Source organism: Triticum urartu, chromosome 5A (assembly GCF_056163025.1).
Source record: "Triticum urartu cultivar PI428250 chromosome 5A, HENAU_Tu73, whole genome shotgun sequence".
Lineage (NCBI taxonomy): Eukaryota > Viridiplantae > Streptophyta > Magnoliopsida > Poales > Poaceae > Triticum > Triticum urartu.
This window is the reverse complement of record NC_141877.1, coordinates 381,742,450-381,814,538: the sequence shown is the minus strand read 5'-3', so window position 1 is coordinate 381,814,538 and position 72,089 is coordinate 381,742,450. Positions and strand designations below refer to the sequence as shown.

General features: G+C 42.9%; 2 protein-coding genes across 2 annotated transcripts; one reads left to right on the top strand and one right to left on the bottom strand.

Annotated features, from left to right (window-relative positions):
• The first annotated feature begins 36,445 nt into the window (after positions 1-36,445).
• LOC125509104 (ABC transporter G family member 53) lies at positions 36,446-45,191 on the top strand. Its single transcript, XM_048673984.2, has 24 exons — positions 36,446-36,936; positions 37,011-37,131; positions 37,924-38,012; positions 38,092-38,176; positions 38,263-38,422; positions 38,508-38,584; positions 38,697-38,750; positions 38,919-39,009; positions 39,125-39,426; positions 39,767-40,048; positions 40,164-40,480; positions 40,558-40,718; positions 40,870-40,973; positions 41,059-41,215; positions 41,321-41,446; positions 41,582-41,724; positions 41,830-42,162; positions 42,483-42,773; positions 42,891-42,974; positions 43,069-43,202; positions 43,546-43,773; positions 43,884-44,055; positions 44,311-44,565; positions 44,714-45,191. The coding sequence occupies exons 1-24, from the start codon at positions 36,614-36,616 to the stop codon at positions 44,969-44,971; spliced, it is 4,347 nt and encodes a 1,448-aa protein (XP_048529941.2). The 5' UTR covers positions 36,446-36,613; the 3' UTR covers positions 44,972-45,191.
• Positions 45,192-47,740: 2,549 nt separating this feature from the next.
• LOC125556030 (uncharacterized) lies at positions 47,741-48,647 on the bottom strand. Its single transcript, XM_048718831.1, has one exon. The coding sequence runs from the start codon at positions 48,464-48,466 to the stop codon at positions 47,987-47,989; it is 480 nt and encodes a 159-aa protein (XP_048574788.1). The 5' UTR covers positions 48,467-48,647; the 3' UTR covers positions 47,741-47,986.
• Positions 48,648-72,089: the final 23,442 nt, after the last annotated feature.

Below are 72,089 nucleotides of genomic sequence, written 5' to 3'. Positions count from 1 at the left end.
TCCTCTATACGCGTTGTTACCAAAATTGTTCCTACCAACGAAATTCACATCCATAGATTCATTATTATTCTCAATCAAAGTGGACAAAGGCATATCATTAGGATCAGAGGAAGCACTCTTATTAGCAAACAATTTCATAAGTTCATCCATCTTTCCACTCAAAACATTAATCTCTTCTATCGCATGAACTATTTTATTAGTAGATCTTTCGGTGTGTCATTGAGAATAATTAACCATAATATTATCTAGGAGTTTAGTAGCTTCTCCTAAATTGATTTCCATAAAAGTGCCTCCCGTGGCCGAATCTAAAAGATTTCTAGAAGCAAAATTCAATCCAGCATAAAAATTATGTATAATCATCCATAAATTCAAACCATGTGTAGGGCAATTACGTATCATTAATTTCATCATCTCCCAAGCTTGTGCAACATGCTCATGATCAAGTTGTTTAAAGTTCATAATATCGTTTCTAAGAGAGATGATCTTAGCGGGAGGAAAATACTTAGAGATAAAACCATCTTTGCACTTGTTCCATGAATCAATACTATTCTTAGGCAAAGACGAAAACCAAGCTTTAGCACGATCTCTAAGCGAAAAAGGAAATAGCTTCAATTTAACGACATCATTATTGACATCTTTTTTCTTTTGCATATCACATAAATCAATGAAGCTATTCAGATGAGTAGTGGCATCTTCACTAGGAAGGACGGTGAATTGATCTTTCATAACAAGATTCAACAAAGCAGTATTAATTTCACAAGATTCAGCATCGGTAAGAGGAGCAATCGGAGTGCTAAGGAAATCATTATTATTGGTATTGGTGAAGTCACACAATTTAGTAGTATCTTGAGCCATCGCGACAAACAAGTAATCTAACGCACGAGCAAACTAAAAGCAAAGAGGCAAAAAGAGGCAAATAGAGAGGGAGGATAGGGAGAGAGAGAGAGGGCAAATAAAATGGCAAGGGTGAATTGGGGGAGAGGAAAACGAGAGGCAAATGGCAAATAATGTAATGCGAAAGATAGGGATTGTGATGGGTACTTGGTATATTGACTTTTTGCGTAGACTCCCCGGCAACGGCGCCAGAAATCCTTCTTGCTACGTCTTGAGCTTGCGTTGGTTTTCCCCGAAGAGGAAGGGATGATGCAGTAGAGTAGCGTAAGTATTTCCCTCAGTTTTTGAGAACCAAGGTATCAATCCAGTAGGAGCCCACGCTCAAGTCCCTCGTACCTGCACAAAGCGATATTGCCTGCCGTCGTCACTAGTACCCATCACATATTGCCTGCCGTCACTAGTTGATTCTTGATTCAGCAGGTACGAGGGACTTGAGCGTGGGCTCCTACTGGATTGATACCTTGGTTCTCAAAAACTGAGGGAAATACTTACGCTACTCTACTGCATCATCCCTTCCTCTTCGGGGAAAACCAACGCAAGCTCAAGACGTAGCAAGAAGGATTTCTGGCGCCGTTGCCGGGGAGTCTACGCAAAAAGTCAATATACCAAGTACCCATCACAATCCCTATCTTTCGCATTACATTATTTGCCATTTGCCTCTCGTTTTCCTCTCCCCCCAATTCACCCTTGCCATTTTATTTGCCCTCTCTCTCTCCCTATCCTCCCTCTCTATTTGCCTCTTTTTGCCTCTTTGCTTTTAGTTTGCTCGTGCGTTAGATTACTTGTTTGTCGCGATGGCTCAAGATACTACTAAATTGTGTGACTTCACCAATACCAATAATAATGATTTCCTTAGCACTCCGATTGCTCCTCTTACCGATGCTGAATCTTGTGAAATTAATACTGCTTTGTTGAATCTTGTTATGAAAGATCAATTCACCGTCCTTCCTAGTGAAGATGCCACTACTCATCTGAATAGCTTCATTGATTTATGTGATATGCAAAAGAAAAAAGATGTCAATAATGATGTCGTTAAATTGAAGCTATTTCCTTTTTCGCTTAGAGATCGTGCTAAAGCTTGGTTTTCATCTTTGCCTAAGAATAGTATTGATTCATGGAACAAGTGCAAAGATGGTTTTATCTCTAAGTATTTTCCTCCCGCTAAGATCATCTCTCTTAGAAACGATATTATGAACTTTAAACAACTTGATCATGAACATGTTGCACAAGCTTGGGAGAGAATGAAATTAATGATACGTAATTTCCCTATTCATGGTTTGAATTTCTGGATGATTATACAAATTTTTTATGCAGGGTCGAATTTTGCTTCTAGAAATCTTTTAGATTCGGCCGCGGGAGGCACTTTTATGGAAATCACTTTAGGAGATGCTACTAAACTCCTAGATAATATTATGGTTAATTATTCTCAATGGCATACTGAAAGAACTTCTAATAAAAAAGTGCATGCGATAGAAGAAATTAATGTGTTGAGTGGAAAGATGGATGAACTTATGAAATTATTTGCTACTAAGAGTGTTTCTTCTGATCCTAATGATATGCCTTTGTCTACTTTGATTGAGAATAACAATGAATCTATGGATGTGAATTTTGTTGGTAGGAATAATTTTGGTAACAATGCTTATAGAGGGAATTTTAATCCTAGGCCATATCCTAGTAATCCTTCTAATAATTATGGGAATTCCTACAACAACTCTTATGGAAATTATAATAAGATGCCCTCTGATTTTGAATCTAATATTAAACAATTTATTTCTTCACAAAATAATTTTAATGCTATGATTGAAGAAAAATTGCTTAAGATTGATGATTTGGCTAGGAACGTTGATAGAATTGCTCTTGATGTTGATGCTTTGAAACTTAGATCTATTCCACCTAAGCATGATATTAATGAGTCTCTAAAAGCCATGAGAATTTCAATTGATGAGTGTAAAGAAAGAACCGCTAGGATGCGTGCTTCCAAAGATGCCTTTATTAAAGCATGTTATTCCAATTCCTATGAAAATCAAGATGAAGATCTAAAAGTTATTGATGTGTCTCCAATTAAATCTTTATTTTGCAATATGAATCTTGATGAAACTGGATATGATCTTCCTTTACCTAGAAGGCGTTCTAAAAATCCGGAGTGTTTAGATCTTAATGATGAAATTGATGAAAGTGGGATTGAAAGAAATAAAAATCTAGATGTTGCTAAATCCACTATATTGGATTTCAAGGAATTTAATTATGAAAGTTGCTCTTTGATTGATTGTATTTCCTTGTTGCAATCCGTGCTAAATTCTCCACATGCTTATAGTAAAAATAAAGCCTTCACCGAACATATTGTTGATGCCTTGATGCAATCTTATGAAGAAAAACTTGAGTTGAAAGTTTCTATCCCTAGAAAACTTTATGATGAGTGGGAACCAACTATTAAAATTAAAATTAAAGATCATGAGTTTTATGCTTTGTGTGATTTGGGTGCTAGTGTCTCTACTATTCCCAAGACTCTGTGTGATTTACTAGATTTCCGTAACTTTGATGATTGCTCTCTAAACTTGCATCTTGCAGATTCCACTATTAAGAAACCTATGGGAAGAATTAATGATGTTATTATTGTTGCAAATAGTAATTATGTGCCCGTAGATTTCATTGTTCTTGATATAGATTGCAATCCTTCTTGCCCTATTATTCTTGGTAGACCTTTCCTTAGAACGGTTGGTGCGATTATTGATATGAAGGAAGGGAATATTAGATTTCAATTTCCATTAAAAAGGGCATGGAACACTTTCCAACAAATAAAATAAAATTACCATATGAAACTATCATGAGAGCCACTTATGGATTGCCTACCAAAGATGTCAATACCTAGATCTATCCTTGCTTGTTATGCCTAGCTAGGGGCGTTAAACGATAGCGCTTGTTGGGAGGCAACCCAATTTTATTTTTATTCCTTGCCTTTTGCTCCTGTTTATTAATAAATAAATTATTTAGCCTCTGTTTTGGTTGTGTTTTTTGTGTTTAATTAGTGTTTGTGCCAAGTAGAACCGTTGGGAAGACTTGGGGAAAGTCTTGTTGAACTTGCTGTAAAAAACAGGAACTTTAGCGCTCACGAGAACTGCTGTCATTTTTATTTAAGGAGTGCTATTTAGTTAATTCTTTTTGCAGATGATTAATAGATAAATTCCTCACGTCCATAAATTTATTTTAGAATTTTTGGTGTTCCAGATCTTGCGCTAGCTACAGATTACTACAGACTGTTCTGTTTTTGACAGATTCTGTTTTTCGTGTGTTGTTTGCTTATTTTGATGAATCTATGGCTAGTAAAATAGTTTATAATCCATAGAGAAGTTGGAATACAGTAGGTTTAAAACCAATATAAATAAATAATGAGTTCATTACAGTACCTTGAAGTGGTCTTTTGTTTTCTTTTGCTAACGGAGCTCACGAGTTTTCTATTTTGAGTTTTGTGTTGTGAAGTTTTCAAGTTTTGGGTGAATTCTTTTGATGGATCATGGAACAAGGAGTGGCAAGAGCCTAAGATTGGGGATGCCCATGGAACCCCCAAGATAATCCAAGGACACAAAAAAGTCAAAGCTTGGGAATGCCCCGGAAGGCATCCCCTCTTTCGTCCACTTCCATCGGTAATTTACTTGGAGCTATATTTTTATTCACCAACATGATATGTGTTTTGCTTGGAGCGTCTTGTATTATTTGTGTATTTGTGTCTTAGTATGACACAATAATCCTTGATGTACACATGTTTTGAGAGAGCCATACATGAATTAAAATTTGATAGAATACTCTATGTGCTCCACTTATATCTTTTGAGCTAGATAATTTTGCTCTATGTGCTTCACTTATATCTTTTGAGCTAGATAATTTTGCTCTGTGTGCCTCACTTAGATCTTTTAGAGCACGGAGGTGGATTTGTTTTAAAGAAACTATTGATCTCTCATGTTTCACTTAAATTAATTTGAGAGTCTCTTAATAGCATGGTAATTTGCCTAATAATAATATGCTTGGTATTCAAGATTTGTGAAACTTTCTTTTGAGTGTGTTGAATACTAAGAAAAGATTGAAGCATGATAATTGTTTTGAGATATGGAGGTGATAATATTAAAGTCATGCTAGTTGAGTAGTTGTGAATTTAAAGAATACTTGTGTTGAAGTTTGTGATTCCCGTAGCATGCACGTATGGTGAACCGTTATGTGATGAAGTCGGAGCATGATTTATTTATTGATTGTCTTCCTTATGAGTGGCGGTCGGGGACAAGCGATGGTCTTTTCCTACCAAGCTATCCCCCTAGGAGCATGCATGTAATACTTTGCTTTGATAACTTCTAGATTTTTGCAATAAGTATATGAGTTCTTTATGATTAATGTTGAGTCCATGGATTATACGCACTCTCACCCTTCCACCCTTGCTAGCTTCTCTAATACCGTGCAACTTTCGCCGATATCATACACCTACCATATACCTTCCTCAAAACAGCCACCATACCTACCTATTATGGCATTTCCATAGCCATTCCGAGATATATTGCCATGCAACTTTCCACCATCTAGTTCATCATGACACATCCATCATCGTCATATTGCTTAGCATGATCATGTAGTTGACATAGTATTTGTGGCAAAGCCACCGTTCATAATTCTTTCATACTTGTCACTCTTGATTCATTGCATATCCCGGTACACCGCCGGAGGCATTCATATAGAGTCATACTTTGTTTTAGTATCGAGTTGTAATCATTGAGTTGTAAATAAATAGAAGTGTGATGATCATCGTTCAATAGAGCATTGTCCCCCCAAAAAAGAGAAAGGCCAAAGAAAAAAAGAAGGCCCAAAAAAATAAAAAAATAAAAAAGGGGCAATGCTACTATCCATTTTTCCACACTTGTGCTTCAAAGTAGCACCATGATATAGTTAGTCTCATATATTGTGCTTCAAAGTAGCACCATGTTCTTCATATAGAGAGTCTCATATGTTGTCACTTTCATATACTAGTGGGAATTTTATGTTATAGAATTTGGCTTGTATATTCCAATGATGGGCTTCCTCAAATTTCCCTAGGTCTTCGTGAGCAAGCAAGTTGGATGCACACCCACTAGTTTCTTTTGTTGAGCTTTCATACATTTATAGCTCTAGTGCATCCGTTGCATGGCAATCCCTACTCACTCACATTGATATCTATTGATGGGCATCTCCATAGCCCGTTGATACGCCTAGTTGATGTGAGACTATCTTCTCCTTTTTGTCTTCTCCACAACCACCATTCTATTCCACCTATAGTGCTATATCCATGGCTCACGCTCATGTATTGCGTGAAGATTGAAAAGGTTTTGAAAAAGTTAGAGTATGAAGCAATTGCTTGGCTTGTCATCGGGGTTGTGCATGATTTAAATACTTTGTGTGGGGAAGATGGAGCATAGCCAGACTATATGATTCTGTAGGGATAACTTTCTTTGGCCATGTTATTTTGAGAAGACATAATTGCTTTGTTAGTATGCTTGAAGTATTATTATTTTCTATGTCAATATAAACTTTTGTCTTGAATCTTTCTAATCTGAATATTCATACCACAATTAAGAAGATTTGCATTGAAATTATGCAAAGTAGCACTCCGCATCAAAAATTCTCTTTTTATCATTTACCTACTCGAGGACGAGCAGGAATTAAGCTTGGGGATGCCTGATACGTCTCCAACGTATCTATAATTTTTGATTGCTCCATGCTATATTATCTACTGTTTTGGACTATATTGGACTTTATTTTCCACTTTTATATTATTTTTGGAACTAACCTATTAACCGGAGGCCCAGCCCAGAATTGCTGTTTTTTTGTGCCTATTTTAGTGTTTCAAATAAACGGAATATCAGACGGAGTCCAAATGGAATAAAATCTTCGGGAACGTGATTTTCTCATCGAACGTGATCCAGGAGACTTGGACCCTACTGCAAGGGATCAAAGAGGAGGTCACGAGGGTGGGGGCGCCCCCCCTAGGGCGCGCCCCCCTGCCTCGTGGGCCCCTCGGTGCTCCACCGACGTACTCCTTCCTCCTATATATACACATGTACCCCCAAACGATCAGAACAGGAGCCAAAAACCTAATTCCACCGCCGCAACTTTCTGTATCCACGAGATCCCATCTTGGGGCTTGTTCCGGAGCTCCACCGGAAGAGGGCCGTCATCACGGAGGGCTTCTACATCATCATAGCCTCTCCGATGAAGTGTGAGTAGTTTACCTCAGACCTTCGGGTCTATAGTTAGTAGCTAGATGGCTTCTTCTCTCTCTTTGAATCTCAATACAAAGCTCTCCCCCTCTCTTGTGGAGATCTATTCGATGTAATCTTCTTTTTGCGGTGTGTTTGTTGAGACCGATGAATTATGGGTTTATGATCAAGTATATCTATGAATAATATTTGAATCTTCTCTGAATTCTTTTATGTATGATTGGTTATCTTTGCAAGTCTCTTCGAATTATCCGTTTGGTTTGGCCAACTAGATTGGTAGTTCTTGCCATGGGAGAGGTGCTTAGCTTTGGGTTCGATCTTGCGGTGTCCTTACCCAGTGACAGAAGGGGCAGCAAGGCACGTATTGTATCGTTGCCATCGAGGATAACAAGATGGGGTTTATTTCATATTGCATGAATTTATCTCTCTACATCATGTCATCTTGCTTAAGGCGTTACTCTGTTTTTAACTTAATACTCTAGATGCATGCTGGATAGCGGTCGATGAGTGGAGTAATAGTAGTAGATGCAGAATCGTTTCGATCTACTTGTCACGGACGTGATGCCTATATACATGATCATGCCTAGATATTCTCATAACTATGCTCAATTATGTCAATTTCTCAACAGTAATTTGTTCACCCACCGTAGAATACTTATGCTCTTGAGAGAAGCCACTAGTGAAACCTATGGCCCCCGGGTCTATTCTCATCATATCAATCCCCATTACTTTAATCTTGCTTTGCTTTTTTACTTTGCCTTTACTTTTTACTTTGCATCTTTATATCAAAAATACCAAAAATATTATATCTATAAGATCTCACTCTCGTAAGTGACCGTGAAGGGTGTGACAACCCCTAATCGTGTTGGTTGCGAGTAGCTATCGCTTTGTGCAGGTACGAGGGACTTGAGTGTGGGCTCCTACTGGATTGATACCTTGGTTCTCAAAAACTGAGGGAAATACTTATGCTACTCTGCTGCATCATCCCTTCCTCTTCGGGGAAAACCAACGCAAGCTCAAGATGTAGCAGTCATCCACATACCCTTGTAGACCGTTAAGCGGAAGCGTTATAACAACACGGTTGATGTAGTCGTACGTCTTCACGATCGACCGATCTTCAGTACCGAATGTACGACACCTCCCGTTCAGCACACGTTCAGCTTGGTGACGTCCCGCGAACTCACGATCCAGTGGAGCTCGAGGGAGAGTTTCGTCAACACGACGGCGTGGTGACGATGTTGATGAAGCTATCGATGCAGGGTTCGCCTAAGCACCGCTACGATATAACCGAGGTGGATTATGGTGGAGGGGGGCACCGCACACGGCTAAGAGATCAACAAATCAATTGTTGTGTCTTTGGGGTGCCCCTGCCCCTGTATATAAAGGGGGGAGGAGGAGAGGGCCGTCCAAGGGAGAGGCACGCCCAAGGGGAGCAATCCTACTCCAAGTAGGTTTGCCCCCTCCCTTTCCTATTCCAAGAAGGAGAAGGGGGAAGGAGGAGGTGGAGAGAAGGAAGGAGACGGGGGCCGCCGCCCCTTCCCCTTGTCCAATTCGGATTGGGGCAAGGGGGGCCGCACGCCACCTCCTGGTTGGCCTCTCTCTTCTCCTCTAAGGCCCATAAGGCCCAATAGCTTCCCAGGGGGAGGGTTCCGGTAACCCTCGGTACTCCGGTATATGTCTGAAACCTCCCTGAACACTTCTGGTGTCCGAACATAGTGATCCAATATATTGATCTTTACGTCTCGACCATTTCTAGACTCCTTGTCATGTCCATGATCATATCTGGGACTCCGAACTACCTTCGGTACATCAAAACACAAAAATTCATAATACCGATCGTCACAGAACTTTAAGCATGCGGACCCTACGGGTTCGAGAACTATGTAGACATGACCGAGACATGTCTCCGGTCAATAACCAATAGCGGAACCTAGATGCTCACATTGGTTCCTACATATTCTATGAAGATCTTTATCAGTCAAACCGCATAACAACATATTTTGTTCCCTTTGTCATCGGTATGTTACTTGCCCGAGATTCGATCGTCGGTATCTCAATACCTAGTTCAATCTCATTACCGGCAAGTCTCTTTACTCGTTCCGTAATGCAACATCCCGCAACTAACTCATTAGTCACATTGCTTTCAAGGCTTATAGTGATGTGCATTATCGAGAGGGCCCAGAGATACCTCTCCGACAATCGGAGTGACAAATCCTAATCTCGATCTATGCCAACTCAACAAGTACCATTGGAGACACCTGTAGAGCACCTTTATAATCACCCAGTTACGTTGTGATGTTTGGTAGCACACAAGGTGTTCCTCCGGTAGTCGGGAGTTGCATAATCTCTTAGTCATAGGAACATGTATAAGTCATGAAGAAAGCAATAGCAGTAAACTAAATTATCATGTGCTAAGCTAACAGAATGGGTCATGTCAATCACATCATTCTCTAATGATGTGATCCCGTTAATCAAATGACAACTCATGTCTATGGTTAGGAAACATAACCATCATTGATTCAACGAGCTAGTCAAGTAGAGGCATACTAGTGACAATCTGTTTGTCTATGTATTCACACATGTCTTAAGTTTTCGGTTAATACAATTCTAGCATGAATAATAAACATTTATCATGATATAAGGAAATATAAATAACAACTTTATTATTGCCTCTAGGGCATATTTCCTTCATGGTGTTGATGTAGAAGCCCTCCGTGATCGAATCCCCCTCTGGCAGATCGCCGGAAAAGGTCCCCACATGGGATCTCACGGGTACAGAAGGTTGCGGCGGTGGAAAAGTGGTTTCATGGCTCTCTTTGATGTTTTCAGGGTATAAGAGTATATATAGGCGAAATAAGTAGGTTGGTGGAGCTGCGAGGGGCCCACGAGGGTGGGGGCGCGCCTGGCCCCCCTGGGCGCGCGGCCCTACCTCGTGGCCGCCTTGCTGCTTCCTTGACGTCCACTCCAAGTCTATTGGATTGCGTTTGTTCCAAAAAATATCCTCGCGAAGGTTTCATTCCGTTTGATATTCCTTTTCTGTGAAACACTGAAATCGGCAAAAAAACAGCAATTTGCACTGGGCTTTCGGTTAATAGGTTAGTCCCAAAAATAATATAAAAGTGCATAATAAAGCCCATAAACATCCGAAACAGATAATATAATAGCATGGAACAATCAAAAATTATAGATACGTTGGAGACGTATCACTTGGTCATCGGCGGAGGCACAATACGGAGAGGCCTACAAAGCGGTTCATCCAGACTTTAGCCTTTTCTCTTTTTACTTACTATTTTCTTATCTTTTTGCCATAGGTGACTTTAGCCTTTTCTCTTTTTACTTACTATTTTCTTATCTTTTTGCCATAGGTGAATCAATTCATGTTCGTCCTATGGACCTAAAAGGACTCTTTATGAGCCTGGTTTTCCTACAAATAACTGGGGATTGCTCCCTTTAAGGAAGCCTTTTCGCGGAAGCACGGGCAGCGCAGACGTGCGACGGGATGTCCAAAAGATTTTTTTGTAGACCACAAACCCTATTTGAAACATGTACAGAGCCTTTTCCCTTAGCCCTCGACACCTCGGCACAAAATCGCCAGGGGCTTGATACGGCAACATATGGGTTGCCGAAAAAGTCCGAACAACTCTATAGCATACTTCGGCGCCACGAGTTTGGTATTATATGCATCAGCTCCAAATCATGTCTTTGGTCAATAGTTGGGTTGCCCTGCTCCTGTGCTTGCTACCCTACGTTTCGTCTTATCGGCTAGGGTAGTAAAGGGAGAACTAGTGCGATTGTGTTTCCAGTTCACCTGGTCAAACACCTCAGTAGAGAAAGCCGAAAACTGACTGTCATGATGCGGCGAGAGCTGGTCAACCACTTGGTGACTTATCAGAATCTTTTGCGATTTCTTCCGTATTACATGAAGGACCGTTTTTTGGTCACCTACATAACGCAAACCGTATTTGGATAACTGCATGCATACCAGGGGCTACATAGTAGACCCGCCGTAAAAATCCTATGGCTAAGTGAAGATGTTAAAGCCCTATAGTCCGATTGTCTAGTTCTCCACACTGACACCTCCGTTCCGGACCAAGACGTCGGGTCAAGAGTGATCAGGTGCTATTCCGAACACCCCCGCATTATACGCGAGGGGGCCGAAGCCGACGACTAGCAAACTTTCAGGTTATAAGAAACGGTCGCACAGGAGGAAATAATGGAAAAGGTATATAACGCAGCTTTAACGTATCATAATATTGTTTTCACAATTCTGGTACATTCATTCAAATATATATCCTTCGAGCACTGACCCTCTATAAAGCGGGCACCCTCTAGGACGTCCTTCAAAATGCTCCGACGTGCGATGGTCCTCGCCTCTAGGCGGACCCTTGGTTGCAACATCGGTGGCCTTCATCTTTACCCAGTACATCTTGACGCGGGTGAAGGCCATCCGGGAACCTTCTATGCACACCGATCGCTTGACAGCGTCAATACGCGGCACTGCATCGACAAGCCACTGCACCAAACCGAAATAGCTGCTCGGAATGGGTTCGGCCGACCATAGCCGAACCACGACGTCCTTCATGGCAGCTCCGGACATCTTGTGTAGCTCGGCCCACTGGGCCATCTGTTTGTTCAGCAACGTCGGGCGCCTTGCCACGTCAAATTGCAACCAGAAAAGCCTCTCTGTAGCACGTCCTTCCTGTGCTTGGAAGAACCGCGCCGCGTCGGAAGCACTCTTCGACAGATCCAATAACGCGTCTGGAGAACTCCACATTTGGTTAAGTAGAGCATACTTTGGGTCGCCGAACTTAGTCTATAAAAGAAAGGGCTTACCAGCCGCTATCTCCCCAGCCTGTCGGATCTCCTCCCGGGCCGCTCTATATTTGGATCGCGCTTCTTTCGCCTCTAGTAAGGCCTTGTCGAGTTTGGTTGCCTTGGCTTTATTATCCTCCTCGAGAGATTTGCACCTGCTAGTGGCATCCTTCAGCTCCCGCTCCATGGTAGATATTCTCTCCTGGCACTGGCGCCGAACGGCATGTTCGACCTTTAAATCCGCAGCCGCCTTCTTGGCAGCCGCGTCGCTCACTCTGGCCTGCTCCTTGGCCCGGGAAAGTTCAGCCCGAAGGGTCTCAACCGTGGCAGCACTATCTACAGTTATGCATGCCACAGTATATGATTTTCAGCCTCGTGCTCATACTATTATACATGCATAAGCAAGCTGCCCCAACACATACCTTGTGCCTTGTCGAGCCGCCTGTTAATAAGAGTGACGTCCTCATCCGCTAACTCAAGTTTCTGCTTTAGATCCGCAACTCCTGTAGCTCGGGCGGTCACCATCGACGTAACAGCCCGTGTTCGAGTTAATTAGGTTACTTCCTGAGCATATCTTTTTGATCCTCTGATCGCCTCCCTGTGAAAGCCGACCAGAGTCTCAGGGGCTACTATCTGTACAAGGCTGCATTATGCATATAAAAATAGTTAAGCTATTACATTGCATACCTCGAAGCCTTTCAACAGGCCCAGGAAAGCTTCATTCAATCCGCTTCTCGCGGACAGAACCCTTTCAACTACCGTACCCATTAAGGTACGATGTTCCTCTGAGATGGACACACTTTGTAATGTGCCCATCAGAGTATCCGGCACCTCCGAATTCCTGGAGGCTGCTGCAGGAGCATGCATTCCCTTAAAAGGGGTACATCGGCTCGACCCTAGAGTCATCTTTGGCTGTAAGCTGGATAGTTCGGGGCCTTCATTGCTGGCCCCCGTAGGGGCTGCGCCCCCTGGACCCTTGATGATTGAAGTACCACCCTCGGGCATTGTTTTCATTGTCCCCCATGCCGCTTGATTGCCAGGGGAGATTCTCCAAGATGACGCCTCGAAGTCGTCTGCCCTAAGAGGCGAGGAAGCATGAGAAGGCGTCTCGCTTTCCATCATTCCTGGAGATAAGTCCCCTGATGAGGAGGACTGTCGGGGTGGGCTGTGGGCCAAACTGCAAGCATATAGTTTAAATGTTACCCCTGCAACCCGAAAAGAACGGGGTATGTCTAGAGCATCCTTGTTCACTTACGATTCGGCAAGGGGCTTGTCCCTAGTGTTGGGGAACGTAGTAATTTCAAAAAAAATCCTACGCACACACAGGATCATGGTGATGCATAGCAACGAGAGGGGAGAGTGTGTCCACGTACCCTCGTAGACCGAATGCGGAAGCGTTAGCACAACACGGTTGATGTAGTCGTACGTCTTCACGATCCGACCGATCCAAGTACCGAACGCACGGCACCTCCGATTTCTGCACACGTTCAACTCGATGACGTCCCGCGAGCTTCGATCTAGCAAAGCTTCACATGGGAGTTTCGTCAGCACGATGGCGTGACGACGGTGATGATGATGCTGCCGACGCAGGGCTTCGCCTAAGCACCGCTACGATATGATTGAGGTGGATTATGGTGGACGGGGCACCGCACACGGCTTGGAACAATCAACTTGTGTGCCTTTGGGTGCCCCCCCCCCGCCCCCGTATATAAAGGAGCAAGGGGGGAGGCCGGCCAGCCTTGGTGCGCCCCAAGGAGAGGAGGAATCCTCTTCCTACTAGGAAGAGGATTCATCCTTTCCTAGTCCAACTAGGAAAAGGGAAGGGGGAAGGAAAGAGAGGGAGAGGGAAAGAGGGGCCGCGCCCCCCTCCCCTAGTCCAATTCGGACTCCTCATGGGAGGGGGGGCGCCACCTCCTGGGCTACTGCCCTCTCTCTCCCCTCATGCCCACTAAGACCCAATACTTCCCAGGGGGGTTCCGGTAACCCCTCCGGCACTCCGGTTTTCTCCGAAACCATCCAAAACACTTCCAGTGTCCGAATATAGCTGTCCAATATATCAATTTTTACTTCTCGACCATTTCGAGACTCCTTGTTATGTCCGTGATCACATCCAGGACTCTGAACTACCTTCGGTACATCAAAACTCTAAAACTCATAATATCGATCGTCACCGAACTTTAAGCGTGCGGACCCTACGGGTTCGAGAACAATGTAGACATGACTGAGACACGTCTCCGGTCAATAACCAATAGCGAAACCTGGATGCTCATATTTTCTCCTACATATTCTACGAAGATCTTTATCGGTCAAACCGCATAACAACATACGTTGTTCCCTTTGTCATCGGTATGTTACTTGCCCGAGATTCGATCGTCGGTATCTCAATACCTAGTTCAATCTCATTACCAGCAAGTCTCTTCACTCGTTCCATAATACACATCCTGCAACTAACTCATTAGTTACAATGCTTGCAAGGCTTATAGTCATGTGTATTACCGAGTGGGCCCAGAGATACCTCTCCGACAATCGGAGTGACAAATCCTAATCTCGAAATACGCCAAATCAACAAGTACCTTCGGAGACACCTGTAGAGCACCTTTATAATCACCCAGTTACGTTGTGACGTTTAGTAGCACACAAAGTGTTCCTCCGGTAAACGGGAATTGCATAATCTCATAGTCATAGGAACATGTATAAGTCATGAAGAAAGCAATAGCAACATACTAAACGATCAAGTGCTAAGCTAACGGAATGGGTCAATTCAATCACATCATTCTCCTAATGATGTGATCCCGTTAATCAAATGAAAACTCATGTCTATGGCTAGGAAACATAACCATCTTTGATCAACGAGCTAGTCATGTAGAGGCATACTAGTGACACTCTGTTTGTCTATGTATTCACACATGTATTTTCCGGTTAATGCAATTCTAGCATGAATAATAAACATTTATCATGATATAAGGAAATAAATAATAAATTTATTATTGCCTCTAGGACATATTTCCTTCACCTAGAGAGGTGCCTTGCGATGACATCAGCTTCGGAACCCGAACCATATGGTAGGTATACCTTCCCTCTCTTAGGTGCTCCCACCTCCAAGTCTTCGGATGTAGTCCTTTTCCTCCCATGAGGGGAAGGGGTATCACCTTCTCCTTCCCCTTCGTTGTTCGAAGAGGGAGCTTCAGTCTCCCCGGACATAGTGTTCGGCATACCTGCAGAATGGAGGCCGCTTTTGGCCTCTTCACTCTTCTTCTTGTCCTCTTGTGCTGGCACTTGATACGGCGCCAGGACCAGCATCCCCGTCAACACAGGATCTGTCGAGTCTTCGGGAAGTGGAGCTGAACACCTCATTCATTCCGCCTTCTTTATCCAGCCCTGGTCAAAGATAGAACTCTCTGTACATCGCTATGGGATAATCAACCGAGTTGCGGTCAAAAATTCGGTGCTTACCTAGGTATTCGTATGGTTGCATTCGAGATCGATGTCCTCTGATGTGTCCGGCCACTACTTTCGAGTCTTGAAGAATAGTTTCCACATCCCTTCGTGCGTTGTGCCGAAGAACTGCTGAAGGGTTCGCGGTCCTTCCGGATTGAACTCCCACATACGGAGAGGCCGTCGCTGGCACGGGAGGATCCGGCGGACTAGCATCACTTGGATCACGCTAATAAGGTCAATGTCCCTTTCGAGGATACTCCGGATATGTCTTTGCAGCGTGTGTACTTCATCAGCCGATCCCTAGTCTAGCCCCTTATTTATCCACAATGCGAGCCGCAATGGAGGGCCGGATCGGAACACAGGTGCGGCTGCCCATTTGGTGCCGCAGGGTTCGGTGATATAGAACCACTCTTGTTGCCATGAGTTGGAGGTTTCCGTGAAGGTACCTTTTGGCCAGCTAGTATCGGCAAGCTTGCTCACCATAGCACCGCCGCACTCCGCTTGCTCCCTGTTAACTAGCTTCGGCTTCACATTGAAGGTCTTGAGCCATAGGCCGAAGTGTGGGGGGATGCGGAGAAAGGCTTCGCACACGACGACGAACGCCGAGATGTGAAGAAAAGAGTCCGGAGCTAGATCGTGAAAATCTAGCCCATAATAGAACATGAGGCCACGAACGAAGGGACGAAGAGCGAACCCTAGCCCGCGGAGGAAGTGGGAGATGAATACCACCCTCTCGCCGGATTTTGGTGTGGGTATGACCTGCCCTTTAGTAGGGAGCCTGTGGGGGATTTCCGCAGTCAGGTACCTCGCCTTCTGAAGCTTCGCGATATCCTCCTCGGTGACCGAGGAGGCTGCCCACCTACCTTATGAGATGGATCCAGACATAACTAGAGGGCCTGGTAACAATGGAAGAAATCGAATCCTGGGCGCTAGAGCCTGAGGTTGGGAAGGTTGAGGGAGAGGTAGGCGTGGGGGGAGAAAGGCGGGTCTATACCCCTTTATAAAGGCGAAGAATATCGAACGCCTCCTCATGGGCCTTAAAGCTCGCCTATTCCCAAGGAATCGCCAAAAACATAGTTGGATTACCCACGCCCACATTGATGAGGATCTCGTGATAAGGGGACACGATCTCTGCTTCGACAAGACGTGCCAATGGAAACCACATCTCGAAACACGGATCGGGAGGCTATAAAACGGTTTGAAATAATGACCGGGCGGAGACGTGGCGTCTCACTACAAAAGATGTCAGTAGATGGGACTTGTTAAATATTATACTCTTTGCGGAGCTTGTTTTGCAAAGCTAGACACATTCTTTGTGTTCAAGGACTACGTTGAAATATTTGGAGGAGGAAGCCGCCTTGCAATGCCGAAGATAATCTGCGCGCCGGACACATCGTCATTGAAGCCTGGTTCAGGGGCTACTAAGGGAGTCCCGGACTAAGGGGTCCTCGGGCGTCCGGGCTACGTGACGTGGGCCGGATTGATGGGCCATGAAGATATGAGACAGAAGACTTCCCCCCGTGTCCGGATGGGGCTCTCCTTTGCGTGGGTGGCAAGCTTGGCGTTCGGATATGAAGATTCCTTCCTCCGTAAACCGACTCTGTACAACCCTAGGCCCCTCCAGTGTCTATATAAACCGAAGGGTTGGCAATCACAATCATACAGGCTAGACATCTAGGGTTTAGCCATTACGATCTCGTGGTAGATCAACTCTTGTAATCCTCATATTCATCAAGAGCAATCAAGGAGGAAGTAGGGTATTACCTCCATTAAGAGGGCCCAAACCTGGGTAGACATTGTGTCCCCCGTCTCCTGTTACCATTGACCTTAGATGCACAGTTCGGGACCCCCTACCCGAGATCCGCCGGTTTTGACACCGACAGGCACCAACAACTTTGGGAGCGCCATGGAGAGAATAGGGAGCCAAGACAGAGACTGGGGATTGCTATGGCGTGAGACCAAATCATAGTTTTAAGTAAGAAACAATAAAAAATATAGGCTAGAGCTAGAGGTTTCACCTGCAACTGTATACACGCTCTCGAGATCCTATCAAGATAATAAGCATGGCTATAACAAACACCGCTACTAATCTATTTTCAATTGTTGTTCATGGGAGATGTGTCCAAATAACCCCATGACCAAGTAACTTCTGCCGTATTGAGGTTCTATTGTCCAACCAAGACCCTTACTGTCTCGTGAGGTTATCTCAGTTATTAAGGAATTAACTATACCAACACATTCCGCGTTTACTAACTACACCATATGTACCCCGAGAGAGTGTGTTTTGACTAACATGCTAATCTTATTACTAGTGTTCAGTATAGCCTTCCGCTTCTCTTTTCTCTAACCTCTCGTTCATCCATTTTATTTATCCCAGGTACCTGCAAGGCTTTAGAATGAGGTAAAGATAAGAAATAAAAACTACTGCATAACACATTGAATAACCTTAACTTTGAAGCAAACCAACAATCACTTAACGTTCATACATGAGGCTGTGAGGCTAGGCCTCAACCCTTAGCTCGAGGGGACTACTCGCACATTGCTTACAAATCAAAAATAAGATACATTGTAGGATACTTGAAGAGGAATGCTTATAGATCTTATGCGATGTGTTCTTGGTTACAAGTATTATGGCTAATAGAGATTGGGACTACGAAGGTGTAGATTGCGATGGAAATGGCAACTGCTACTATAGATGGGAATGGTGACGACGGGTGTAAAGGGATGACTTCATGGATGAGTGACTCCTCTTGTCGAAGAGTTTTCCCTCCTTTATGTACTACACTAGATCGTTGATGGTGCGTGTTGTCGCGCCCATCCATTTTAACAATAGAATGATCGTAGTTCCTGAAAATATAGAGCAACCCAAATGTTAAATGTGTTCTTATACACGTGTACAATTATCATTAATCAGTTGGTTGGGGCCTGTATTTGTTGTTTATGATTGACAATCAATATTCACAGATTGGACTGTAAGACGAAGTGTGTGTATTTCCAAAGCACCTTGAAAAACCATCACATGTTACATAGACCGTACAAAAGTGTTTACACCACTGAGAGGTCCATCTTGAGTCTACATATTGTTATTGTTACCAAATACTCTTTCCGTCCAAAAAACCTTGTCTTAGATTTGTCTAGATATAGATGTATTTGTCTACATACGGATGTATCTAGACATGTTTTAGTGTTAGATACATCTATACCTATATAAATCTAAGATAAGCTTTTTGGGAAGGAGGTGATATATAATATGTATTCCGTAGGTGAAATTTCTAAAAAAGCATATTGAAAGGAACTAACATGATAGTTCAAGAAGCTAGAGACATATGATGTATGCCTATTTTTAAAAGGACGTAGAGCCCCGAAGTGTTAGAAGTATGAGTATTATATGATGCTGGTCAAAGTCTTGGTACAATACTTATCTCTAAGATGAAATTTTGATCTATGTCCTCATGAAAGCAAATTAAATTTACAACCTTACTGCATTGGACTTTGTCTTCTTGTTTAGCCTCTTAGAAATACTTTAAGCAGACACCACACAATGCTCAACTGAATGGCAATGAACTGTTCCTAGAGCAATCCTGACAAAGAAAAACTTCAGTATGTAGTGGTTAGATTAGTGAAATAACTGTGATTTTATACATTTCATAATTCTTTTACATCACAATATTACTTGATTGGCATATGATCAAGTCACTCGACTTAAATGGACTATGACAACTAAAAGTGGTTGGCGAAAATTGCAATTTATAGAGCATACTCTAAAAATCAATGAATGAAAAAATTACATAGAATTCGGTATGACAATCCACATTTTCCCATGAAGTATATGAACCAACTTGAATTTATGTTTTGTTTCATTGTGATATTTTACTTACATGTTCACCATTTCCAGATAGTAGATTTGTCATGCTTCACCAAATGAAACTTGCTACTGAAAAATCGAATTAACACATTGGCCACTAAAAAAAATGCGAGTCAGTGCGTAGGTAATATGAACTAATGGGAAGGAGAAGAGCAAAGTAAAGGAATCACCATGCATGTATGGCCCATGCTCCTCGCCACCCTTCTCAGAGGATCCCCCCCCCCCCGCCTTACTGGATGTTGGTAGATCACAAGTCATCCTCCCACATCGTGCCCGCCCACTAACGCCTCACTATCTCCATGCACCATGGGTATAGCCTACAAGAGAGTGGGCGACTGTGAACCATCACTTCCTTCACGGCATGCGAGAAGGGGAACGATGGAGGTTGGAGCAGAGGAAGAAGGACTGGCGGCTGGGGTGTGGTCGTCGGCTGATACTTCCATTTTGCATCATGTTTTCCTATTGTTATTTATAATGTTTTTGATCATTATAACACTCTGTGATGCAATTATAATGGCTTTTCTCTCTTAATTTGCAATATTTACATGAGGAGGGAGATTGTCGGCAGCTGGAATTCTAGACCTGAAAAAGCTACATCAGAAATACCTATTCTGCACAACTCCAAATGAGCTGAAATTTCACGAAGAATTTTTATGGAATATAAAAAAATACTGGAGCAAAGAAGTACCAAAGGGGCCCATTAGTTTCCCACAAGGAAACAAGGAGCGGCCACCCCTGGGCACGCCCTGATGCCTTGTGGGGCCCCTGGCAGGCCTCCGGCCCCATCTTCTGCTACATGAAGGGTTTTGACCAAAAAAATTGAGAGAAGAATTTCCGGACGAAGCGATGCCTTGTCCAAACCTATTAAATAATTCAACGATGAAAATGATTCGGGATTTGCACGCATGGTTCAAGAAATAAATCAGTCTGAATATACGAATCTACGAAAAAGGGGAAAACTCTCAGGTTGCAACTTGTCAGCGCATAAGAAGGTGAAGTGACCTTTGCAAGGGGCAATCTTTAACTAGTGATATCAAGATTCTCCCTATTTAAGTAATCTCTTTCGTTAGAATGTTCTATTTAGTTATATTATGAGGTTTTTGTTTCACAGCAAGGTCTCAAATTCTGTGCCACATGTTTCTAGCTGTGTTGTATACACAAATTTCATTATGTATCTTCAATCTCGTTGGTGATGAAAAGCACCAACAAGACAAGAATACGTATTGGACATGGCAAGGTATCTCATGTCTTTATACCGATTTTTTAAATTTTAGGGCCCTGTTATCCATGTCTAACAGGGCCCTGAATTCCTGAAGACGGCCCTGATCAAGAAATAAAATTGAAAAACTCAATGTTTAAACCGGAATAACAAAAAGATTTTGGTCCACTTACATGTGCACCTAGATAGCTCACAACTTTCTTCACCTGAAAACTAGTTGTAGCGGCGGCAAAGGTTATTATACAAGCTTATAGGCCAAGACAATTCAAAAGTTTATTAAATTGGTTGAGTAATTACTCTACAATTATTCTATTTCATGTAGTTAAACTTGCCTGCGAGGACACTTTGAAAGATGTTTAATGTGACACCCGGATAATTCAGCTAAAGTGAACCTATGCTAATGATGCCACGTCACGTCGGTTACTGTTGATAAACTCACGTTGATTCGAAACCGAGTCAGAAATTCAAATTTAAGATAAAATCAGACTAGGAAAGTTTTCTAACATTAAAACTAAAAAGTATAAACGGTGACAAATAAATCTTAAGTGACTATGATGGAGAAACCATTTTTTGTAAAAGGATTAAATGGAATAAAGTAATTAAATCAGTAGCTAAAACAACTAATTAAATGCCTTTTGTATTTTATAAAATACTAAACAATTTTATTTCGAGGTATAACTTTTTGTGGCAATGCAGTCTATTGCACATTATTAATGTAGCTATGTTTCACATTTAACAAAAGTCATTTGATGCTAAAAGGAGTTGCAAAAGAGAGGCTAAAACAGAAAAAGGTAAAAAAAAGGAAAATAGCAAAGCTCTACTATGCACATAGGCCTAGACCGTACAGTAGCCGGCCCAGCACGACTACAGTGTGGCTTGGCCCAGGCTACCAGGACTTTTCTCCCACCTCTCGCCAGGAGAAATAGAGCCATGGCATGGCCGCCATCGCGCGGCTCTGCAGCTCGATCTTCGACGCGTGGCACTACACGACGTCGTGGAAAGGATAAGGGCATCACCCGCATCCACCCTGTTAAACCCTAACCACTTTCCCCTCTCCCCTCGCCCTCTCCGCTCGGTCGAGCGCCATCGTCGTTGCTGTGTGCCACCACCACGGCGATCGCCACCCCGTTCTTCTTCGTTGCGTCTGGAGGTTTCCCCGCGCTCGACCACGTCTCCTGTGACAAGCCGCTGGAGCTGGAGAGCCCTGCAGCCTCGAGGTTGAGCTCGACCCCGTCCTCGGCCCCGCAACTTCTCCGATGATTCTGTCGTCGTCTGCTACTACAAAGCTGTCAACAGCCTCTCGTGAGCCACAGGGTGAGCAGTCGCACAAAACCCCTCCCTTCCTTGATAGAATCCGTCGCCATAGCTCCCTTTGTCGTGGCCGTGTTGCTACTGCCGCCGGACCTCGACGACTGATACGTCTCCAACGTATCTATAATTTTTGATTGCTCCATGCTATATTATCTTCTCTTTTGGATGTTTATGGGCTTTATCATACACTTTTATATCATTTTTTGGGACTAACCTATTAACCCAGAGCCCAGTGCCAGTTTCTGTTTTTACCCTATTTTAGGGTTTCGAAGAAAAGGAAAATCAAACGGAGTACAATTGACCTAAAACTTAACGGAACTCATTTTTGGAAGAAAAGAAGCCCAGACGACTTGGAGTGCACGTCAGGGGACCTTCGAGGAGGCCACGAGGTAGGGGGCGCGCCCACCCCCTCTGGGCTCGCCCTCCACCCTCGTGGGCCCCTTGTGGCCCCCTGACGTACTTCTTCCGCCTATATATCTCCATATACCCTAAAAACATCGGGGAGCACAATAGATTGGGAGTTCCGCCGCCAGAAGTCTCCGTAGCCACCGAAAGCCAATCTAGACCCGTTCCGGCACCCTGCCGGAGGGGTAATCCCTCTCCGATGGCCATCTTCATCATCCCGGTGCTCTCCATGACGAGAAGGGAGTAGTTCTCCCTCGGGGCTGAGGGTATGTATCAGTAGCTATGTGTTTGGTCTCTCTCTCTCTCTTGTCTTCTTGATTTGGCACGATCTTGATGTATCGCGATCTTTGCTATTATAGTTGGATCTTATGTTTCTCCTCCCCCTCTTCTCTCTTGTAATGAATTGAGTTTCCCCTTTGGAGCTATCTCATCGGATTGAGTCGTTAAAGATTTGAGAACACTTGATGTATGTCTTGTCGTGCGTATCTGTGGTGACAATGGGATACCACGTGATTCACTTGATGTATGTTTTGGTGATCAACTTGCGGGTTCCGCCCATGAACCTATGCATAGGGGTTGGCACACGTTTTCGTCGTGATTCTCCGATAGAACTTTGGGGCACTCTTTGAGATCCTATGTGTTGGTTGAACAGATGAATCTGAGATTGTGTGATGCATATCGTATAATCATACCCGCGGATACTTGAGGTGACATTGGAGTATCTAGGTGACATTAGGGTTTTGGTTGATGTGTGTCTTAAGGTGTTATTCTAGTACGAACTCTAGGGCTGTTTGTGACACTTATAGGAATAGCCCAACGGATTGATTGGAAAGAATAACTTTGAGGTGGTTTCGTACCCTACCATAATCTCTTCGTTTGTCCTCCTCTATTAGTGACTTTGGAGTGACTCTTTGTTGCATGTTGAGGGATAGTTATGTGATCCAATTATGCTATTATTGTTGAGAGGACTTGCACTAGTGAAAGTATGAACCCTAGGCCTTGTTTCCTATCATTGCAATACCGTTTATGCTCACTTTTATCACTTGCTACCTTGCTGTTTTTATATTTTCAGATTACAAAAACTATTATCTACTATCCATATTGCACTTGTATCACCATCTCTTCGCCGAACTAGTGCACCTATACAATTTACCATTGTATTGGGTGTGTTGGGGACACAAGAGACTCTTTGTTATTTGGTTGCAGGGTTGCTCGAGAGAGACCATCTTCATCCTACGCCTCCTATGGATTGATAAACCTTAGGTCATCCACTTGAGGGAAATTTTCTACTGTCCTACAAACCTCTGCACTTGGAGGCCCAACAACGTCTACAAGAAGAAGGTTGTGTAGTAGACATCAAGCTCTTTTCTGGCGCTGTTGCCGAGGAGGTTAACGCTTGAAGGTATATCTTTAGATCTTGCAATCGAGTCTTTTAGTTCTTGTTTTATCACTAGTTTAGTTTATAAAAGAAAATTACAAAAAAATGGAATTAAGTTTGCCTCATATGCTTCATCTTTTTAATATCTTTCGTGAGTATGATGGAAAGGATAATTGTGCTCAAGTGCTAGAAGAATAAATCTATAAAATGTTTGGCACTAAATATTTGAATGATGAGCATGATTGCAATGTTGTTAGTACGAATTCTTTGAATATCCATGATGCTAATGATATGCAAAGCCACAAGCTTGGGGAAGCTATGTTTGATGAAGATGATATTTTTTGTCCCCCAAGTTTTGATGAGCAAATTTATTATGATGAAAGCATGCCTCCTATCTATGATGATTATTGTGATGACACGTATGCTTTAAAGAATAATAATAACAATGAACCTTGTCATCTTGATCTTAATTTTCAATTACATGATAGCTATTTTTGTTGAGTTTGCTCCCACTATTATTCATGAGAAGAATTTTGCTTATGTGGAGAGTAGTAAATTTTCTATGCTTGTAGATCATGAAAAGAATGCTTTAAGTGCTGGTTATATTGTTGAATTCATTCATGATGCTACTGAAAATTATTATGAGGGAGGAATATATGCTTGTAGGAATTGCAATAATATCAAGTTTCCTCTCTATGTGCTTAAAGTTTCGAAGTTATGCTTGTTTTACCTTCTTATGCAAGTTGATTCTTATTCCCATAAGTTGTTTGCTCACAAAATCCATATACATAGGAATCATGTTAGACTTAAATGTGCTAGTAATATTCTTCATGATGCTCTCTTTATGTTTCAATTCTTATCTTTTATGTGAGCAACGTCGAAATCATCATGCCTAGCTAGGGGCGTTAAATGATAGCGCTTGTTGGGAGGCAACCCAATTTTATTTTTATTCCTTGCTTTTTGCTCCTGTTTATTAATAAATCATTCATCTAGCATCTGCTTAGATGTGGTTTTATGCTTTTAATTAGTGTTTGTGCCAAGTAGAACCTTTGGGAAGACTTGGGGAAATCTTGTTGATCATGCTGTCAAAAATAGAAACTTTAGCACTCACAAGAATTGCTGCCATTTTTATTTGGAGAGTTCTATTTAGTTAATTGTTTTTGGATATGATTAATAGATAAATTCCTAACATCCAGCAATTTATTTGAGAATTTTATGAGTTCCATAAGTATACGTTTGATTCAGATTACTACAGACTGTTCTGTTTTTGATAGATTCTGTTTTCATTGTGTTGTTTACTTATTTTGATGAATCTATGGCTAGTAAAAGAGTTTATAAACCATAGAGAAGTTGTAATATAGTAGGTTTAACACCAATATAAATAAAGAATGAGTTCATTACAGTACCTTGAAGTGGTGATTTATTTTCTTATACTAACGGAGCTTACGAGTTTTCTGTTAAGTTTTGTGTTGTGAAGTTTTCAAGTTTTGGGTAAGGATTCGATGGACTATGGAATAAGGAGTGGCAAGAGCCTAATCTTGGGGATTCCCAAGGCACCCCAAGGTAATATTCAAGGATAGACAAAAGCCTAAGCTTGGGGATGCCCCGGAAGGCATCCCCTCTTTCGTCTTCGTTCATCGGTAACTTTACTTGGAGCTATATTTTTATTCGCCACATGATATGTGTTTTGCCTGGAGCGTCAATTTATTTTGTTAGGATTTGCTTGATGTTATTTAGAACAATGTTTTACATCTTTTATTTCAATAAAAGTGGCATTGATAGTCTTTACTATGCCTATGTTACAAGTCTTCATGTTGCTGTTTGAAAACAGAAAGTTTACCGCTGTTGCAATAATTCCCTAGAAAAGTCAGAATGTGATAAAATTCTTAAACCTTTTTCATATTAAGCTCTGATAAATTTACTACAGTGGGAATTTTATTTCATATTTTTTGGAGCTAGGGAAGTATGGATGTTGCTGCATTCTTTATAGACTATCCTGTTTAGGCAGATTGCTGTTATGTTTGCATATGTTTGCTTCTTTAATGATTCTATTTGAGGATAGGACTATTAAATATGCAGAGGAATTTAGTATTCAATGCTGAATAATAATTTTAGTGATTTGCTACAGTATAGTATGATAAGGTTTTTGCAATGTGTTATACTAACTTATCTCACGAGTCCTTGTTGAGTTTTGTGTGGATGAAGCTTTTGAGATTTAGGGAGACCGTGATATGAGAGGAATTAAGGAGACACAAAAGATCAAGCTTGGGGATTCCTAAGGCATCCTAAGATAATATTTCAAGAAGTATCAAGCGTCTAAGCTTGGGGATGTCCCGGTTGGCATCCCACCTTTCTTCTTCAACAACTATCGATTAGTATCGGTTGATCCTAAGTTTTTGCTTCTTCACATGATGTTTTCTATTCTTAGATATCATTTTATTTTGTTTTGATTTCTGTTTGAATAAAGTACCAAGATCTGAAATTCTTAAATGTTAGAGAGTTTTCACATAGTTGCATCATTATTTGACTACTCATTAATCTTCACTTATATCTTTCGGAGTAGTTTGTCATTTGCTCTAGTACTTCACTTATATCTTTTTAGAGCACGGTGGTGGTTTTATTTTGTAGAAATAGATGAACTCTCATGCTTCACTTATATTATTTTGAGAGTCTTAAATAGCATGGTAATTTTCTTAAATAATCCTAATGTGCTAGGTATTCGAGAATAATAAAACTTTCATATAGAGTATTGAATACTAAGAGAAGTTTGATGCTTGATGATTGTTTTGAGATATGGAGGTAATAATATCAAAGTCGTGCTAGTTGAGTAGTTGTGAATTTGAGAAATGCTTGTGTTGAAGTTTGCAAGTCCCGTAACATGCACGTATGGTAAACGTTGTGTAAAAAATTTGAAACATGAGGTGTTATTTGATTGTCCTCCTTATGAGTGGCGGTCGGGGATGAGCGATGGTCTTTTCCTACCAATCTATCCCCCTAGGAGCATGCGCGTAATACTTTGTTTCAATAACTAATTTTTTTTGCAATAAGTATGTGAGTTCTTTATGACTAATGTTGAGTCCATGGATTATACGCACTCTCACCCTTCCACCATTGCTAGCCTCTCTAGTACCGCGCAACTTTCGCCGGTACCTTAAACCCACCGTATACCTTCCTCAAAACAGCCACCATACCTACCTATTATGGTATTTTCATAGCCATTCCGAGATATATTGCCATGCAACTCTCCACCGTTCTGTTTATTATGACACACTCCATCATTGTCATATTGCTATGCATGATCATGTAGTTGACATCGTATTTGTGCCAAAGCCACCGTTCATAATCCTTTCATACATGTCACTCATGAGTCACTGCACATCCCGGTACACCACCGGAGGCATTCATATAGAGTCATATTTTGTTCTAAGAATCGAGTTGTAATTCTTGAGTTGTAAGTAAATAAAAGTGTGATGATCATCATTATTAGAGCATTGTCCCAGTGAGAAAAGGATGATGGAGACTATGATTCCGCCACAAGTTGGGATGAGACTCCAGACGTAAAATAAAAAAAGAGAAAGAAAAGAGGCCATAAAAAAGAGAAAAGGCCCAAATAAAAAAAGGAAAAAAAATGAGAGAAAAAGAGGGAAGGGGCAATGCTACTATCCTTTTACCACACTTGTGCTTCAAAGTAGCACCATGATCTTCATGATAGAGAGTCTCCTATGTTGTCACTTTCATATACTAGTGGGAATCTTTCATTATAGAACTTCGCTTGTGTATTCCAATGGTGGGCTTCCTCAAATTGCCCTAGGTCTTCGTGAGCAAGCGAGTTGGATGCACACCCACTTAGTTTCTTTTTGAGTTTTCATATACTTATAGCTCTAGTGCATCCGTTGCATGGCAATCCCTACTCACTCACATTGATTTCTATTGATGGGCATCTTCATAGCTCGTTGATACGCCTAGTTGATGTGAGACTATCTTCTCCTTTTTGTCTTCTCCAAAACCACCATTCTATTCCACCTATAGTGCTATGTCCATGGCTCATGCTCATGTATTGCGTGAAGATTGAAAAAGTTTGAGAACACCAAAAGTATGAAACAATTGCTTGGCTTGTCATTTGTCATCGGGGTTGTGCATCATTTAAATATTTTGTGTGGTGAAGATAGAGCATAGTCAGACTATATGATTTTGTAGGGATAACTTTCTTTAGCCATGCTATTTTGAGAAGACATAATTGCTTAGTTAGTATGCTTGAAATATTATTATTTTTATGTCAATATTAAACTTTTGTCTTGAATCTTATGGATCTGAATATTCATACCACAATTAAGAAAAATTACATTGAAATTATGCCAAGTAGCACTCCGCATCAAAAATTCTGTTTTTATCATTTATCTACTCGAGGACGAGCAGGAATTAAGCTTGGGGATGCTGATACGTCTCCAACGTATCTATAATTTTTGATTGCTCCATGCTATATTATCTTCTGTTTTGGATGTTTATGGGCTTTATCATACACTTTTATATCATTTTTTGGGACTAACCTATTAACCCAGAGCCCAGTGCCAGTTTCTGTTTTTACCCTATTTTAGGGTTTCGAAGAAAAGGAAAATCAAACGGAGTACAATTGACCTAAAACTTAACGGAACTCATTTTTGGAAGAAAAGAAGCCCAGACGACTTGGAGTGCACGTCAGGGGACCTTCGAGGAGGCCACGAGGTAGGGGGCGCGCCCACCCCCTCTGGGCGCGCCCTCCACCCTCGTGGGCCCCTTGTGCCCCCCCCTGACGTACTTCTTCCGCCTATATATCTCCATATACCCTAAAAACATCGGGGAGCACAATAGATCGGGAGTTCCGCCGCCAGAAGCCTCCGTAGCCACCGAAAGCCAATCTAGACCCATTCCGGCACCCTGCCGGAGGGGCAATCCCTCTCCGGTGGCCATCTTCATCATCCCGGTTCTCTCCATGATGAGGAGGGAGTAGTTCTCCCTCGGGGCTGAGGGTATGTATCAGTAGCTATGTGTTTGGTCTCTCTCTCTCTCTCGTGTTCTTGATTTGGCACGATCTTGATGTATCGCGAGCTTTGCTATTATAGTTGGATCTTATGTTTCTCCTCCCCCTCTTCTCTCTTGTAATGAATTGAGTTTCTCCTTTGGAGTTATCTCATCGGATTGTGTCTTTAAAGATTTGAGAACACTTGATGTATATCTTGTCGTGCGTATCTATGGTGACAATGGGATACCACGTGATTCACTTGATGTATATTTTGGTGATCAACTTGCGGGTTCCACCCATGAACCTATGCATAGGGGTTGGCACACGTTTTCGTCGTGATTCTCCGGTAGAACTTTGGGGCACTCTTTGAGATCCTATGTGTTGGTTGAATAGATGAATCTGAGATTATGTGATGCATATCGTATAATCATACCTGTGGATACTTGAGTGACATTGGAGTACTTAGGTGACATTAGGTTTTTGGTTGATGTGTGTCTTAAGGTGTTATTCTAGTACGAACTCTAGGGCTGTTTGTGACACTTATAGGAATAGCCCAACGGATTGATTGGAAAGAATAACTTTGAGGTGGTTTCGTACCCTACCATAATCTCTTCGTTTGTTCTCCGCTATTAGTGACTTTGGAGTGACTCTTTGTTGCATGTTGAGGGATAGTTATGTGATCCAGTTATGCTATTATTGTTGAGAGGACTTGCACTAGTGAAAGTATCTACTATCCATATTGCACTTGTATCACCATCTCTTCGCCGAACTAGTGCACCTATACAATTTACCATTGTATTGGGTGTGTTGGGGACACAAGAGACTCTTTGTTATTTGGTTGCAGGGTTGCTCGAGAGAGACCATCTTCATCCTACGCCTCCTATGGATTGATAAACCTTAGGTCATCCACTTGAGGGAAATTTGCTACTGTCCTACAAACCTATGCACTTGGAGGCCCAACAACGTTTACAAGAAGAATGTTGTGTAGTAGACATCACCGACCAGCGATTTCATCCATCCCCGCCGCGGCCTGGCCTCTCTCCCCCCTCATGCGCTCTGTCCGTACAGGTCGCGCTCACCGCGGCCCCTACGCCACCCGTGCGCGCCCCGCAAGCCGCCCACCCGCGCGTGGCCGCCCCTTCCCCATTCCCGCTTGGCGCCCCGCTCCGCCCGCGAGCCGCCTGGTCGCGCTCGCCTGCTCGTGGCCTCGGGCGCTGCTGCATGCTGCTCCCTCCCAGTGCCGCCGCCTGCTGTGCCGCCGTCTGTCGCACTCGAGCTCCCCTGTCCTGCTTCGACCACGCCACAGCCCCGCCTCCGCCCGCATCCCGCCACGCCCGGCCGCACTTGGCCGCTGCCCGCTCTCATCGCCCCTACTGCTGCTCCCACCACCGCAGCCCACCATCGCTCGCCACCGGTGACCGTCGTACGCCGTGCGCGCGCACCCTTCCTGGGTGGCCAATTGGGCCACGACAAGTGGGGTCGGCCGCTGTTAATTTGGGGCTAACCGCTGTTAGTGTTAACCCCCTCCCTCTAATAAGTCTATGGCACGTGGGACCCTCCTGTTTTAATTAAAAGTTAAATTGAGTTAAAAGTTTATGGGTCAATGACATGCGGGACCCACCTACACTGTTCACCTTTGACCAGTCAACGCTGACCGGGTTGTTGACTTTGACCGCTGGTCCCACTGCCAGCCACATAGCCACATTTTTGGGTACACTTTTTGCATACCCATAGCATTACTTCTAACATATTTTCGAATTAATTGATTCTAGTAAATATAGAAAAGGATTAAAACTTTGAAAAATCATATAAAATAAAACATAGCTCGGATGAAAAAACGTTGTACATGAAAGTTGCTCAAAACGACGAGACGAATCCCAAGACGTAGTCCGTTCGTCTGCCACACATCCATAGCATAGCAAACCTGTAACCTTTCCCCTCCGGTTCGTCTATCCGAAAACGTCAAACACTGGGAATACTTTCCCGAATGTTTTCCCCCTTCGCCAGGAGCACCTACTACTATGTTAGGTCACCTCTAGCACCGCGTAATGCCATGTTACACTTTGTGATGCTTTGATTGCTCTGTTATTTATTGTGTTTCCCCTCCGTTACTTCTTTCCGGTAGACCCCGAGACTGCCGGCGACCCCAGTTCGACTACGGTGTTGACGACCCCTCCTTCTTGCCAGAGCAACCAGGCAAGCCCCCCCTTGATCACTAGATATCGCCTATTCTTCTCCCTACTGCTTGCATTAGAGTAGTGTAGCATGTTACTGCTTTTCGTTAATCCTATCCTGATGCATAGCCTGCCTTTGCTACTACTGTTGTTACCTTTACCTGCAATCCTAAATGTTTAGTATAGGATGCTAGTATTCCATCAGTGGCCCTACATTCTTGTCCGTCTGCCATGCTATACTATCGGGTCGTGATCACTCGGGAGGTGATCACGGGTATATACTTATATACATAATATGTGATACTTGGTGACTAAAGTCGGGTCGGCTCATAGAGTACCCGCGAGTGATTCCGGTGTGGGGGCTGAAAGGACAAGTGGTTCCATCCCGGTAGTGGTGGGCCTGGGTTCTCGACGGCCCCCAACTGTTACTTTGTGGTGGAGCGACAGGGCAGGTTGAGACCACTTAGGAGAGAGGTGGGCCTGGCCCTGGTCGACGTCTGTGGTTACATCAATTAACACGCTTAACGAGATTTTGGTATTTGATCTGAGTCTGGCCACTGGCCTATACGCACTAACCAACTACGCGGGAACAGTTATGGGCACTCGACGTCTTGGTATCAGCCGAAGCTTCTTGACGTCAGAAACTGAGCGGCGCGCGTCGGGTGGGACCGCGTAACGCAACTTCCTTTGTAATGGAGGTTGCTAGGTCTGCTCACCGGCCGCGTACGCAACGTGCAGGTGTGCAATGGGCGATGGGCCCAGACCCCTGCGCGCATAGGATTTAGACCGGCGTGCTGACCTCTCCTAGGTAGGGTTGCGACGTGTTGATCTTCCGAGGCCGGGCATGACCCAGGAAAGTGTGTCCGGCCAGAGGGATCGAGCGTGTTGGGTTATGTGGTGCACCCCTGTAGGGAAGTTGATCTATTCGAATAGCCGTGTCCCTCGATAAAAGGACGACCCGGAGTTGTACCTTGACCTTATGACAACTAGAACCGGATACTTAATAAAATACACCATTTCAAGTGCCAGATACAACCCGGTGATCGCTCTCCCACAGGGCGACGAGAAGAGCATCACCGGGTAGGATTATGCTATGCGATGATACTTGGTGAACTTACCATTACTCTCTTCTACATGCTGCAAGATGGAGGCTGCCAGAAACGTAGTCTTCGACAGGACTAGCTATCCCCCCTCTTAGTCTGGCATACTGCAGTTCAGTCCACCGATATTGCCCCTTTACACTGATACACATGCATATTTAGTGTAGATCCTTACTTGCGAGTACTTTGGATGAGTACTCATGGTTGATTTTCTCTCTTTTCCCCGCTTTCCGTTCTTCTCAGTTGTCGCAACCAGATGCTGGAGCCCGGGAGTCAGACGCCACCTTAGACTACTCCTACTACACCAAGGGTGCCTACTACTACGTGCAGGCCGCCGCCGACGACCAGGAGTAGTTTAGGAGGATCCCAGGCAAGAGGCATGCGCCTCTTTCGATCTGTATCCCACTTTGTGCTAGCCATCTTATGGCAACTTGTTTAACTTATGTCTGTACTCATATATTATTGTTTTCGCTGACTCTTGTGTATGCGAGCCCTCGAGGTCTCTGGCTTGTAATATAAAACATGTATTATTTTAATTTGTGTCTAGAGTTGTGTTGTGATATCTTCCCGTGAGTTCTTGATTTTGATCGTACATATTTGCGTATATGATAGTATACGGTCAAATCAGTGGCGTCACATTTAAACAAGTTTTGTGTACCACACATTATACATGCATGTTTAGACGATCGTGTACAGTGACTACGGGCTTGTTTGGTTGCTGCCCTCGAGCGAAACAGCCTGGCCTGGTGCTTGCCTCAGAGCTGCCTATACATTGTTTGGTTGGTGTCCTGAATATCAGACAGTAGCCTGGCCTGGGAAAGTACAGCGCGTCATTAGCCTGGGTTGTTACATCTCACACGGTTCGGGCCAAATGTCGCAGTGGTTGTACCCGGAAAGTGCAAATTGAGGACGGTGACCGCGGAGGACTTAAAAAAAAACATATTTCCATGTTGCGAAAAAACCCAAAAAAGCTGTACATACACGAATACATATATAGCACGCTCAAGGAAATTTTCATAACAATATACTTTCATACATGATTTTATGCAGCTACCAAATCATAATACTTTTGAACTAAATTTTACAGATTTGTCGTGAATACATACAAGTTTTCACAGATTTTTTTCAAAAGAAAAAATTAAACTTAGAAATATCATTTTCGAATCATTTGAAATAAAGTCTTCCAATGTTCCCGTTCTCAGGGACTTGGCACTCGGGTTGTACCTGTATATTGGCGTTGTTTATTACCTACACTCCACATCAATGACTCGGGAGCTTTTTGGATGCGTCCGAGACAGGGACATCGGTGAGATGGACATATATAAGAAGCTTTGTTGGGTCCCAAGTATATTACTAACACAACGGTGGTTGAAAAACGGAGATGCGAAGATGGGTATAACACTTTAACAGCATGATGGCAACATGCCACCACTAGCGTATGTTGCTCGCTACGCGATATGATGTGCAATTAAGTAAAGAAAGTGTTTGATTTGCAACAAAAAAAAAAGGTAACGGAAGTGTGTCGACCTTACTCGGCCACATAAATATATGGTAATCATAGGTTGTTAGCAGCCAGACATGCATAGTTATATCTCCCCACAAATCCAATGACAATGATGCGCACAAAGCACTGATTTCTCTTTATTTATTTATTCATTTTTCTCTTTTTCGGCTTCATTTTCCACTTTCCGTATTTTTATATCATGCTTCATGCATGTGTCATCTAATCCCGCAAATCTTGTATAACTAAATAGATGATCCACACTTTCATATTCCTTTCAACATGCAATCATGTCAATTTCGATATATAAGCACCTGCAAAAAAAAAAGCTTCAATATATAAACATGTATAGGAAAAGGCATACCTCAGCATGCAACAATGCATGGCAAAATGCTTAGCTTTTTTATTTATTATGCTACTTATATTCAGTTAATATTTTGCAAGAATAATGAACACAACAAATGATATGTGTTTTCAGTTTCCATTTCCATATTATTAATCCAAAAAAAATATTTCTAAATATCATTGAAATATATTGCAACCAATTACCATGCACGGGATACCATCCTTCTTTTAAAAAAAATACTATATAAACATAGACGCTCACATACGACACAAGATACCATCTAGTTTTATGAAAATTGCAATCCAAACTTCGCTATGATGATTAGAGCATCTCTAGCAGACCCCTTAAAATGCACGAAACTGTAAAATAACCGCCAGTTTATAGTATTAGGCGGAAAAAACGACCCGAATAGAACCCGTAACGACTCCGACCCGTAAATTCTTTTAAGGGGCGCGAAAAACATCCCGGTCAAACCCGTGAAAATAAGGATTTTGGAGACAACCCAAGGGTGTCGTGTATACGCAAAAGACTGTTGGCGGGAATCTAACTGCCATCAAAACCTTCATGAATTGCTCCCATCCGCCAGGGCCGTCCACCCCGGCCACCGCGCCCGTCCTGACCGCCGCACCCGACGGAGGAGCTAGCTAGCTAGCGAGCGAGCTCGAATCGACGAACGATCGATTCGGCGGACCTAGCTAACTCCTGGATTGATTCGGCTTCGTGCGCTATATTTGATCGTCCGCGACTTCGAGCTAGCTGGATGCTGGCAGCTTCGTATTTGGCCGCTTCGTGGGGGTTGTCCGCTAACTGACCATGGACACAAGCGAGAGGAAGAAGAAGACGTGGGAAAAAATATATGCGAATATTCAGTTTTACAGTTTAAGTTTAAGGAGTCTGTTTGGCCATGGCTTAAACCAACGCTTAATACACGTTTTCCGCGAACTGAAAACTTCATTTTCAGTTCAATGGTTTAAGGGGTCTGCTAGAGATGCTCTTAACTCATCAGCCAAGCATGGCGACTCCCTATGATTTGTCACATGATTGATTTCGGCGCATCACTTGTTAGTGGATACATACATACACATGCACATAAGACATGTTTAGGCTAATATTTTTTAAGTTAGTAGTATTTTAGATTGCATCATTTGTTGGTTTACATGACACATAGTACTATATTATTTTATTATAATACGGTATCATATTATATGAAAACCAAACTCTCTTTCTTTATTTAATTGCATGTCATCTTAGCGAAATGGTCGAGTTGACATGCATAATACTCTCTTCATTTATTTTTGCTCCCCATATAATTAAGATTTGATTGAAGTCGAACTATACAAACTTTGACCAAATTTATAGAAAGCAATTACCAACATCTCCAATACTGAAGTTATATAGTACGAAAATTAGTTTCATGATGCGTCCAATGATATATTGATTTTATATCATGAATGTTGATATTTTTGCCAATAAAGTCGTTCAAACTTAATAAAGCTTGATATTAGGCAAATTTTATATGCGGACTAAAAATAAACGGAACGAGTACTTATTGTGATACCTCACTACGAGAGGTCTTAACAGAACATCTGGTAACCGTGTTCCGGATGTTTTAACTGGAGCTTCACTATTTTCCAAAATGTACAAGGGGTACATACGGAGATATGCAGCAATAATGCATATGGAGATGGGTCATGTCTCATGTCCGCCCGGCTTGTATATTCTATGGAAAAAAAGAGACCGATGATGATCAAGAATCCCGGGACCGCGCAGCCGGGGTCAAGCGCGAAAACGACGGCCGTGTATAAAGCAAAGCCTCATTTAGTGCTGTGAAAAGAAAGTTTAAGTGCCCGACTGGCACTCTGACAGTGCACTGGTAGTGGTATCTCTTTCTTTTGATGCAAAAGCCCAAAACCACGTGGCGTTTTCACGTGATGTTCGTTCATGGCCAACTGCCCTCTTGGCACTGCCTGAGTAGCCGCCATATAACTCAAAAAAAAAAAACAAAGAGTAGCCGCCATGAAAAGATATGCATACATACGTAGTAGTACTACATTGGACTATTTGATCCAATAATGAAGTCGATGATGCTACGTAGGATGGCATTGGACAGCGCTCCCCTCCAGCCTGGGGAGAGCACGGATCAAATCAGAGCCTCCAATAATCGCTATCAATTATTTTCTTTTTTGAGATCAAATCTGCTACTATCAGATGGTGATTTTATCCCGATAGTGTAGCAGTGCCACTTTGTATGTCCCCCACAAAAAATGAAAAAAAATACTAGGAAGCAAGCAACAAACAAAGAAAAAACACGTGCACCGCATATATACCAACCAATCATACATGTGCAAAATGTGTCAGCGTGGCGTGTGAGTACATTCTATGCAGAATTCCATTCTCTCGTCACGTAGTACTATAAGTTTTTCTACAAAGATTTGGCGGCTGTGCCAGCTTGTTTCTCATGTCAACCCGTTCTTCCTCCCCTTCATGCTTGCTGATTTTGGGGGTGTATGCATACGTACGTAGTATCCAGCTCAATTTGTTTCTAGAAGGGTTTATTCATGCGGCAGCTATTTTCGTAGCAGCACGGGAGTCTATCTATCTCCACATTGAACCCAGCACAGATGATGCAAAAGCTGTCCACGAGTTCGCGGCCCGCACAAAGCGAACTCGTCACATATGACTCCACCCCTATATAGACCGCGCAACGTCACGGGGTACGTTAGCTGCTTCTCCTTCCTCGGCTCCACCACTCTATATAAGTGCCAATCTCTTTCTCATCCGCATCTCCTCATCTGCAGGGCCAACGGCCAAGGAAGAAAGCAAAGCACGCACAGAGGGGGACAGCAGCTGCGGCGGCCCACTCTCCCCTGTCGGCTTCCTCTTTCCTCCGCCGTGTTGCAGCCGTCGGCGGCGGGAGGGAGGGGTGGATAGGTAGAGGATGGACGACGCGGGCGAGATACACGCGTTCGGGCGCAGCCTGCGGCGGGAGAGCTCGGTGTGGTCGCGCGGCGGGGAGGAGCTGTTCTCGCGGTCGTCGCGGGACGAGGACGACGAGGAGGCGCTGCGATGGGCGGCGCTGGAGAAGCTGCCCACCTACGACCGCGCGCGCACGGCGGTGCTGGCCATGCCGGAGGGGGAGCTCAAGGAGGTGAACGTGGACAGGCTGGGCGCGCAAGAGAAGCACGCGCTGCTGCAGCGCATCGCCTGGGTCGGCGACGACCACGAGCGCTTCCTCTCCAAGTTCAAGGACCGCGTCGACCGGTACGCCTCCTCCCCTCCTGCTCCCGGCGACGGCCAAGGTAGCTCCTAACATTGGTCGCGTGCTGATGATGCAGAGTGGGGATCCAGCTGCCGACGATCGAGGTGAGGTACGACAACCTCAACGTGGAGGCGGAGGCGTACGTGGGGAGCAGGGGCCTGCCCACCATCCTCAACACCTACGCCAATGTACTCGAGGTACGTCACAAGAACTCCCACAAGGAAGTACTCTTACACTTCATTTTTCTTTCTACACGTTGACTGTTGAGCCTGCGGTGAGGGTTAACAGAAATAGATTGAGTGCAAGACCAACAGTGAAAACTGTGGCTAGGAGAGAAAACACAACAGACTGATGTTGACTGGTTTCCGATAAAGATCGCTAGACTTGGCTACCCATTTTCTCTTCCCCGTCTCTTTCTAATCTGGTAAGCGTCAATTAAACAAGAGCAATATTACCACCGAGAGTCCAAAAAGGTCACTCAGCTGGTAATACCACAAGGTGTCAACGACAAGTGGCACTAGGCCTCGTATGTCATCGTCCTCCCACTGGATGATATTTTACTCATCTTTGCAATGGCACTGACAGCTGACACACGTTCCTCACAAATATTTCTTGTTCCAAGCAGACGCAAACAAAGTCGGAAGCATAAGAGGAGCTGTACAAATCCATAAGCCATGTTAAGCAGTGACGTGCCTAACTGCCGCGACCTTTTGATCCCATGTTAACACACTAATCCTAAAGATTTTGAAAACAAACAGAATTATTCTCTATGCGGAGTCAGTAAGCAAACTCTCTCGGATAAACAGTCAAGTTTGCTCACTGAAGCTCCGAACGTTAGGATAACTGCAAGTCCAGCATACTGGTCTATTAAGCAGCTTCAGTGTTAGGAGTTACAAACGTGCAGGACTCCATTGCATTCATTTACCTTAATTTTTTGTGCTTGCATAATATGCGTACTTACTTACATGGTGGTGATCGTCTTCAAACAGGGCCTGGCAAATGCTCTCCACCTAACACAAAACAAGAAGCGGAAAATATCAATCCTTCACAATGTCAGTGGAATCATCAAGCCTCACAGGTAATTTCTAGGCATGCTTTCACTCAGCGAATCATCTCCATTGAATTGTACCTTATCGGTTTATCCCATCCATTTTCAGGATGACCTTGCTTCTGGGTCCCCCTGGCGCGGGAAAAACCTCGCTGCTTCTGGCCTTGGCCGGAACCCTGCCTTCGAGTCTTAAGGTGGATCGTTTTTTCTTTTGGTTGTTCTCTTTTTCATCATGGTAACTTGCTACTACTAACATGAGGAAACATTGCAATCACAAAAGATGTCAGGGGACATAATTTACAATGGGCATACCATGGATGAGTTTGTGCCACGGAGATCGGCTGCCTATGTTAGCCAACATGATCTGCATATGGCGGAACTGACTGTCCGTGAGACAGTCAACTTCTCTGCAAAATGTCAAGGAATTGGTCACCGTTTCGGTAAGAACAAGAAAAATGTAGACCTCAAAACTCATCATGGTAGCATATTGCATTGAGTAACCTGAATTTCGTACGAAATGATCAGACCTGCTAATGGAGCTATCGAGGAGAGAAAAGGAAGAAAATATCAAACCAGATCCAGAAATTGATATTTACTTGAAGGTACTACACTCGTTACATTTTAAATCACACTTCACCGTATTCAGTGGTTGAGACTTGAGGACGTTTCAATAGGAAGTTTGATGGATATCAATCTTTGGTTTTTCTTATCTAGGCTGCTGCGACAGGAGAGCAGAAAGCCGAGGTGGTCACAAATCACATTCTGAAGGTGCATGCAAATCAGCTACTTGTTTTATAGCTCAGTTGTAGTTTACATAGAATTACATAGTTATAACAAGAATGCTACCAAGTTCCTTTCTTTAAGCTCACAGAAAGTTCTAGAAAATTAAAAAGTGACCACATTACTAATGCTTTGATTTTTTTATTATTATGGAAGGTCTTGGGGTTGGATATCTGTGCCGATACACTGGTAGGCAATAATATGTTGAGAGGCATATCAGGAGGGCAAAAAAAGAGAGTAACTACAGGTAAATATAGCCTATGAGTAAGAAACCTACCAGATGCTTATGTGTTATTATGGAACAAAATTACTTCGTACTCCTACACAATCCAACTCATCCATTCTCTGACATGGTTGTGCAGCTGAGATGCTTGTCACACCAGGACGAGCCCTTTTCATGGATGAGATATCAACTGGACTTGACAGCTCAACAACCTTCCAGATTGTGAACTCCATCCGACAAACAATCCACATTATCGGTGGAACAGCAGTCATTGCCTTGCTACAACCTGCACCAGAGACATATGAATTGTTTGATGATATAATTCTCCTCTCAGACGGTCAGGTTGTCTACAATGGCCCTCGAGAACATGTGCTCGAGTTCTTTAAATCAATGGGATTCAAATGTCCTGAGCGAAAAGGCGTAGCTGACTTCTTGCAAGAAGTGAGTGTCATCAACGTTTGTATGAAGCTTTCTCTAATTATGGATTTGTTTTAAAAACACATTAGTCTGAAATGCCTTCAAAATACAAAACGTTAAATATGTAGGGAATTTCATAAAGGCAGAGTATGCTCACAAGTGGAACAGATGGAGCGACATATTTTAATTTTTGATACAGTTTGCGTCTTGGGCAAAATATGGCAAGCTGAAAAATTGATAGTTGTAGAAAACTCTGTCATAAGTTGAGATTTCCCCCCCAAAAAAACTTCAGATTTTATTAATACCAGAACCATAATTGGCTACAATGTTCAAGTGTGGTTGACTATAACTGGAAATTTGATAGGTTACATCAAGAAAAGATCAAGGGCAATACTGGATAAACAGTGATGAGACATACCGATATGTTCCTGTTAAGGAGTTTGCGGAGGCATTTCAATCTTTCCACGTTGGTCAAGCTATAAAGAGTGAGTTAGCAGTGCCGTTTGACAAGAATGGAAGTCATCCCGCAGCTCTGAAAACATCACAATACGGTGCCAGCATGAAGGAACTACTCAAAGCTAATATCAACAGAGAGGTGCTGCTCATGAAAAGAAACTCCTTTGTGTATATATTCAAGGCAACTCAGGTGATGATTCTAAAAGGCAAAATCTATTAAAAAAGTTCAACACTAACTGATTTCGTTGTTATTCCTAGATAAGAACATAACATAAATTTTCTTACTATTTCTCTTTATTCTTCAGTTGACAATCATGGCGATCATCGCAATGACCGTCTTTCTGCGCATCAATATGCATCATGACTCGGTGACAGATGGAGGGATATACATGGGTGCTCTCTTCTTTGGGATTTTGATGATCATGTTCAATGGTTTAGCAGAAGTAGGTCTAACTATTGCAAAGCTCCCTGTTTTTTTCAAGCAACGGAATCTTCTCTTCTTTCCAGCATGGACATACACGTTGCCGTCATGGCTCATTAAGACCCCTCTCTCCTTGCTCAATGTAACAATTTGGGTCGGCATAACATACTATGGCATTGGATTTGATCCCAACGTACAGAGGTAAGGGTGGAATTCTAACATACATTATCTTTTTTTAATGTATTGCAGAAGCTAATGAAAACAATGCAATGCTACAGATTTTTTAGGCAGTTCCTGCTGCTCTTTTTAATGAACGAGGCATCATCTGGACTCTTTCGCTTCATTGCTGGTCTTGCAAGGCATCAGGTTGTTTCAAGCACCCTCGGGTCCTTCTGCATACTAATTTTTATGCTCACTGGTGGATTCGTCCTGGCAAGAGGTATGCAAAAGTAGCTAAGCTGAAGTCCAAAACTGATTTTGAAGTGTCCACCTAAGAACACCTGGACTAAATTTCCTGAGTTCAGTTACCTTTTCCTCATTGGATGTGGCATCTGTGAATCATAGATTAAAACATTCCTTTGATTTAACAGAGAATGTAAAGAAATGGTGGATATGGGGGTACTGGATATCACCCCTGATGTACGCACAAAATGCACTATCGGTGAATGAGTTCCTAGGTCACAGCTGGAACAAGGTAAATAGACTTTTGTGAAAAAAGGATAAACAATCGTCTTTCTGAATATGCCTGGCTAAAGCATATTGTTACTGTTGTACTACAGACAATCCCCGGTTTCAAGGAACCACTTGGAAACCTAGTTCTGAAATCTCGAGGGGTCTTTCCTGATACGAAGTGGTACTGGATTGGTGCTGGTGCCTTGCTCGGATATGTGCTACTATTTAATATCCTCTATACCGTCTGCCTCACATTCCTCGACCGTGAGTCAGAAATAACTTGTATTTAGAATGCAAATAGGTAGCTAATTTTGCAATTTCAAAAAACAATGCTGTAAATTCTAATCTCATACATTCTCCTATCTGCAGCATTTGACAGCAACCAGCCAACAGTATCTGAAGAAACATTGAAGATAAAACAAGCTAATCTCACTGGTGAAGTTTTAGAAGCATCATCGAGAGGACGGGTTAACAACAGTACAATAGCATCTAGAGGTACTTACTGATTCCATAGTCATCAATTTGAAAAAGATATAACATAATGGCCAAGTGGCAAAGCTCAATAAATTTGACTTCCCAGCCTGATAGTTGAGGTATAATTTAAAATTACCATTTGCATATGTCTACCAGATACTGAGGATGGGAGCAATGATGAATCGACTTCCAATCATGCAACAGTGAATTCTAGTCCAGGCAAGAAAGGAATGGTCCTCCCTTTTGTGCCTCTCTCCATCACATTCGATGATATAAAATACAGTGTAGACATGCCACAGGTATTTTCTTTTTGAAAATTCTATAAAGTACAGATACGTACAATATATGGAACATAAATGAGTGAAAATATCATGCATAACTCCTTTATCCAACAAAAAATGTAGGAAATTAAAGCACAAGGTGTGGCAGAGAGTCGGTTGGAACTACTGAAGGGTATCAGTGGTTCATTTAGGCCAGGAGTGCTTACAGCTCTTATGGGTGTCAGTGGTGCCGGTAAGACAACACTGATGGATGTGTTGGCTGGACGGAAGACCAGTGGATACATAGAGGGAAACATTACAATCTCTGGTTATCCAAAGAAGCAAGAAACTTTTGCTCGTGTATCGGGATACTGTGAGCAGAACGACATTCATTCACCAAATGTGACCGTCTATGAGTCTCTTGCATTCTCTTCATGGCTCCGACTACCTGCCAATGTCGATTCCTCAACAAGAAAGGTTTGCAAAGAACAATTTGTTTTTCTTTTGAATGTTTTCATAGTATACGAGTATATATATTTACTATAAAATTGTATGAAACATGATTAAGTGAGAAAACTAATATTGCAACTGATTATGTTCCGTAAAACAAATTGGCAACTGATCTCAAATGTTGTACGATATAAAATATAAAATCGATAACTGTTGAATTCAAATTCACCGAAATGATTCAGACAGATATTTTGACGTGACTGTTGATCACATTTATGTACTACTCATATCTTGGCAAGGGAGACAATACCTGCTGACTGCTCTAACACATGAAATCTGGTCTGCAGATGTTCATTGATGAGGTCATGGAATTGGTGGAACTCTCCCCCTTAAGAGATGCATTGGTTGGATTACCTGGTGTGAGTGGATTGTCGACTGAGCAAAGGAAAAGGCTAACAATAGCAGTGGAGCTGGTTGCTAACCCTTCCATCATTTTCATGGACGAACCAACATCTGGACTTGATGCACGGGCAGCAGCCATTGTCATGAGGGCAATAAGGAATACTGTAGATACAGGACGGACAGTTGTTTGCACCATTCATCAACCAAGCATCGACATATTTGAGTCTTTTGATGAGGTACTAAATGCAGTGCCTACATGTAGTAAAGAAAAAAAAAACAGTAAAGCAACACACGGGCAATTCATACTGTTTATCAACGCTTTTAATACCTGATGATCATGTGTGTCTTTGTAGCTCTTCCTGATGAAACGAGGAGGTGAAGAGATTTATGTAGGTCCACTAGGCCGGCACTCATGTGAATTGATCAGATATTTTGAGGTGACGAAGAGAACATAAATTAGTGCATGTTTATATATGCAGCCTCGCACCGAACAAAAATGTTACTGAATTGTTTTCCTTTGGTTCTACACAGGCTGTTGAAGATGTCAGAAAGATTAAAGACGGTTACAATCCTTCAACATGGATGCTGGAAGTGACTAGTGCAACACAAGAACAGATGACTGGGATTAACTTCAGTCAAGTATACAAGAATTCTGATCTATATCGGTAGGCTTCTGTTTGCATTACTTCATGATTTAATAACTAATGAATGAAAGACTGAAAAATATTGATTTAAGCTATGAAATCTTATATTTCGAAACAAAGAGCAAAAAACAATATTTTCTTCAGCATGTTTAAAGTTTAAACTAGTATTTAAGAGGGAGATCTCTAAACTACAAAACACCAGAATATTTTCGGACAAATATGCATTACAAACAACATTGAAATCATATATGGCCCATTTTAAAAGCATGACAACAGTAGTATCATACTAGTATTCAGTTTAATCTTCTGCAACTGAATAATGTCTTAAATGTGCACTAATATTGTTGGTTTTGTTGCATTTCAGGAGGAACAAAAATCTAATAAAGGAGCTAAGCACACCTCCTGAAGGTTCAAGCGACCTATCCTTTCCAACCCAATACTCACAAACTTTCCTCACACAGTGTTTTGCTTGCCTGTGGAAGCAAAGCCTGTCATACTGGAGAAACCCTCCATACACAGCTGTCAAGTACTTCTATACTACAGTTATTGCACTGTTGTTTGGGACAATGTTCTGGGGCATTGGCAAAAAAAGGTAAGATAATATGTAACAAAAGAAAGTACAAAATAATACATGGTATTTGTTGAGGAGATTACATATGGTTCTTACCTTCAAAATTCACTAGAAACATTTTACTCTTGCAGACACAATCAACAGGACTTGTTCAATGCCATGGGTTCCATGTATTCCTCAGTTTTGTTCATGGGGGTGCAGAACTCTGCCTCAGTTCAGCCAGTTGTGGCTGTTGAGCGCACGGTCTTTTACAGGGAAAGAGCGGCTCACATGTACTCACCTTTGCCATATGCATTGGGACAGGTAAATTTACTTTGCATTAACTTTCATCTGTAATTATTTTATATGCCAAGTAAAAACAAGACTAGGGAGCTCAACAAACAGATGGCATCACATTCTCACGTAGAGCATAATAAACAGATGTAAACGAGGCTTCATAAAAGGTTTCAGATAATATTGAATTACAGCCAGAAAAGATGGTACAGATAGTTAAAACAAATCCCCTAAGTGGAAAGCAACGGTAAGACAATAAGAGCCCTAACATCCTTCCCTTTGCAGGTTGCAATTGAACTTCCATACATCTTTGTCCAGTCCTTGATATATGGTGTGCTAGTATATGCTATGATTGGGTTCGAGTGGACAGCTGTCAAATTCTTTTGGTACCTGTTCTTCATGTACTTCACTCTAGCTTACTTCACATTTTACGGAATGATGTCGGTGGGCCTGACCCCAAACTACAACGTTGCCTCTGTTGCTTCCACGGCATTCTATGCTCTTTGGAACCTTTTCTCGGGATTTATTACACCAAGAACTGTAAGTATACTATTTGCTCTCAATGTTTTAACTTCCTATACTTCCACCTCTATAACCAATAACCAAATTTTGCTCCTTCTTTTCCTAATACTATGCAAGCTCTTATGCAAAAAGTAATATTATGTGAACTGGCTACTTTCCTCTACAGAGAATCCCGATATGGTGGAGGTGGTACTACTGGCTCAGCCCTATTGCATGGACACTGAATGGTCTGGTCACTTCACAGTTTGGAGACGTAACCGAAAAGTTTGATAATGGTGTGCGGGTATCCGATTTTGTAGAAAGCTATTTTGGGTACCATCATGACTTCCTGTGGGTGGTCGCTGTGGTGGTCGTCTCATTCGCTCTTCTCTTTGCTTTCCTATTCGGGCTCTCAATCAAGCTATTCAACTTCCAGAAGAGATGAGTGATCAATGAAGAACATATCCAAGTTTGACCAAAGCCCACTAAGCAGAGATAGTACAATAAGACTACGTCCTTGTAATTGTATTGGATACATGTGAATAGTAGCATAGCATATATTTTGAGAGCACAGTGCCCAGATCGAATGTATAGTGACAGTGCACATTGTGCCCAGTGCCCTAGGAGTACAGTTTTGCAAGTTGTATAAATCAAGTAATTTGCCACACCGTCGATTTGCTTAACACATTTGGAGCTCTCACAAAACAAAACGGTGGCATGCTGCACTCAAAATTTACACAACCGAACTGATGCGGATGCCGGAATTCGCACAGGATGTCAGGAATCGTGGGGGGGAACCATACACGAATTCAATTTATGAACCTTCTGAATAACTGATTGCACCGAAATGCGAGTACCAATTGGACTATTATAAGAACTCGATCCACGCGGAGGGCAAAGTCGCGCCCACTATTTCTCAGCGCAGAAAGTGCGCAAGGCGTCGCGAAGAGGCGAAACCTATGAGACAGAGCAGAACGGGCAGATAGTGGAAAGGGCTACTCACCAGCGTGAAGTGGCGATCGACGGACGCCATGGAGCCCCGGCGGTGCTCGACGGAATGCTCACGAGAAAAGGTTTTTTTTTTCCAGAAACCGAGAAGGAGATTTCTCGGGCTTCGAAAGAGCTGGCCAAACGGGCCGGCCTGGCCCATGGTAATCGTGCCTGGCAGTGCGGCCGGCCCTGCCTCACCTCAAACCTCGGCCCATTCTGTACCGGCGTTTTTGAGCTCGCCCTTAAATGCACTACAACACACCTACAACTTTGAATCCCCTCAAAAAAGAAAAAAAGTACAACTTTGAATCCATTTCTCAACAACAACAACAACAAAAAAAAAGTCTAAAAAATACATATTGTACTGCCCAAACTATTTCATGTGTCAAAGCTTTTTTTTTTACTGTGAATGTGTTAAAGCTTATTTGGGAGAAGATTTCTTAATTTACAAAGCATTTGTTAGGCCGGTCGACACATTAGCCCGCATGCCCGGCCCATGGTGGGCCTGGCCCGACACGTATATAATCGGGTCGTGCCGGCATATGGTCTGTGTCGGCCATGAGGTTGGGCACGCGTGCCGGGACGACACGACCCGTTTAGATTTTTTTATGCAGCCCAATAGGTTGAATATAGGCCCTAAACAACCCAATAGTTGAATCCTATATGGACCAGCTAAATATACCATTAGGCCGGCCCATTTACTAAGGGGGTCGTGCCTGGGCTGACGGTACAACATGCGGGCCGACACGGTACGTCCCACCATGGGTCGTGTCGTGCCTCACGCGTTTTAGCCCAGGCCAGGCTGGGCAGCGCTGTGGTGGCCATCTGGCCAGTTCTAGTCATAATCAAGGTTAAAGTGGATCTTTTTGCTCTTTGGGAGGAAAAATGGAGCTTTTTTCTCAAATGATGCAAAGGTGAAGGAGATCAAATATCAAGTTTATTCACGAGCTTGGAGAATTATATTTTGAGGCTCACGACTTGTAAGTCTCTCAGATACCGCTGTCTTCCTTTACTGAAAGTAATTTTGTGGTTTTTGATGAAACTCCATGGGAACTATGTCAAAGATGCCAATATACCCCAAATGTTTCACCTACATGTTGTCGACTATTTGGCTTGTCCCAGAGAGTGAAGTCAGAGTTGTATCGTTGCGAGGTGACACGGCGGCAACGATGTCGTGCGATGGGCAGGTCGGACTATGTTGGTGCAAGGCATGTTACTTTCTCCTATGAGATTGATCATCGAAGTCGGACCTGCCTAGTCCTTGATGCGTTTGGCTGGCTATTTGGCATGGGCTGACAGAGTTCTCAAGTGTCATTCTTTCGGAAGGCTCATGATGGAGCGTTTGCAATGAAGTCGGAGTCGCTTGCTTGAGGAGAGATAATGGTGATGACATTACATGCAATTTCGACGGTGTCCTTTCATCAACGGTGTGTGTGAGTCTGGTGGGTAGCAATGTTGGCTGGGATGCATTTTCTATGGACGTGTTGTAACAGTTTTTGGCCAAATTCATGCAAATTAACAGGATCATTCTCTTTTAACTTTTTTTTAATGAATCGAGTCCCAAAAGGACCTTGTTTAAAAAAAAGACAAGCAGGCCGAACGTCACTATACATGTCTCCAAAACCGTGGTCACGATTGGCTGTACATGCATGATCCTTCAGGTAGGAACGGTGGAGCGCAGCTTGCACTACTGACGTACGTAACAAGCAGCATCCAGAAGGGCAACGTGTCCGACGTTGTTCTCAATCCTCTACGCCATGACGTACGTCAATCAACCCAATAATTTCTCTCACTGATTTACCAGCCGATCGCGATCAACAATTATCGGCGTGTAGCAGCAGCTCACTCGGCTTGAAATAATGCGGGATTGGGCTCGAAAACCTCTTAGAGAAAATTGAGCCCCAAAAAGGGGACGTGCAAGCGCACCCCGCGCAGCATGTCTCGGTTTTGTGGCCCCAAAACCGATTTAGCTGCTGATGCGTTGCTGTTGAGTTGAATGTACAGATTTGGACGTCTCAACAAACCAATCGATTGATAAAGGCTGGCACGAAACCTTGCTAGCCTGCCCACGATGGCTTGCTGAATGGTGAGGGCAAAGAGAAAGCGCCTTTCTGTATCCCTCAGAGGGGAAACTGTACAGTGAAGAAAGCAGGAAATGCGCCGCACGCTCGCTTCAGAAAATTACAGACTTTGAACAGACACTGTTCAAAGTTCAGACTATATATAAGCATTAAAGTAACGGTAGCCTTCAAAATTACTCCGTCTGTCCCAAAATATAAGGGAGTACGTACTCTGTAGTCTATATGCTTGACAACAGTGTATTATCTATGAGTAAGAACAGTAACAGTAGCCTTCTCTACGAGCTTATAGCTACAAAAACTCAAAAGTCAAAACAACATTGCAATTAACGAGAGCAAACACTTCGTAGCAACTAATCAACACACCTTGCTTAACAAGCAGACAAGGTACTCTACGGCGCCCGAAGAAGAATCGCTAAACACAGTTGGAGCAGCAGGGTGACCATGCACGTTGTCCTCCGGTGCACCGCCGGTGGCGAGGACGCCGACGCGGTCGACCCCGTGATCGGGTTGTCGTGCTGGTAGTACCACGGGAACCACGGCAGGACCGGGTTCGGCGGCGGAGGAGCCGGCCCGGCCTGGACGGCGCTGAACGGCGGCGCGAGGAACCCCGGCATGACCCCGGGCGGGGTCAGCTGGAAGCCCCCTGCCGGAGGTGGCGGGTAGCTGCCGCCGAAGCCGTCGCCGGCACCGCCACCTGTTCCCGTTCCAGTCCCTGCTGGTGGCGGTGGCGGGTAGCTGTTGATGACGCCTCCTGAGGTTGGTGGCGGGAGGCACGGGTATGGGCAGTCGGCCGGCGTGTCCGCCACCGCCATGGCGGCGAGCATGGTGATCACGGCGACGAAGAGGGTGATCACGAAGGATCTAGGCATGGTTGCGTACGTGTGTGTGTGGACTCTGGAGTCTGCGAGAGAAAGATCGAGAGGAAGAGAGAGCGCACTGAATATTTGATACTGGTTGGTGCGGCGCTCTGGTCACACCGAGATGGCCCTTTTGGGGTTTTGGTTTACAGGGACACCTGATAGTCTGATACTACTTTTTTTTTGAGCGATGATTGTCTGATAGTACTACTAAACGAGCTGCTGGTGTGTCCGACGAACAGCAATCATTCACTTGCTACGGGGGATCTACCGTAAGCGCGAGGGAGAAAATGTGACCAATGATGCGGCGCAGTGGTTGAACTCAGATGGCGTGCGAGATAGGTATGACCCCACAGCGTGCGGGAGAGGATGCACGTTTTAGCGCCAAGAGAGTTTACATACAAACATTGAGTAGCAAAATGCACACAATCACCACATTTGTGCTATGATTAGCTAAAACCTATCACTTTACGATTCGTGGCATTTTGAACTGCACCGAATTTTTGACAGTGACAAAAAAACACTGAGCTACTTTCTGAGCACGTTTTGACGTGGCGGATCCCTCTCAGGCCGACATCGGCGACGACACGTCGTTGACTGCTTTGTCAGAAGCGGTTGGGTCGGAATGAACCCGAGCGTGCTCTCTCACTCGCACTCTCCCCTCCCACCTCGATCTCCCTCATTTCTCTCGCAGGGCATGGCGACGGCGGGATCTGTCGAAGGCGGCATCAGATCCATCGGCGATGGCGGGGTGGGGACAGATCATGAAGCACAGATGGGGGCGGATGGCAGTGTTGCAGGGTGGACACGCGGCGAGGAGGAAGATTGCTGCGGCAACAACCTATTCCATTCATCGCTGCCACTACCAGCATCAATGGATGTCGCCTGCAGTGTGGTGGAGGAGCCACCCACTCCAAATGTGCCCCCCCACCCCCACGTGAGCTGCATTCCCCTCTATAGCTCTCCCCTCTCTTTATATCCATTTCATTGCTGCAATTTAGGGTTTCAGATTTGGAATGTAGGTTCAGAATATATTAACAATTGGTCATGTTATCATAAATACTACTTGTTAGCTGATTGATACTAGTTTTTGCATGTTTCTATATTAACTGGATGTTGTTGTTCTGTTTGACTAAATGTACTAAAGTACTGAATTTACTGAATGTTATTGTCCTGTTTGACTGGATTTGGGGTTTTGAAAATAGGGTTTTAGTCTGTCCGAAATATTTTAGTTTCTGAATGATGCTTTGGAATGAGTACTCATTTAGAAATGTTGATGCAACATTGATCTCCAATTGGTAACTGGACATTTTTATACTTTTCATTTGTAGTATGGATCATGCTGACATTTGGAATGCGAGTTTCCAATTCTATGGTAGGGATAACCTTGACGGGACAATGTGTAGCTCTAAAATTAAATACACCGCTCTGTAAGCTATTATGGATTTGGAGGGCTTTGGAAGTACAAATTACATTTATTATGTGAAGTAAGAGGGAACTAACAAATCAGGTTCACAGTTGCTTGACAATAATGCAATGATTGAGGAAATGCTCAAACTGTTTGAGCACAGTAAATGTGCTTAAAGGAGATGCCCCAACACGACATGATGTAAATAGAGCGTCACAAATATGTGAGGAGAATATCCCCATCAGTACCATAGGGGAGCCTGTTGTATATGTAGCTGACAACCAAGGGGTTTTGAACACATAGCAGGGCAATAATATCCAGAGTAAGGACAAGTTTCTTTTGGAGTCTAAATACGATGAGGATGAAAGTGAAGATGATGAAGAAGAAAGGGATTTCAGTGCTGATTTTATTTGGCTACCTGAGTTTGGATGCGATCCTAGACCATTGGGTGTTGATGAAGGAGATTGAATTACTTCATAGATTGGAGCAACTGAAGTTGCAGAGAGAGGATCCTTGGTGCCTGTTGGGGAACGTAGTAATTTCAAAAAATTTCCTACGCACACGCAAGATCATGATGATGCATAGCAACGAGGGGAGAGTGTGATCTACGTACCTTGTAGATCGACAACGGAAGCGTTTGGATGATGTAGTCGTACGTCTCCACGGCCCGACCGATCAAGCACCGAAACTACGGCACCTCCGAGTTCTAGCACACGTTCAGCTCGATGACGATCCCCGGACTCTGATCCAGCAAAGTGTCGGGGAAGAGTTCCGTCAGCACGACGGCGTGGTGACGATCTTGATGTACTCCTGTCGCAGGGCTTCGCCTAAGCACCGCTACAATATTATCGAGGACTATGGTGGAAGGGGGCACCGCACACGGCTAAGAATATGATCACGTGGATCAACTTATGTCTCTCTGGGGTTCTCCTGCCTCCGTATATAAAGGACCAAGGGGAGGGGGGGTGCGGCCGGCCTAGGAGAGGCGCGCCAGGAGGAGTCCTACTCCCTCTGGGAGTAGGATTCCCCCCAATCCTAGTTGGAATAGGATTCGCAGAGGGGGGAAAAGAGAGAGGGGGGCCGGCCCCCTCTCTTTGTCCTATTCGGATCAAGGGAGGGGAGGGGCGCGCGGCCCACTTTGGGCTGCCCCTTCTCTTTTCCACTAAGGCCCACTAAGGCCCATCTAGCTCCCGGGGGGTTCCGGTAACCTCCCGGTACTCCGGTAAAATCCCGATTTCACCCGGAACACTTCCGATATGCAAACATAGGCTTCCAATATATCAATCTTTATGTCTCGACCATTTCGAGACTCCTCGTCATGTCCGTGATCACATCCGGGACTCCGAACAACCTTCGGTACATCAAAATGCATAAACTCATAATATAACCGTCATCGTAACCTTAAGCGTGCGGACCCTACGGGTTCAAGAACAATGTAGACATGACCGAGACATGTCTCCGGTCAATAACCAATAGCGGAACCTGGATGCTCATATTGGCTCCTACATATTCTACGAAAATCTTTATCGGTCAGACCGCATAACAACATACGTTGTTCCCTTTGTCATCGGTATGTTACTTGCCCGAGATTCGATCGTCGGTATCCAATACCTAGTTCAATCTCGTTACCAGCAAGTCTCTTTACTCGTTCTGTAATACATCATCCCGCAACTAACTCATTAGTTGCGATGCTTGCAAGGCTTAAGTGATGTGCATTACCGAGAGGGCCCAGAGATACCTCTCTGACAATCGGAGTGACAAATTCTAATCTCGAAATACGCCAACCCAACATGTACCTTTGGAGACACCTGTAGAGCTCCTTTATAATCACCCAGTTATGTTGTGACGTTTGGTAGCACACAAAGTGTTCCTCTGGTAAACGGGAGTTGCATAATCTCATAGTCATAGGAACATGTATAAGTTATGAAGAAAGCAATAGCAACATACTAAACGATCGGGTGCTAAGCTAATGGAATGGGTCATGTCAATCAGATCATTCACTTAATGATGTGATCCCTTTAATCAAATAACAACTCCTTGTTCATGGTTAGGAAACATAACCATCTTTGATTAACGAGCTAGTCAAGTAGAGGCATACTAGTGACACTCTGTTTGTCTATGTATTCACACATGTATTATGTTTCCGGTTAATACAATTCTAGCATGAATAATAAACATTTATCATGATATAAGGAAATAAATAATAACTTTATTATTGCCTCTAGGGCATATTTCCTTCAGTCTCCCACTTGCACTAGAGTCAATAATCTAGATCACATCGCCATGTGATTTAACATCAATAGTTCACATCTTTATGTGATTGGTTCACATCTCCATGTGACTAACACCCAAAGGGTTTACTAGATTCAATAATCTAGTTCACATCGCTATGTGATTAAGACCCAAAAAGTGATCATGTTTTGCTTGTGAGAGAAGTTTAGTCAACGGGTCTGCCACATTCAGATCCGTATGTATTTTGCAAATTTCTATGTCAACAATGCTCTGCACAGAGCTACTCTAGCTAATTGCTCCCACTTTCAATATGTATCCAGATTGAGACTTAGAGTCATCTGGATTAGTGTCAAAACTTGCATCGACGTAACCCTTTACGACGAACCTTTTTGTCACCTCCATAATCGAGAAACATATCCTTATTCCACTAAGGATAATTTTGACCGCTGTCCAGTGATCTACTCCTAGATCACTATTGTACTACCTTGCCAAAATCAGTGTAGGGTATACAATAGATCTGGTACATAGCATGACATACTTTATAGAACCTATGGCTGAGGCATAGGGAATGACTTTCATTCTCTTTCTATCTTCTGTCGTGGTCGGGTTTTGAGTCTTACTCAATTTCACACCTTGTAACACAGACAAGAACTCATTCTTTGACTGTTCTATTTTGAACTACTTCAAAATCTTGTCAAGGTATGTACTCATTGAAAAAACTTATCAAGCGTCTTGATCTATCTCTATAGATCTTGATGTTCAATATGTCAGCAGCTTCACTGAGGTCTTTCTTTGGAAAATTCCTTTCAAACACTCCTTTATGCTTTGCAGAATAATTCTACATTATTTCCGATCAACAATATGTCATTCACATATACTTATCAGAAATGTTGTAGTGCTCCCACTCACTTTCTTGTAAATACAGGCTTCATCGCAAGTCTGTATAAAACTATATGCTTTGATCAACTTATCAAAGCGTATATTCCAACTCCGAGATGCTTGCACCAGTCCATAGATGGATCGCTGGAGCTTGCATATTTTGTTAGCACCTTTAGGATTGACAAAACCTTCTGGTTGTATCATATACAACTCTTATTTAATAAATCTATTATGGAATGCAGTTTTGTTTATCCATTTGCCAGATTTCATAAAATGCGGCAATTGCTAACATGATTCGGACAGACATAAGCATAGATACGAGTGAGAAACTCTCATCGTAGTCAACACCTTGAACTTGTCGAAAACTTTTGCGACAATTCTAGCTTTGTAGATAGTAACACTACTATCAGTGTCCGTCTTCCTCTTGAAGATCCATTTATTATCAATGGCTTGCCAATCATCGGGCAAGTCAACCAAAGTCCATACTTTGTTCTCATACATGGATCCCATCTCAGATTTCATGGCCTCAAGCCATTTGCGGAATCTGGGCTCATCATTGCTTCTTCATAGTTCGTAGGTTCGTCATGGTCAAGTAGCATGACCTCCAGAACATGATTACCGTACCACTCTGGTGCGGATCTCACTCTGGTTTACCTACGAGATTCGGTAGTAACTTGATCTGAAGTAACATGATCATCATCATTAGCTTCCTCACTAATTGGTGTAGTAGTCACAGGAACAGATTTCTGTGATGAACTACTTTCCAATAAGGGAGAAGGTACAATTACCTTATCAAGTTCTACTTTCCTCCCACTCACTTCTTTCAAGAGAACCTCCTTCTCTAGAAATGATCCATTCTTAGCAACGAATGTCTTGCCTTTGGATCTGTGATAGAAGGTGTACCCAACAGTAACTTTTTGGGTATCCTATGAAGACACACTTTTCTGATTTGGGTTTGAGCTTCACTCTGAAACTTTTTCACATAAGCATTGCAACCCCAAACTTTAAGAAACGACAACTTTGGTTTCTTGCCAAACCACAGTTCATACGGTGTCATCTCAACAGATTTAGATGGTGCCCTTTTAACGTGAATGCAGTTGTCTCTAATGCATAACCCCAAAACGATAGTAGTAGATCGGTAAGAGACATCATAGATTGCACTATATCCAATAAAGTATGGTTATGACGTTCGGACACACCATTATGCTGTGGTGTTCCATGTGGCATGAGTTTGTGAAACTATTCCACATTGTTTTAATTGAAGACCAAACTCGTAACTCAAATATTTGTCTCCGCGATCAGATCGTAGAAACTTTATTTTCTTGTCACGATGTTTTTCCACTTCACTCTGAAATTCTTTGAACTTTTCAAATGTTTCAGACTTATGTTTCATCAAGTAGATATACCCATATCTGCTCGAATCATCTGTGAAGTTCAGAAAATAACGATACTTGCCGTGAGCCTTAACACTCATCGGACCGCATACATCAGTATGTATTATTTCCAATAAGTCAGTTGCTCGCTCCGGAGAACGGAGTCTTAGTCATCTTGCCCATGAGGCATGGTTCGCAAGCATCAAGTGATTCATAATCAAGTGATTCCAAAATCCCATCAGCATGGAGTTTCTTCATGCGCTTTACACCAATATGACCTAAACGGCAATGCTACAAATAAGTTGCACTATCATTATTAACTTTGCATCTTTTGGTTTCAAATTTATGATTTTGTGTATCACTACGATCGAGATCCAACGAACTATTTTCATTGGGTGTGTAACCATATAAGGTTTTATTCATGTAAACAGAACAACAATTTATTCTCTTACTTAAATGAATAACCGTATTACAATAAACATGATCAAATCATATTCATGCTCAACGCAAACACCAAATAACACTTATTCAGGTTCAACACTAATCCCGAAAGTATAGGGAGTGTGCGATGATGATCATATCAATCTTGGAACCACTTCCAACACACACTGTCACTTCACCCTTAACTAGTCTCTGTTTATTCTGCAACTCCCATTTCGAGTTACTAATCTTAGCAACTGAACTAGTATCAAATACTGAGGGGTTGCTATAAACACTAGTAAAGTACACATCAATAACATGTATATCAAATATACTTATGTTCACTTTGCCATCCTTCTTATCCGCCAATCACTTGGGGTAGTTCCGCTTCCAGTGACCAGTCCCTTTGCAGTAGAAGCACTTAGTGTCAGGCTTAGGACCAGACTTGGGCTTCTTCACTTGACCAGCAACTTGCTTGCTGTTCTTCTTGAAGTTCCCCTTCTTCCCTCTGTCCTTTTCTTGAAACTAGTGGTCTTGTCTACCATCAACACTTGATGTTTTTCTCGATTTCTACCTTCGTCAATTTCCGCATTACGAAGAGCTTGGGAATCATTTCCGTTATCCCTTGCATATCATAGTTCATCACGAAGTTCTACTAACTTGGTGATGGTGACTAGAGAATTCTGTCAATCACTATCTTATCTGGAAGATTAACTCCCACTTGATTCAAGCGATTGTAGTACTCAGACAATCTGGGCACATGCTCACTAGTTGAGCGATTCTCCTCCATCTTTTAGCTATAGAACTTGTTGGAGACTTCATATCTCTCAACTCGGGTATTTGCTTGAAATATTAACTTCAACTCCTGGAACATCTCATATGCTCCATGACGTTCAAAACATCTTTGAAGTCCCGATTCTAAGCCATTAAGCATGGTGCACTAAACTATCAAGTAGTCATCATATTGAGCTAGCCAAACGTTCATAATGTCTGCATCTGCTCCTGCAATAGGTCCGTCACCTAGCGGTGCATCAAGGACATAATTCTTCTGTGCAGCAATGAGGATAAACCTCAGATCACGGATCCAATCCGCATTATTGCTACTAACATCTTTCAACACAATTTTCTCTAGGAACATATCAAAATAAACACAGGGAAGCAATAACGCGAGCTATTGATCTACAACATAATTTGCAAAATACTACCAGGACTAAGTTCATGATAAATTTAAGTTCAATTAATCATATTACTAAGAACTCCCACTTAGATAGACATCCCTCTAATCCTCTAAGTGATTACGTGATCCAAATCAACTAAACCATGTCCGATCATCACGTGAGATGGAGTAGTTTCATTGGTGAACATCACTATGTTGATCATATCTACCATATGATTCACGCTCGACCTTTCGGTCTCCGTGTTCCGAGGCCATATCTGTATATGCTTGGCTCGTCAAGTATAACCTGAGTATTCCGCGTGTGCAACTGTTTTGCACCCGTTGTATTTGAACGTAGAGCCTATCACACCCGATCATCACGTGGTGTCTCAGCACGAAGAACTTTCGCAACGGTGCATACTCAGGGAGAACACTTCTTGATAATTAGTGAGAGATCATCTTAAAATGCTACCATCAAACTAAGCAAAATAAGATGTATAAAAGATAAACATCACATGCAATCAAAATATGTGACATGATATGGCCATCATCATCTTGCGCCTTTGATCTCCATCTCCAAAGTACTGTCATGATCTCTATCGTCACCGGCATGACACCATGATCTCCATCATCTTGATCTATATCAATGTGTCGTCACACGGTTGTCTCGCCAACTATTGCTCTTGCAACTATTGCTATCGCATAGCGATAAAGTAAAGCAATTATTTGGCGCTTGCATCTTATGCAATAAAGAGACAACCATAAGGCTTTTGCCAGTTGCCGATAACTTCAACAAAACATGATCATCTCATACAACAACTTATATCTCATCACGTTTTGACCATATCACATCACAACATGCCCTGCAAAAACAAGTTAGACGTCCTCTACTTTGTTGTTGCAAGTTTTACGTGGCTGCTACGGGCTTAAGCAAGAACCAATCTTACCTACGCATCAAAACCACAACGATAGTTTGTCAAGTTGGTGCTGTTTTAACCTTCGCAAGGACCGGGCGTAGCCACACTCGGTTCAACTAAAGTTGGAGAAACTGTCACCCGCAAGCCACCTATGTGCAAAGCACGTCGGGAGAACCGGTCTCGCGTAAGCGTACGCGTAATGTCGGTCCGGGCAGCTTCGTCCAACAATACCGCCGAACCAAAGTATGACATGCTGGTAAGAAGTATGACTTATATCGCCCACAACTCACTTGTGTTCTACTCGTGCATATAACATCAACATATAAAACCTAGGCTCGGATGCCACTGTTGGGGAACGTAGTAATTTCAAAAAATTTCCTACGCACACGCAAGATCATGATGATGCATAGCAACGAGGGGAGAGTGTGATCTACGTACCTTGTAGATCGACAACGGAAGCGTTTGGATGATGTAGTCGTACGTCTCCACGGCCCGACCGATCAAGCACCGAAACTACGGCACCTCCGAGTTCTAGCACACGTTCAGCTCGATGACGATCCCCGGACTCCGATCCAGCAAAGTGTCGGGGAAGAGTTCCGTCAGCACGACGGCGTGGTGACGATCTTGATGTACTCCTGTCGCAGGGCTTCGCCTAAGCACCGCTACAATATTATCGAGGACTATGGTGGAAGGGGGCACCGCACACGGCTAAGAATATGATCACGTGGATCAACTTATGTCTCTCTGGGGTTCTCCTGCCTCCGTATATAAAGGACCAAGGGGGGGGTGCGGCCGGCCTAGGAGAGGCGCGCCAGGAGGAGTCCTACTCCCTCTGGGAGTAGGATTCCCCCCCCCCCCCCAATCCTAGTTGGAATAGGATTAGTGGAGGGAGGAAAAGAGAGAGGGGGGCCGGCCCCCTCTCCTTGTCCTATTCGAATCAAGGGAGGGGAGGGGCGCGCGGCCCACTTTGGGCTGCCCCTTCTCTTTTCCACTAAGGCCCACTAAGGCCCATCTAGCTCCCCGGGGGTTCCGGTAACCTCCCGGTACTCCGGTAAAATTCCGATTTCACCCGGAACACTTCCGATATCCAAACATAGGCTTCCAATATATCAATCTTTATGTCTCGACCATTTTGAGACTCCTCGTCTTGTCCGTGATCACATCCGGGACTCCGAACAACCTTCGGTACATCAAAATGCATAAACTCATAATATAACTATCATCGTAACCTTAAGCGTGCGGACCCTACGGGTTTGAGAACAATGTAGACATGACCGAGACATGTCTCCGGTCAATAACCAATAGCGGAACCTGGATGCTCATATTGGCTCCTACATATTCTACAAAAATCTTTATCGGTCAGACCGCATAACAACATACGTTGTTCCCTTTGTCATCGGTATGTTACTTGCCCGAGATTCGATCGTCGGTATCCAATACCTAGTTCAATCTCGTTATCGGCAAGTCTCTTTACTCGTTCTATAATACATCATCCTGCAACTAACTCATTAGTTGCGATGCTTGCAAGGCTTAAGTGGTGTGCATTACCGAGAGGGCCCAGAGATACCTCTCTAACAATCGGAGTGACAAATTCTAATCTCGAAATACGCCAACCCAACATGTACCTTTGGAGACACCTGTAGAGCTCCTTTATAATCACCCAGTTACGTTGTGACGTTTGGTAGCACACAAAGTGTTCCTCTGGTAAACGGGAGTTGCATAATCTCATAGTCATAGGAACATGTATAAGTTATGAAGAAAGCAATAGCAACATACTAAACGATCGGGTGCTAAGCAATGGAATGGGTCATGTCAATCAGATCATTCACTTAATGATGTGATCCCTTTAATCAAATAACAACTCCTTGTTCATGGTTAGGAAACATAACCATCTTTGATTAACGAGCTAGTCAAGTAGAGGCATACTAGTGACACTCTATTTGTCTATGTATTCACACATGTATTATGTTTCCGGTTAATACAATTATAGCATGAATGATAAACATTTATCATGATATAAGGAAATAAATAATAACTTTATTATTGCCTCTAGGGCATATTTCCTTCAGGACCAATATGAAGGCGACACAGATGTGGAAGAGGTTTATCAGTCGAGGATGAGGAAATGGACGATTCTAAGGCCGAGTCTTCTCCTCCGAAGAAGTAGAAAAAAAAGAGTGTTGACCCTTCTAGCAGAGCTCGCCATGAAGAAGAAATTCTTCCCTTTCATGTCTGGGTGCCTTCCAATGATGAATTGAGCAATTTTTCTGAGGTTAATGATAATGATTATTATGGTGTTGTCAAAAGGAATATAGTTTTATGTGGCAAGAGGGAAAGAAGGCCTAGCAAGAAAGAAGACATGATTTGGTATGAGGAGAAAGAAGAAAACCCTCAGGAGCAGTTATGTGAGCACGTATGTTTTGAAAATGTGTACCAGTTCAAAAGAGCTCTAAGACAATGCCAAGTAGTTCAGTTGAGGAGCTACACTTATTGGAGGAATTGCAAAGACAAGGTAATTATTTATTGCAAAGTGGTTGAATGCCCCTTTATGATGACAACTTCACAAGTCAAGAATGAGAAGACATTTGTTATCAGAAAATTGAGAATGCCACATACATGTCCTGCAAATAGTGAGAACACAAAAGTTACAACAGATTAGGTCGCCAAGGAATGTGAGCATGCAATTAGAACAGATCCCAGGACAAAGGTTGACACAATTTTTAAAAATGCAAAGGAGAAGTATGAGGTGGAAATACCCAAGACCAAGGCCAGGAAAAAGGCTTTGGAAGTTGTTGGATGAGATGTTAAAGCACAGTACACCAGATCCAGAGACTATTTGCAGGCAGTTTTAGACATAAATCCTGGCAGCAGGTGTACTATGACAACAAGAAACATACCAGAACATCCAAGCACCAACCGTAGGTTCCATATGATGTTTATGTGCCTCAATGCATCTAGGGAAGGCTTTCTCGATGGTTGTATGTCATTCATAGGTATTTTCTAGTGCACCTTTGTCTATCCTTTTGTTTTGCATTTCACTTATCGCAAATGATTGGTTATTTGATGTAGGTGTGGATGGATGTTTCATAAAGCCAAGTTGTGGCCAGCAAATCCTCGCAGTAACATGTAGAGATGGAAATAACAATCTCTTTCCAATTGCATTTGGTGTGGTTGAAAAGGAAGATACCCCATCCTGGAGCCGGTTCTTGTATCAGTTGAAGCAATCCATTGGAGAGGATAATAAATTTGTCACTTACACTTTCATTTCTGTTAGGCAGAAGGTTAGTCCACAAGTTAGACTTTGTACTCATTTAGAAATGTTTACATATTTATTTATCTAAACTATCACATTACTTAGGATAATTACATATTTATTTCCTCAGGGCTTGCTAGATGCTATTGGGCAAAATTTCCCAAATTCTCCCATAGGTACTTGTTGGGAATCGTTGCATGGAAAACAAAAAAAATTCTACGCACACGTAATGATCTATCCATGGAGATGCATACCAACGAGGGGGAGAGTGTGTCTACGTACCCTCGTAGACCGTAAGCGGAAATGTTTCACAATGCGGTTGATGTAGTCGAACTTCTTCTCACATCAACCGATCAAGTACCGAACGCACGACACCTCCGCGTTCTGTACACGTTCAGCTCGATGACGCCCCTCGCCTTCTTGATCCAGCAAGACATCGAGGTAGTAGATGAGTTCTGTCAGCACGACGACATGGTGACGGTGATGGTGAAGTGATCTCCGCAGGGCTTCGCCTAAGCACGACGAAAAAATGACCCGGGGGGGGGGGGGGGCTAACACACATGATATCAATTGTTAGCCGTGTGCGGCGCCCCCTCTACCGTTTACACCCCCGGTCATTTGCTAGCTGTGATCCTATATGTGTGTGGTGTGTGTGTGTGTGTGTGAGGGAGAGGGAGGCTACCAGGAGGTGTCCCAAGTAGGCCAAATCCTACTTGGGGTCCTCCCAAGTGGCGCCCCCTGCCATATTTAACCGAGGGAGAAGGAAAGAGGGGGGCGAGGGAGGGAAGTGGGAATCCTAATCCACACTTTCCTTTCCCTTCTCCCCTTTCCTTCCCCTCCTTAGGCTGGCCCATATGGGGGCCGCACTAGCCCCTTATGGCTGGTGCGTTTCCCCTCTTGGCCCACAAGGCACATATCTTTTGTCAGGGGTTCCCGGAACCCCTTCTGGTGACCCGATAAGTACCCGGTACCCCCCAAAACACTTCCGGTGTCCGAATACCCCTGTCCTATATATATCAATATTTGTCTCTCAACCATTTCGATACTCCTCGTCATGTCTGTGATCTCATCCGGGACTTTGAACAATATTCGGTCACCAAATCACATAACTCAAATAATATTATATCATCATTGAACGTTAAGCGTGAGGGCCCTACGAGTTCGAGAACTATGTACACATGACCGAGACACCTTTCCGGTCAATAACCAATAGCAGAACCTGGATGCCCATATTGGCTCCTACATATTCTACGAAGATCTTTATCGGTCGAACCGTTGTGACAACATACGTAATTCCCTTTGTCCATTGGTATGTTACTTGCCCGAGATTCGATCGTCGGTATCTCTATACATAGTTCAATCTCGTTACCAGCAAGTCTCTTTACTTGTTCCATAATACATCACCTCGTGACTAAATCCTTAGTCATTTGCTTGCAAGCTTATGATGTGTATTACCGAGAGGGCCCAGAGATACCTCTCTGATACTCGGAGTAGTAAATCCTAATCTCGAACTATGCCAACTCAACAAACACCTTCGGAGATACCTGTAGAGCATATTTATGATCACCCAGTTACGTTGTGACGTTTGATAGCACACAAGGTATTCCTCCGGTATCCGGGAGTTGCATAATCTCATAGTCAAAGGAATATGTATTTGACATGAAGAAAGCAATATCAATAAAACTGAACGATCATTATGCTAAGCTAACGGATGGGTCTTGTTCATCACATCATTATCCTAATGATGTGATCCCATTATCAAATGACAACTCATGTCCATGGTTAGGAAACCTTAACCATCTTTGATCAATGAGCTATTCAAGTGGAGGCTCACTAGGGACACGGTGTTTGTTTATGTATTCACACATGTATTTAGGTTTCCGATCAATACAATTCTAGCATGAATAATAAACCTTTATCATGAGTAAGAAAATATAAAATAACAAATTTATTATTGCCTCTAGGGCATATTTCCTTCAGTACTGCATTAGGCATATCTATGCATATTTTTAAGCAGATGGTTTTAGGGTCGAGGAGCTAAAGCAGTATATGGACCAGACCAGTTATTCCTACACTCAACATGGATTTGATGTTGCAATGGTCAAACTTAAACATGAGGATGAAGAATCATGGAAATGGTTAGATAGAATCTCAAAAGAAACTTGGGCTAGGCATATAATGGACTTCAATTGCAAGACTGATCTAGTTGTTAACAACATTAGTGCAGTCTTCAATAGGTACATACTAGAGCTTAGGTCAAAACCAATTAAAATCATGACAGGTGTAATAAGATCTTAGTTGATGGTCAAATATCAAGGGACAAGCAACATGACAGAGGAGGCTAGGTGGGAGATAACCCCTACCTATGCAGAGAGGCTAGAGGATTCCAAAAAGTATTCTAGGTTTAGCAAAGCAACACAATCTGACCCTATGTTGTGGTAAGTTACTAGTGGTCACCAATCTAAATTCCAATTGTACCGTGGCGAATACGCATTAGGACATGCGTGGGCCACCTGCTGGTGCTAAAATCGGTGGATCCTGGGTAGGGGGTCCTGAGCTTGTGGTCTTGGCTAGATGGTAATAGGAAGTAGATAAAGACACAATGTTTCCCAGGTTCGAGCCCTCTCTAAGAGGTAAAAACCTACGTCCTGCTCTTGTTATATTGATTGTGATGGGGTACAGAGTACAAGATGATGTACCTTGAGATCATATGGATGAGTTCTAGCTTAAAATCTTGCTTCTACAGACTAAACCCCTTGGCTTATATAGGCATCAGGAGTGTCTAGGGTTTACACATGGTCGGTTGCATCTAGGGATAAACATGTTAATTATTTGAGTATGCCTTGAAGTATACGCCAAGTCTTTGGAGGATTCCACCTTGAGTGCGCCGGGGTCCACGTCTTGCATGGCCCATTCTTCAGTTGTCAGTGGGTCCTTGTCCCGACCCATGAATTGTAGGCTGACATGGTGAGCACCCCCCTGATCCAGGACACCATCAGTAGCCCCTAAACTAGTCTCCAAGACGAAGACATTGATACTTCCTCGGAGTAGCTTCATCTTCTGGTCTTCGGCTTCGTAGGCAACTTCCATCTTCCACGTCGGTTTCTATATCTGAGGATTTATTTGGATCTGAAGTCTTTTTTATGTTCGATCATCGGATTCCCCTTCGATTATGACCACTCACAAGTCTGCACAATAATTTATTCTAGGCAACAAGGGCATCTTTTAACAAGGACCTCTTATGTATATATTATTTTTTACTAGGTCCAAGTCTTCCTTATCTTAACCACGAAGGCACGCCACATGGGCGCAGTAGGCTGATTTGGTCGAGCCCTGACAACTTTTCAGCCAAAAACCGAACCGTCACTGCTTACCACGGAACCGAGCCCTCTCATCAATAGTCAATACTGGGCATATCATGGCCCAAGGCCGTTTCTATTGGCACGTCCCATCGATAAAGGGATTGTGCTCCAGAGTTTAGGTGATAACATTAACAAGATATCTTAATCCTCGCACGCATATATTGCATGACACATTGGGAACTGGTGGATTTACTGCGTGACGTGGTGCCCGTAGTCTTTTACTGCTCTATAAAAGTGAAACGATGAACCTAATTCACTCCACGCTCTCATTCCTGGTCCAACACCAAGAACTCCCTTAAGTGACAACTGTTGGGAAACGTCGCATGGAAAACAAAAAAAATTCTACGCACACGCAAGATCTATCCATGGATATGTATAGAAACGAGAGAGGAGAGTGTGTCTACTTACCCTTGTAGACCGTAAGCGGAAGCGTTTAACAATGCGGTTGATGTAGTCATACTCTTCGCGATCCGATCACGATCCAATCGATCTAGTGCCGAATGGACGGCACCTCCGAGTTTAGCACACGTGCGGCTCGTTGACGTCTCCTCCTTCTTGATACAGAAAGCAAGAGAGGATAAGTAGATGGGATCACAACCAACACGACTGCATGGTGGTGATGGTGGTGGTGGAGTACCGACAGCGCTTCGCTAAGCATCGTCGGGACGAGGCGGTGGAACTACGGAGTAACGGGAGAGAGAGGGGCGCCAAGGGCTTGATGTGTCCTCTTGGGGCGCCCCTCCCCTCTATATATATGTGGAGGGGTGTAGGAAACAGCCCCTCCAAGCCCTAGGGCGCATCTAAGGGGGAGAGGACTTGGACTCCAAGTCCAATCCTATTCCTACTAGGACTCCTTCCTTTTTTTGCCTTCCCTAGCCACATGGGCTTTTGAGGACTTGGTGCGCCTAGCCCAATAAGGCCAGGGCACCTCCCTGCAGCCCATGCCAGTCTTTGGGTCGTGGTGGACCCACCTGTGGACTTCCGGACTCCTTCGGAATCCTCCGGAACCTTCTAGAAGCTTCCCGGCACAATACCGAAAAACTGCACTTTTTTCCGGAACCCAAAATATGACTTCCCATATATAAATCTTTACCTCTCGACCATTTCGAGACTCGTCGTGATGTCCGGGATCTCATCCGGGACTCTGAACAACATTTTGTTACTACTCATCAAATATCCCAATACTACTCTAGCGTCAACGAACGTTAAGCGTGCGACCCTGCGGGTTCGGGAATTATGTAGTCATGACCAAGACACCTCTCCGGTCAATAACCAATAGCGGGACATGGATGCCCATATCGATTCCTACATATTCCACAAAGATATTTTATCGGTTAAACCTTTATGACAACATACATAATTCCCTTTGTCTGTCGGTATGTTACTTGCCCGAGATTCGATCATCGGTATCTCTATACCTAGTTCAATTTACCAGCAAGTCTCTTTACTCGTTTTGTAATACATCACCTCATGACTAACTCCTTAGTCATTTGCTTGCAAGCTTATGATGTGTACTTGCAAGCTTATGATGTGTATTACCAAGAGGGCCCAAAGATACCTCTCCGATACTCGGAGTGACAAATCCTAATCTCGATCTATGCCACCTCAACAAACACCTTTGGTGATACCTGTAGAGCATCTTTATGATCACCCAGTTTTGTTGTGAAATTTGATAGCAGACAAGGTATTCCTCCGGTATTCGGGAGTTGCATAATCTCATAGTCGAAGGAACATGTATTTGACATGAAGAAAGCAATAGCAATAAACTGGACGATCATTATGCTAAGCTAACAGATGGGTCTTGTCCATCACATCATTCTCCTAATGATGTGATCCCGTTATCAAATGACAACACATGTCTATGGTTAGGAAACCTTAACCATCTTCGATCAACGAGCTAGTCTAGTAGAGGCTTACTAGGGACACAGTATTTGTTTATGTGTTCACACATGTATTTAGGTTTCCGATCAATACAATTATAGCATGAATAATAAAACTTTATCATGAATAATGAAATATAAAATAACAACTTTATTATTGCCTCTAGGGCATATTTCCTTCAGTCTCCCACTTGCACTAGAGTTAATAATCTAGTTCACATCGCCATGTGAATAACACCCATAGTTCACATCGCCATGTGATTAATACCCAAAGGGTTTACTAGAGTCAATAATCTAGTTCACATCGCCATGTGATTAACACCCAAAGAGTAATGAGGTGTGATCATGTTTTGCTTGTGAGAACGGTTTAGTCAACGGGTCTGCCACATTCAGATCCATATGTATTTTGCAAATTTCTATGTCTACAATGCTCTGCATTGAGCTACTCTAGCTAATTGCTCCCACTTTCAATATGTATCCAGAATGAGACTAAGAGTCATCTGAATTGGTGTCAAAGCTTGCATTGATTATCACCTCCACAACCGGGAAACATTTTCTTAGTCTTCTAAGGATAGTTTTGACCGATGTCCAGTGATCCACTCCTGGATCACTATTGTACCCCCTTTCCAAACTCATGGCAAGGTACACAATAGGTTTGGTACACACTTTAACCTTGTTTTGGACTCTAACTTGCATGATTTGAATGGAACTAACCCGGACTGACGCTGTTTTCAACAGAATTGCCATGGTGTTATTTTTGTGCAGAAATAAAAGTTCTCGGAATGACCTGAAACTTCATGGAGAATATTTTTGGAATATATAAAAAACACCAGGGGGCCCACACCCTGTCCACGAGGGTGGGGGCGCGCCCACCCTCTGTCTCGTGGCCCCCCTGAGGCTCCACCGACCTCAACTCCAACTCTATATATTCACGTTTGGGGAGAAAAAATCAGAGAGAAGGATTCATCGGGTTTTACGATACGGAGCCATCGCCAAGCTCTAATCTCTCTCGGGAGGGATGATCTGGAGTCCGTTCGGGGCTCCGGAGAGGGGAATCCGTCGCCATCGTCATCATCAACCTTTCTCCATCACCAATTTCATGATACTCACCGCCGTGCGTGAGTAATTCCATCGTAGGCTTGCTGGACAGTGATGGGTTGGATGAGATTTATCATGTAACCGAGTTAGTTTTGTTAGGGTTTGATCCCTAGTATCCATTATGTTCTGAGATTGATGTTGCTCTGACTTTGCTATGCTTAATGCTTGTCACTAGGGCCCAAGTGCCATGATTTCAGATCTGAACCTATTATGTTTTCATGAATATATCTGAGTTCTTGTTCCTATTTTGCAAGTCAATAGTCACCTACTATGTGTTATGATCCGGTAACTCCAAAGTGACAATAATTGGGACCACTCCCGGTGATGACTATAGTTTGAGGAGTTCATGTATTCACTAAGTACTAATGCTTTGTTCCGGTGCTCTATTAAAAGGAGGCCTCAATATCCCTTAGATTCCAATAGGACCCCGTGATACGTCTCCATCGTATCTACTTTTCCAAACACTTTTGCCCTTGTTTTGGACTCTAACTTGCATGATTTGAATGGAACTAACCCGGACTGACGCTATTTTTAGCAGAATTGCCATGGTGTTATTTCTGTGCAGAAATGAAAGTTCTCGGAATGACCTTAAAATCAACAGAGAATATTTTTGGAATATATAAAAAAATACTAGCGAAAGAATCAAGGCCAGGGGGCCCACACCCTGTCCACGAGGGTGGGGCGTGCCTACCCCCTGGGTGCGCCCCCTGCCTCGTGGGCCCCTTGGTGCAGCACCGACCTCAACTCCAACTCTATATATTCACGTTAAGGGAGAAAAAAAATCAAGGAGAAGGATGCATCGCATTTTACGATACGGAGCCGCCGCCAAGCCCTAATCTCTCTCGGGAGGGCTGATCTGGAGTCCGTTCGGGGCTCCGGAGAGGGGAATCCGTCGCCATCGTCATCATCAACATTCCTCCATCACCAATTTCATGATGCTCACCGCCGTGCGTGAGTAATTCCATCGTAGGCTTGTTGGACGGTGATGGGTTGGATTAGATTTATCATGTAATCGAGTTAGTTTTGTTAGGGTTTGATCCCTAGTATCCATTATGTTCTGAGATTGATGTTGCTATGACTTTGTTATGCTTAATGCCTGTCACTAGGGCCCGAGTGCCATGATTTCAGATCTGAACCTATTATGTTTTCATGAATATATGTGAGTTCTCAATCCTATCTTGCAATTCAATAGTCACCTATTATGTGTTATGATCCGTTAACCCCGAAGTGACAATAATTGGGACCATTACGGTGATGACTGTAGTTTGAGGAGTTCATGTATTCACTAAGTGTTAATGCTTTGTTCCGGTACTCTATTAAAAGGAGGCCTTAATGTCCCTTAGTTTCCAATAGGACCCCGCTGCCACGGGAGGGTAGGACAAAAGATGGCATGCAAGTTCTTTTCCATAAGCATGCATGACTATATTCGGAATACATGCCTACATTACATTGATGAACTGGAGATAGTTCTGTGTCACCCTATGTTATAACTATTGCATGAGGAATCGCATCCGGCATAATTATCCATCACTGATCCATTGCCTACGAGCTTTTCACATATTGATCTTTGCTTAATTACTTTTCCATTGCCACTATTACAATTACTACAAAACTGCTACTGTTACTTTTGCTACCGTTACCGCTACTATCGTATTACTTTGCTACTAAATACTTTGCTGTAGATATTACGTCTTTCAGGTGCAGTTGAATTGACAACTCAACTGTTAATACTTGAGAATATTCTTTGGCTCTCTTGTGTTAAATCAATAAATTTGGGTTGAATTCTACCCTCGAAAACTGTTGCGATCCCCTATACTTGTGGGTTATCAAGACTATTTTATGGCGCCATTGCCGGGGAGCATAGCTCTATTCTTTGAGTCACATGGGATTTATATCTGTTGATCACTATGAAGAACTTGAAAGATAAAAGAACCAAGATTTTTCCCTCAACTACGAGGGGAGGTAAGGAACTGCCATCTAGCTATGCACTTGATTCACCTTCTGTTTTGTGTAAACATGCGACACCTACTCCTGCTATTCAGTCTGATATGTCGCATGTTATTGATGATGCCACTTCTGCTTTGCATGATACTTATGATGAAACTACTTCTATGCTTGATAATACTGTGCCATTAGGTGAATTTCTTGATGAACAACTTGCTAGGGTTAGAGAGAATGAAATTATTGAAACTGATAATATTGATGAAAGTGATGATGAAGATTCTCCCCCTAGATATGAATTGCCTGTTGTACCTGAGGGTTATGTTATGGATGAAGAAACTGCTAGAGATTTCTTAGCTTGCAACGATAGATATGATCTTAAGAAACTGTTAGCTAAGCTTAAAGAAAAGTCTTTGAATGCTAGAATGAAATATGACCCTGCTTTTGCTACTTCAGCTATCTGTATTTCCGATAAGGATTATGATTTCTTTATTGATCCTGAGTTAATTACTTTGGTTGAATCTGATCCTTTTTATGGCTATGAATCTGAAACTGTTGTGGCACATCTTACTAAATTAAATGATATAGCCACCCTATTCACTAATGATGAGAAAACTCGCTATTACTTTATCCTTAAGTTATTTCCGTTCTCATTAAAGGGTGATGCTAAAATATGGTTTAATTCTCTTGATCCTGGTTGTGTGCATAGTCCCCAGGATATGATTTATTACTTCTCTGCTAAATATTTCCCCGCTCATAAGAAACAAGCTGCCTTAAGAGAAATATATAATTTTGTGCAATTTGAAGAAGAGAGTCTCCCACAAGCTTGGGGGAGGCTTCTCCGATTACTTAATGATTTGCCTGATCATCCTCTCAAAAAATGAAATACTTGATATCTTTTATAATGGACTAACCGATGCTTCCAAAGACCACCTGGATAGTTGTGTTGGTTGTGTTTTCAGGGAAAGAACAGTCGATCAAGCTGAATTGCTATTGAATAATATGTTGAGTAATGAAAATGATTGGACACTTCCTGAACCAACTCCTAAGCCAACTCCGAAGAAAAGGGGTATTCTATTTCTCAGTCCTGAAGATATGCAAGAGGCAAAGAAATCTATGAAAGAAAAAGGTATTAAAGTTGAAGATGTTAAGAATTTGCCACCTATTGAAGAAATTCATGGTCTTGATAACCCGACACAGGTAGTAAAGGTAAATTCTCTCTATAGATTTGATGAAGGTGATATTCCTCGTTATAAGTCTGCTAGCCAATGCTTGGATGAGTTTGATAATTTTATTGTTAAACAAGAAAACTTCAATGCTTATGTTGGTAGACAATTAAAACGTAATGCTTATATGCTTGAACACTTGAGTGATTATATGTCTAGAGTTAAAGGTGAACTTAAACTTATTAGTAAACATGCTTCTATGGTTACCACTCAAGTAGAACAAGTACTTAAAGCTCAGAATGATTTGCTCAATGAATTAAATAATAAGAAAAATGATAATGCGGTTAGAGTTATGACTAGAGGGGGTAAAATGACTCAGGAACCTTTGTATCCTGAGGGCCACCCTAAGAGAACTGAGCAAGATTCTCAGAGAACTAATATTGATGCACCTAGTTCTTCTAAGAAGAAGAAAAATAAAAATGATAGGACTTTGCATGCTTCTAGTGAACCTGTTGTTGACACACCTGAGAATCACAATGATATTTCTATTTCTGATGCTGAAACACAATCTGGTAATGAACATGAACCTAGTGATAAAGTTAATGATAATGTTCATGTTGATGCTCAACCTAGCAATGACAATGATGTAGAGATTTAACCTGCCGTTGATCTTGATAACCCACAATCAAAGAATCAATGTTATGATAAGAGAGACTTTGTTGCTAGGAAGCACGGTGAAGAAAGAGAATCATGGGTTCAGAAACCCATGCCTTTTCCTCCTAAACCATCCAAGAAAAAGGATGATGAGGATTTTGAGCGCTTTGCTGAAATGATTAGACCTATCTTTTTGCGTATGCGTTTGACTGATATGCTCAAAATGAATCCTTATGCTAAGTACATGAAATATATTTTTACTAATAAAATAAAGATACCGAAAGCTGAAATTTCTACCATGCTTGCTAATTATACTTTTAAGGGTTGAATACCAAAGAAACTCGGAGATCCAGGAGTACCAACTATACCATGTTCCATTAAAAAAAAAACTATGTTGAAACTGCTTTATGTGATCTTGGAGCCGGTGTTAGTGTTATGCCTCTCTCTTTATATTGTAGACTTGATTTGAATAAGTTGACACCTACTAAAATATCTTTGCAAATGGCTGATAAATCAACTGCTATGCCTATCGGTATTTGTGAGGATGTGCCTGTTGTGGTTGCAAACGTTACTATTTTAACGGACTTTGTTATTGTTGATATTCCCGAGGACGATAGTATGTCCATTATTCTTGGAAGACCCTTTTTGAATACTACAGGGGCTGTTATTGATTGCAACAAAGGCAATGTCACTTTTCATGTTAATGGTAATGAGCATACAATACACTTTTAGAGGAAACAACCTCAAGTCCACAGTATCAATTCAATTGGAAAAATTCCAGCGATTATTATTGGAGGTTTTGAATTTCCTCTTCCTACTGTCAAGAAGAAATATGATATTCTTATTGTTGGGGATGTGCATATCCCCGTTGAGGTAACCTAGTGTTAATCGAAAATTCTCCAGTTTCATGTTATTCGGAAAGAGTTTGTTAACAAGACTTGATCAACCTTGTTAGTGGATTCCTTTTGATGAGCATGAGATGGATGAAGTTAGAAAGCACAACCTTCTGTACCTCTTTTTACTTTCTGTTATTTAGTTTAAATAAAGCAAAAATAGTATTTTCTGTCTGTTTTCTGAATTATCCTTGCAATAAAAAATACCCCAAAAATAAAAGTTCTCCAAATGTCCCGAAAATGAAATATGATTTTTTGGAATATTTAAGAATTTTTGGCACTGAGAACACACAAGGGGGCCTCACCATGTGCCCACGAGGGTGGAGGGCGCGCCCTACCCCCTGGGCGCGCCCCCTGCCTCGTGGACCCCACGTGGGCCCCCTCCACTTATTCTTGCACCCACACACATCGTCTTCCTCCAGAAAAAAATCACCCACTAGCTCAAACCCGAGTTCTAGCTCATCTTGCTGCCATTTTTGATCTCCTTGCTCAAAGCTCCATTCACAAAACTGCTTTCGGGGATTGTTCTTCGGTATGTGAATCCTCCAATGGTCCAATTAGTTTTTGTTCTAGTGCTTTATTGATTGCAATTTTTTGCTGCTTAGGTGACCCTGTTCTTGGGCTTGCATGTCAAATTTATATGGTCGCAAGTAATTTTAATGCATGATATAGCCTCTAGGTACTTATAGGAGTAGTTACTATCAATTTTGTTGAGTTTGGTTCACCTTTATTTCGAGTCACCAAAATTTCTGAAATTTTTCAGAGGAAGAAATATGTTTAGAAAAATGTACCAAGGTGGTTCCTCAAGGAAGCAAGGACCCAGGCCCGTGATACGTGAGCCGGACTATGAACTACCAAGAGAAGCTCAAGTGCGGCCTTGTGAATGGCCGCTAGAAGATTTTAAGGTCCAAGCAGGAATTAAGGAGGAATTTGACGCGTATGTGTGTAATGCTGAACTTGAGGGCTTCGTGTCAGATAAGTGCCCCCAATATTATCACTTATC

Bases quoted from the DNA above. Each gene is read 5' to 3' on its own strand.
- LOC125556030 (XM_048718831.1), bottom strand. From the start codon at position 48,466: ATGCCTAGATCCTTCGTGATCACCCTCTTCGTCGCCGTGATCACCATG.
- LOC125509104 (XM_048673984.2), top strand. From the start codon at position 36,614: ATGGACGACGCGGGCGAGATACACGCGTTCGGGCGCAGCCTGCGGCGG. The intron at 39,427-39,766 runs GTGAGTGTCATC...GAAATTTGATAG, and splicing joins TAGCTGACTTCTTGCAAGAA to GTTACATCAAGAAAAGATCA. The intron at 43,203-43,545 runs GTAGGCTTCTGT...GTTGCATTTCAG, and splicing joins AAGAATTCTGATCTATATCG to GAGGAACAAAAATCTAATAA.